We start from the raw sequence: 72,089 nt of genomic DNA, 5'->3' as shown, positions 1-72,089 counted from the left end.
AGGGACTCAAGTCTGAGCATACCCTGCCACACTTAGGGCGAACAAAGCGATACAAAAGGGGATGATGGACGGAGCGTTTGAGCAAATCAAACACTCACCCCCAGTCAACTGATCTGGGTTTAATCCTTCACCATTCTTTAGCTCACTCAGTCACCCCAGTTCAGACATGGCCATATGCAAATCAGTCTGACCCTGTGCCTCATGGGAACAGTCCAGCCCGAACTGCCAAGCCATGTCTTTCCTGGACCGGAAACAATCATCCTGGGACCGGTTTCGGATTCATAATCCTCATCAGCCAGGCTATCTTCAATCCAGTGGCCAAGTGAGCAAGGGACTCACATCTGAGCATACCCTGCCACACTTAGGGCGATCAAAGTGATACAAAAGGGGATGATGGACGGAGCGTTTGAGCAAATCAAACACTCACCCCCAGTCAACTGATCTGGGTTTAATCCATCACCATTCTTTAGCTCACTCATCCACCCCAGTTCAGACATGGCCATATGCAAATCAGTCTGACCCTGTGCCTCATGGGAACAGTCCAGCCCGAACTGCCAAGCCATGTCTTCCCTGGACCGGAAACAATCATCCTGGGACTGGTTTCGGATTCATAATCCTCATCAGCCAGGCTATCTTGAATCCAGTGGCCAAGTGAGCAAGGGACTCACGTCTGAGCTTACCCTGCCACACTTAGGACGAACAAAGCGATACAAAAGGGGATGATGGAGGGAGCGTTTGAGAAAATCAAACACTCACCCCCAGTCAACTGATCTGGGTTTAATCCATCACCATTCTTTAGCTCACTCAACCACCCCAGTTCAGACATGGCCATATGCAAATCAGTCTGACCCTGTGCTCATGGGAACAGTCCAGCCCGAACTGCCAAGCCAATTCTTCCCTGGAGCGGAAACAATCATCCTGGGACCGGTTTCGGATTCATAATCCTCATCAGCCAGGCTATCTTGAATCCAGTGGCCAAGTGAGCAAGGGACTCACGTCTGAGCATACCCTGCCACACTTAGGGCGAACAAAGAGATACAAAAGGGGATGATGGACGGAGCGTTTGAGCAAATCAAACACTCAACCCAGTCAACTGATCTGGGTTTAATCCATCACCATACTTTAGCTCACTCAGCCACCCCAGTTCAGACATGGCCACATGCAAATCAGTCTGACCCTGTGCCTCATGGGAACAGTCCAGCCCGAACTGCCAAGCCATGTCTTCCCTGGACCAGAAACAATCATCCTGGGACCGGTTTCGGATTCATAATCCTCATCAGCCAGGCTATCTTGAATCCAGTGGCCAAGTGAGCAAGGGACTCACGTCTGAGCATACCCTGCCACACTTAGGGCGAACAAAGCGATACAAAAGGGGATGATGGACGGAGCGTTTGAGCAAATAAAACACTCACCCCCAGTCAACTGATCTGGGTTTAATCCATCACCATTCTTTAGCTCACTCAGCCACCCCAGTTCAGACATGGCCATATGCAAATCAGTCTGACCCTGTGCCTCATGGGAGCAGTCCAGCCCGAACTGCCAAGCCATGTCTTCCCTGGACCGGAAACAATCATCCTGGGATCGGTTTCGGATTCATAATCCTCATCAGCCAGGCTATCTTGAATCCATTGGCCAAGTGAGCAAGGGACTCACGTCTGAGCATACCCTGCCACACTTAGGGCGAACAAAGCGATACAAAAGGGGATGCCGGACGGAGCATTTGAGCAAATCAAACACTCACCCCCAGTCAGCTGATCTGGGTTTAATCCATCACCATTCTTTAGCTCACTCAGCCACCCCAGTTCAGACATGGCCATATGCAAATCAGTCTGACCCTGTGCCTCATGGGAACAGTCCAGCCCGAACTGCCAAGCCACGTCTTCCCTGGACAGGAAACAATCATCCTGGGACCGGTTTCGGATTCATAATCCTCATCAGCCCGGCTATCTTGAATCCAATGGCCAAGTGAGCAAGGAACTCAAGTCTGAGCATACACTGCCACACTTAGGGCGAACAAAGCGATACAAAAGGGGATGACGGACGGAGCGTTTGAGCAAATCAAACACTCACCCCAGTCAACTGATCTTGGTTTAATCCTTCACCATTCTTTAGCTCACTCAGTCACCCCAGTTCAGACATGGCCATATGCAAATCAGTCTGACCCTGTGCCTCATGATAACAGTCCAGCCCGAACTGCCAAGCCATGTCTTCCCTGGACCCGAAACAATCATCCTGGGACCGGTTTTGGATTCATAATCCTCATCAGCCAGGCTATTTTGAATCCAGTGGTCAAGTGAGCAAGGGACTCACGTCTGAGCATACCCTGCCACACTTAGGGCGAACAAAGCGATACAAAAGGGGATGATGGACGGAGCGTTTGAGCAAATAAAACACTCACCCCCAGTCAACTGATATGGGTTTAATCCATCACCATTCTTTAGCTCACTCAGCCACCCCAGTTCAGACATGGCCATATGCAAGTCAGTCTGACCCTGTGCCTCATGGGAACAGTCCAGCCCGAACTGCCAAGCCATGTCTTTCCTGGACCGGAAACAATCATCCTGGGACCGGTTTCGGATTCATAATCCTCATCAGCCAGGCTATATTCAATCCAGTGGCCAAGTGAGCAAGGGACTCACGTCTGAGCATACCCTGCCACACTTAGGGCGAACAAAGCGATACAAAAGGGGATGATGGACGGAGCGTTTGAGCAAATCAAACACTCACCCCCAGTCAACTGATCTGGGTTTAATCCATCACCATTCTTTAGCTCACTCAGCCACCCCAGTTCAGACATGGCCATATGCAAATCAGTCTGACCCTGTGCCTCATGGGAACAGTCCAGCCCCAACTGCCAAGCCATGTCTTCCCTGGACCGGAAACAATCATCCTGGGACCGGTTTCGGATTCATAATCCTCATCAGCCAGGCTATCTTGAATCCAGTGGCCAAGTGAGCAAGGGACTCACGTCTGACCATACCCTGCCACACTTAGGGCGAACAAAGCGATACAAAAGGGGATGATGGACAGAGCGTTTGGGCAAATCAAACACTCCCCCCCAGTCAACTGATCTGGGTTTAATCCATCACCATTCTTTAGCTCACTCAGCCACCCCAGTTCAGACATGGCCATATGCAAATCAGTCTGACCCTGTGCCTCATGGGAACAGTCCAGCCCGAACTGCCAAGCCATGTCTTCCCTGGACCGGAAAATTCATCCTGGGACCGGTTTCGGATTCATAATCCTCATCAGCCAGGCTATCTTGAATCCAGTGGCCAAGTGAGCAAGGGACTCACGTCTGAGCTTACCCTGCCACACTTAGGGCGAACAAAGTGATACAAAAGGGGATGATGGACGGAGCGTTTGAGCAAATCAAACACTCACCCCCAGTCAACTGATCTGGGTTTAATCCATCACCATTCTTTAGCTCACTCACCCACCCCAGTTCAGACATGGCCACATGCAAATCAGTCTGACCCTGTGCCTTATGGGAACAGTCCAGCCCGAAGTGCCAAGCCATGTCTTCCCTGGACCGGAAACAATCATCCTGGGACCGTTTTCGGATTCATAATCCTCATCAGCCAGGTTATCTTGAATCCAATGGCCAAGTGAGCAAGGGACTCAAGTCTGAGCATACCCTGCCACACTTAGGGCGAACAAAGCGATACAAAAGGGGATGATGGACGGAGCGTTTGAGCAAATCAAACACTCACCCCCAGTCAACTGATCTGGGTTTAATCCATCACCATTCTTTAGCTCACTCAGCCACCCCAGTTCAGACATGGCCACATGCAAATCAGTCTGACCCTGTGCCTTATGGGAACAGTCCAGCCCGAAGTGCCAAGCCATGTCTTCCCTGGACCGGAAACAATCATCCTGGGACCGGTTTCGGATTCATAATCCTCATCAGCCAGGCTATCTTGAATCCAATGGCCAAGTGAGCAAGGGACTCAAGTCTGAGCATACCCTGCCACACTTAGGGCGAACAAAGCGATACAAAAGGGGATGATGGACGGAGCGTTTGAGCAAATCAAACACTCACCCCCAGTCAACTGATCTGGGTTTAATCCTTCACCATTCTTTAGCTCACTCAGTCACCCCAGTTCAGACATGGCCATATGCAAATCAGTCTGACCCTGTGCCTCATGGGAACAGTCCAGCCCGAACTGCCAAGCCATGTCTTTCCTGGACCGGAAACAATCATCCTGGGACCGGTTTCGGATTCATAATCCTCATCAGCCAGGCTATCTTCAATCCAGTGGCCAAGTGAGCAAGGGACTCACGTCTGAGCATACCCTGCCACACTTAGGGCGATCAAAGTGATACAAAAGGGGATGATGGACGGAGCGTTTGAGCAAATCAAACACTCACCCCCAGTCAACTGATCTGGGTTTAATCCATCACCATTCTTTAGCTCACTCATCCACCCCAGTTCAGACATGGCCATATGCAAATCGGTCTGACCCTGTGCCTCATGGGAACAGTCCAGCCCGAACTGCCAAGCCATGTCTTCCCTGGACCGGAAACAATCATCCTGGGACTGGTTTCGGATTCATAATCCTCATCAGCCAGGCTATCTTGAATCCAGTGGCCAAGTGAGCAAGGGACTCACGTCTGAACTTACCCTGCCACACTTAGGACGAACAAAGCGATACAAAAGGGGATGATGGAGGGAGCGTTTGAGAAAATCAAACACTCACCCCCAGTCAACTGATCTGGGTTTAATCCATCACCATTCTTTAGCTCACTCAACCACCCCAGTTCAGACATGGCCATATGCAAATCAGTCTGACCCTGTGCTCATGGGAACAGTCCAGCCCGAACTGCCAAGCCAATTCTTCCCTGGAGCGGAAACAATCATCCTGGGACCGGTTTCGGATTCATAATCCTCATCAGCCAGGGTATCTTGAATCCAGTGGCCAAGTGAGCAAGGGACTCACGTCTGAGCATACCCTGCCACACTTAGGGCGAACAAAGAGATACAAAAGGGGATGATGGACGGAGCGTTTGAGCAAATCAAACACTCAACCCAGTCAACTGATCTGGGTTTAATCCATCACCATACTTTAGCTCACTCAGCCACCCCAGTTCAGACATGGCCACATGCAAATCAGTCTGACCCTGTGCCTCATGGGAACAGTCCAGCCCGAACTGCCAAGCCATGTCTTCCCTGGACCAGAAACAATCATCCTGGGACCGGTTTCGGATTCATAATCCTCATCAGCCAGGCTATCTTGAATCCAGTGGCCAAGTGAGCAAGGGACTCACGTCTGAGCATACCCTGCCACACTTAGGGCGAACAAAGCGATACAAAAGGGGATGATGGACGGAGCGTTTGAGCAAATAAAACACTCACCCCCAGTCAACTGATCTGGGTTTAATCCATCACCATTCTTTAGCTCACTCAGCCACCCCAGTTCAGACATGGCCATATGCAAATCAGTCTGACCCTGTGCCTCATGGGAGCAGTCCAGCCCGAACTGCCAAGCCATGTCTTCCCTGGACCGGAAACAATCATCCTGGGACCGGTTTCGGATTCATAATCCTCATCAGCCAGGCTTTCTTGAACCCAGTGGCCAAGTGAGCAAGGGACTCACGTCTGAGCATACCCTGCCACACTTAGGGCGAACAAAGCAATACAAAAGGGGATGATGGACGGAGCCTTTGAGCAAATCAAACACTCACCCCAGTCAACTGATCTGGGTTTAATCCATCACCATTCTTTAGCTCACTCAGCCACCCCAGTTCAGACATGGCCATATGCAAATCAGTCTGACCCTGTGCCTCATGGAAACAGTCCAGCCAGAACTGCCAAGCCATGTCTTCCCTGGACCGGAAACAATCATCCTGGGACCGGTTTCGGATTCATAATCCTCATCAGCCAGGCTATCTTGAATCCAGTGGCCAAGTGAGCAAGGGACTCACGTCTGAGCATACCCTGCAACACTTAGGGCGAACAAAGTGATACAAAAGGGGATGATGGACGGAGCGTTTGAGCAAATCAAAAACTCACCCCCAGTCAACTGATCTGGGTTTAATCCATCACCATTCTTTAGCTCACTCAGCCACCCCGGTTCAGACATGGCTATATGCAAATCAGTCTGACCCTGTGCCTCATGGGAGCAGTCCAGCCCGAACTGCCAAGCCATGTCTTCCCTGGACCGGAAACAATCATCCTGGGACCGGTTTCGGATTCATAATCCTCATCAGCCAGGCTTTCTTGAACCCAGTGCCCAAGTGAGCAAGGGACTCACGTCTGAGCATACCCTGCCACACTTAGGGCGAACAAAGCGATACAAAAGGGGATGATGGACGGAGCGTTTGAGCAAATCAAACACTCACCCCCAGTCAACTGATCTGGGTTTAATCCATCACCATTCTTTAGCTCACTCAGCCACCCCAGTTCAGACATGGCCATATGCAAATCAGTCTGACCCTGTGCCTCATGGGAACAGTCCAGCCCGAACTGCCAAGCCATGTCTTCCCTGGACCGGAAACAATCATCCTGGGACCGGTTTCGGATTCATAATCCTCATCAGCCAGGCTATCTTGAATCCTGTGGCCAAGTGAGCAAGGGACTCACGTCTGAGCATACCCTGCAACACTTAGGGCGAACAAAGCGATACAAAAGGGGATGATGGACGGAGCGTTTGAGCAAATCAAACACTCACCCCCAGTCAACTGATCTGGGTTTAATCCATCACCATTCTTAAGCTCACTCAGCCACCCCAGTTCAGACATGGCCATATGCAAATCAGTCTGACCCTGTGCCTCATGGGAACAGTCCAGCCCGAACTACCAAGCCATGTCTTCCCTGGACCGGAAACAATCATCCTGGGACCGGTTTCGGATTCATAATCCTCATCAGCCAGGCTATCTTGAATCCAGTGGCCAAGTGAGCAAGGGACTCACATCTGAGCATACCCTGCCACACTTAGGGCGAACAAAGCGTATACAAAAGGGGATGATGGACGGAGCGTTTGAGAAAATCAGACACTCACCCCCAGTCAACTGATCTGGGTTTAATCCATCACCATTCTTTAGCTCACTCAGCCACCCCAGTTCAGACATGGCCATATACAAATCAGTCTGACCCTGTGCCTCATGGGAACAGTCCAGCCCGAACTGCCAAGCCATGTCTTCCCTGGACCGGAAACAATCATCCTGGGACCGGTTTTGGATTCATAATCCTCATCAGCCAGGCTATCTTGAATCCAGTGGCCAAGTTAGCAAGGGACTCACGTCTGAGCATACCCTGCCACACTTAGGGCGAACAAAGCGATACAAAAGGGGATGATGGACTGAGCGTTTGAGCAAATCAAACACTCACCACCAGTAAACTGATCTGGGTTTAATCCATCACCATTCTTTAGCTCACTCAGCCACCCCAGTTCAGACATGACCATATGCAAATCAGTCTGACCCTGTGCCTCATGGGACAGTCCAGCCCGAACTGCCAAGCCATGTCTTCCCTGGACCGTAAACAATCATCCTGGGAACGGAAGAGGGAGAAAGCACATGGCAAGCATATAGCTAACTAAGATGGCTGCCAAGTACAAAATGGCTTTGAGCTCATGCTAACAGCGATCCCTGCAATCTTTAACGGATAGTCCTTTTAGCATGAGCTAAAGACATTCCTATGATCTAGTAGGAACATAGAAAATATTTTGCACATTTATTCTCATGAATTTATCAATATCCTAATTCATTGCTAGGTGGGCATTTTTCATTCTAAACATTTCATTAAGTGGGTATATATAAGGTATAGGCAGGAGTACAAAGGGAACAAAGCATTGGGTCATAATTAACAGGAGATAGTAATGACTATTATCACAAACTGAATTATCAATCTTTCCAGCCCTAAGCAAAAGGCAAATCCTAGAACTATCTAGTCCAATTCTATGTAAAAAACATTTTCAGGGCTCCTATGCATTTCTGTGACTATCCATTTCAATTTCAGAATAGCCAACAGCACATATCTAATAAAAACATTTTCAATAGACTATTCTGAGGGCTAGAATATCAATCATTTTACTTTTAGGAGGAGGGCAAAGTCGCATTTGTTAACTGCTCAGAAGAATGTTTCTCTCGCAAAAAATTATTATACCTAATACAAATATTAAAGCTGTGAAACAAATTATTACAAAAATAATCCTGGCTCCAAGGGACCAGGAGGTCCGCACAGGGTCATAGGATTTAGGACGAGGAGCCACAAAGGGCTGCTCCTCCTCAAAAATGGGACATCCAAAGAGGTACATTATTAACAAAAAAGTCCTTGGGGAAATTGAAGCCGCTGTACAACCAGCCAGAGGGGAGTCTTCTCCCTGTGTCCATTTGAGCCTCACAGGCAGGCTCTTGTTGTTCCCACGGTGGAGCTGCACAAATCGCAAATCAGGAATCACAGCCCAGTTTCTTTCAGAATAGGGCAATCACCCCCTCCCCCCCTTGGGCAAATGACCTCAACTATCCTGTCCAGTGTCTCAGGCAGGGCACCAGTTTTCATCACTACAATCTAACAGGCACCAAAGACACAGCACCTGTACACTAAACTCAAGTCCTTCCCCAACTCCTGTATTGCTCAAAGGCCTGATGCTAGGATCTCTGAAGCAACCCTTGTTTCCAAAGGGGTCCCCTCAAGCGAAAGCCTCGTTGCCTTTCTGGTCGGTCTGTGACTCTCAGCTGGACATCAAAAACTTGATCCACGATTTCTCCTTTCTGACTTGTGACCCCGTCTTTCGCCCAAGACAGTGGCAGGGGTACACTCTTCACATCCTAGTGCTTCCGCCTTCCCTGAGGTCCTAGTTGCCAGCAACGCCTGTGCTGGTTACCTTAATCTTGGCTTCAAGCTGGACTGGTACTGACTTCCCAGGCTGGATCTGAAGTCTGGGCCCCTCTGGCAATGGTTGTAACACAGCAAATATCTATTGGTGGACAGAGCAAAAGGTCTTTAGACAAGGCACAGAAATAATCTATCAACAGAGAGGATAGTCTCAGAAAACTTCCTAGTCTTGGGACGCCCCATATATTAGCAAGGCATCCAAGAATCACTTCATCTATCTGAGAGTAAAAACCCTGGACCTATTACTCTATTTTAAGCAGCTGAGGAAGTCTGTGTTCATTTACTAAATTCTGAGGAAAAGAGAAAAAGAATACAGACATACTCCAAATCCTTACATTTGTGTATTCCAATATTACTAATCTGAAGACCCTCAAGAAAAAAGGAAATGTTCTACACTTTTACTCATGGACTTTACATTACTTGTACAGGACTGCAGACACTTCTAAAATGATTTCTCTTAATAAAAACACCTATATTGTACACTTAGGACCATGCTCTCGTGTTATAGGTGCAGCAGGAAAATCTAACACTGCTAATTTAACAGGGATTCTTATTAAATAAAGAACTAAAAAAAACTTGAACATAGTGGGTACATTTTCTCCAGCAGAACATGTTGTGACAAACAAACTCCTATAGAATAATATTTTCTTCAAAAATGTTTGGTAAGGATCACATGGGCGTCTTTCCTGCATTCTACTTTTCACGATCCAAACTATGCAACATCAGCTCTAATAAGGACTGTCAGTTTGTTTACACAGACTAGCTAATAATAATGCTATTATCACCTGGGAATTTTAGAACAAAAACTACCCACATCTAGTTCCCCTTAAAGGTCAAATAAGGGAACACTAATCTAGATTACTCATCCTTTCATAATTTCATCGGACAGGATGGACAGTAACATAGCATATTTATTTATTCATTTTATTAATGCTAACTATTTTTAAAACAGTATTACTGAATAGCCAATTAAATGTTTCATGGCTGTTTCCTAGACAGTTTAGACAGGCTCAAAACAGATTGAGAAAAAGAGAGAGAAAACATAAATTTACCTACCCTTAATTTGTGGAGTAGCTAGCCTCCTCCCCCCATTTTGACAGTAGGAAAACCTGAAACAGGTTTCACTTCTGTTGACACTATCTACTTCTATTTGTGGCAGCTGGGCACAAATACACTTGTAGGAGGTAAATAGCACATGTACCTAGCTAGAACACATTAATAACCTCCCACCAATCTCTTAGCAAGTATACTAGTTGTAACATAAGTGTGAATTAATTCAAACTAAATCCCATTGCCTCCTTATCACAGCCTTTGCACAGTAGTCTTCAAACTAAAAGCATTAGTGCTGTATACATGGCAGAGCTATTCTCTTATTCAGAGCTCACATATACCATTATATTGCCTTCTGTTCATGTGAGTGCACAAAAACTTGCTTTTGCCAAAAATAGTAAGCAAAACTTCTCTTCCTCTCCCTGCACTGTCATCTTGTCCTTCAAAAAGATTCAGAGGTCGAAGTGTGAAAGCAAACCTTGCTCTGAGCCCTGCCAGGCTGCTAAATGCAGAACTCGACCTTTAACCCTTACCAGCTGTCCTATTTTTGTGGAAGGCTTTCCATGCGGCTTTTCCAATTCATAGCATCTATGAAGAATAATAGCTGAAAGGCAGTCCTGTTATTCCTGTTTTCCAGTAATTTAGAGGTACGCTTAATAACCTCTTCTGGTTTTTTATATTTTGTTTCATTTGTTTGCAGTGTGTGGTGTGCTTTTCTAGCAGTATAGAGTCATATATTTGTGTTATACTTAAATGTGTGCATTTACTGAAGCCTAAGAGCAGTTTTAAAGCTGCTCTGAGTGGCAGAACTGCTTTTAAATAGTGAATTTTGCCCAATTTTGACCTTGGTGTTTGGGGCACTTAAAAATGAATACTCTACAAAGTTTTGGCATATTGTCATCCCCAGAATGTCCTCTACATATCCCAGAGATGGGGAATCAGAAATGTATAAGGTACACCCTTATAAAAATGACTTTTGTACGCCTGGGTAAAGTGACATTTCACATTGTAGTTCCCCCCTATTGCGGTACAGCACTGCTTCAATTCAACTTTGTTGCTAGGAGTTCACAGTATGACAATTAGGCAGTATAGAGATTAAAAAACGAATTTAGTGCACTTATTGTTAATAACATTTTTTTTCATATAATCAAAAACATTTTTTTTAATAACACCAACCCTTTTGATGGTTCCACATATGAAAAGCAAGCTCCATTCCTTTCCTATCATATTTAAACACATTCATTTATAACCCTAAGCACGGAAGCCTTACTTGAAATATAAAAAATCTGCACCACTTTTTAAAGGACAGTTATTATTTAACATCAGGAAAATCCCTACTTTCAATTTTTTCTCTGTGATCCTAAATAAAGAAACTGTTTTGGGTAACCTTTAAAAGCATGCAGGCCTCTATACCAGGTTTACACTGACTTAAAATCTAGTTGACTCAGCAGTTTCCTTGTGGCTTGCGGTGAGGAATAGCCATGTGCTATTGACGCAGCTGCTGCTGTGACCAGCAGGCTTCAAATTCTCACGCCTTTCAAGCCAGCACAAATCTATTGTTCTGTAATGTGTGTTTAGTTTAGCAACAACCAACTCACTCAGATGATGTGAATGCCTTTTAATATCTAATACAATGTATCTAAGAAGAATGCTGTAACATTTTGTATTTTAGTCATAATTATCACAAAGTACACAATTTGGTTTTTGAGGCCTATTTTATTCCTATTGAATGTGAATTCTAATTGTATCTTAAGCATTGTGGCAATGCGCAGATCTCTATAGTTTCCTAATTTGTCAATGTTAATGATAGCGTGCTGCTATTTAGCATATGTTACATAATTCATTTCTGGATTTTTATTTAATATGTATTTTATTTAATTATATTTTGCATAACAGAATGATGACAAAAAAAAACACCTTGGGCTCATACCAGACATTTACAGAATGGGTCCAACACTCAGAATACACAGTACAGTGTGCTTAAGATTAGCCATTCTTACACAAAAAGCGCAATCGTATTTACTCACACAAGTACCACCGATGTCAAACCGCATAGACATTTAAACACACGATTAACCCACAAATCAACACTTAGGACAGAAACAAGAGACAGCCCAAAGACTGTACTTAAACCAAACCATTTGTAAATACTAATTATAAGTCATATTTACAAGAAAATCTTCTCAAGCGTAGCCCAAAGGACTGCACAAAAAACAGCCCAAAGACTGTTCCATGTTCAAGAAGCCAAAATACACCAAATTTGCTAGTTTTGGATGGCAGAACACTCGAAAAGCGCTCTGCATATCACTACTTATAAAAGTTTAAAGTGTACAAATCAGGATCCTTTTTTATGTACATATTTAATTCCATGGGGTACATAGTCACCAAGGAAGAAATACGTTTTTATACCTAGACCTATTTAAGTATCCCCTCTAGGGGAGCCGGCTGATTCCATTCTAATTCCATTATGGTACCTTCAAGAAAGCAACAAATTCTACAATGTGTGCTAAGAACAGGAATGATACTGTGGGGAGCGCGTTTAGGCACTCCACCCCCAGATGCACAGCGTTTATTGGATACTAGATCCTGCTGCAAATTCAACATTTGTCTTTACTCCTAATTCATCGCATTTAGTCCACAATGTTGGCAAAAGATTTCCTTGTTATCCTTTAAATTGTCCACCTGTATGGCTTTGTGTATTTTGAATGCTTCCCATATTTAAGTGTGCCCATCCGGACCTCTTCGAAAATACGATCAAAATGTACAGAATCATTCAAATCAGCGTTAAGGGGAGCGAGTTTGTTTGACTTTAAACACAACTGATTTTGATTATTGTTTTGAGTAACAAGCATGCGCAAAATGTATCATGGATATATATGAATATCATTGGTAATGCTACACAGAGGACAATTCAGTAATTGTGTACTTTCTTCAAATGTAAACTTACAGTTACCCCTGACAAAGGGCTGGACATAAGCCAGAAATGCATTGGGTGCTCAATAAAGAAATGCTAATTTGGACGATTCTGTGCATTTGATCATATTTTCGAAGAGGTTACATATTCAGCATAAAACCAAGGGGGGGGGGGGTCCTGGCACATAACAGCATGCATGGCTAACTAAGATGGCTGCCAAGTACAAAATGGCTTTCAGCTCATGCTAACAGCGATCCCTGCAATCTTTAACAGTACAAGCATAGGTAAAGCTAGTAGTGTGAAAATGCTTTGTAAATTGATGGGCGGCTTTGGTTGTGTATTTGAGTGGATTTGTAAGGATGGATAATTCACTAAATATGGGGGTTATTTGACTGGGTGAGTATGGGTAATTGAGGTTGAATGAATGGGAGAGTGACTGAGAGGGAGGATGGAGAAATGATTTACTGAGTAGACAAGCCAACGTTGGAGAATATACTTCTGCTCCCTACATGATTGTGGCAATCTATGCCCTTACTTATCACCTTACCATTCATCTACCAATCACCCTGGAGCAATCTTTGGTGCTCATGAAATCTTTGAAATCTGGCTCGCCCTCTAATCCCTGCCCAGCGAAGGTCTTGTCTTTATTAGCGGAAGTGATCAACCCCTGTGTGAATCCTATCTTGAACACTGCTTTATCGGAAGGGTTAATGCCACAATCGTGGAACCACGCTAAAATTCTTCCGCTACTTAAAAAACCTACGGCAGACCCTGGGGCAGCTTGTAATTATAGACCCATTTCTCTCCTGCCTTTTTTTTCGATGGTTATGGAAAAATTTGTAAATGGAGTCTTAACGAATTATGTGGAGAATAACGATCTGCTGCATGCTAGCCAGTCAGGCTTTAAGGCCAATTTCAGCCCCGAAACGGCTCTGCTAGAAGTTGCAGAAACTATTAAAGCTACATTGGATAGAGGAGGTAATGCCGTTCTGGTTTTACTGGACCTCTCTGCAGCCTTCAATACCGTGCCCCAGTCTAGATTACTGCAAAGACTCAGCGAAAGAGGTATTGGTGGCACGATGTTGAGTTGGTTTCCGTCCTTTCTCGCCAACCGCGCCCAAACCATCTGGTCTCCTCCTTTCTCGGTGGCGATTCCTCTTATGAATGTTGGGGTGCCCCAGGGTCTTAATCTTGAATCCCACATTATTTAATTTGTATATGGCCCACCTTGCTCCTCTTGCCGAGAAATTTGGTGCTAAAATAGTGTCGTAAGCTGATGACACTCAGCTGTTGTTCACCTGCGAGAAGGGAGCTGAATTCAATGGCAATTTAATTAACACCTGTCTCTTAAAAGTCTTCTCCTGGTTAAGTTATAACCATCCAAAATGCAACTCAGAGAAGTCGGAAATTATCTTCTTTGGCCCACGGCCATCCAGAGCTTGGCTTGTATGGTGGCCTCAGGACATGTCCCCCCCCCCCTGTGTCAGCCATTTCCACTGGGAAAATTTAGGAATCAAGTTGGATTCAACCCTCTCTATGAAGGCCCAAGTGCATTCGGTAGCTGGGGTCTGCTTCGGGCTGTTGAGAATGTTACGAAATGTTCTCCCCTTGCTCTCTATCCCCTACAGGAAGACAGTGGTTCAGGCCTTGATAATGTCTAGATTGGACTGTGTTAATTCCTTGTATCTCTGCGTCCCTGAACATCTTTTGGGCCGACTACAAGTGATTCAGAACGCAGCGGCTAGAGCCATTTTTCTGACAGGACCTAGAACCCATACCACCCAGCTCCTGTCTTCACTACATTGGCTTCCGGTATGGAAAAGAAATCAGTTTAAAGCCCTGGTTCTGGTTTTTAAAGCCTTCCACAAGATTGGAGCCCCTTAACTTAGGGATAGATTCCAACCTTATCTTCCTCAGCGCACCTTGAGATCTTCATCTCAATTTCTGATCATTACCCCTAAGGTGCAACTTTCCTGGATAGGGGATAGATCTTTTCATGCAGTTGCTTCACGGCTGTGGAATAGGCTACCGTTTTCCGTCAGACAGAGCCCAGACCTCCTTACTTTTAGGAAGAGTCTTAAAACGTGGATCTTCCAGTTATGAGCCCCTTAGCAGTACTTTGCATTGCTCTTTGTTATGTGACCTATGTTTTTCTCCAGCGCCGGGACACTCCAACGAGTAGCGGTGCGCTTTATAAATATGAGCTAACGTAACATAACACTCATCTAATCATCCAAGCATCTAACTATCAATTTGCACCCCCAACTATTCATCCATCCATTCACTCCCCCGTTCATCATATAAGCATCCTTCATTGGGCACTCATGGACTTATCCATGCATCCATCCATCCATGTATGCATGTTTATGTCACAGTGCCTCAAAAGCAGCATTAGGTTTAAGACAGCCACACAATGTAGAAGAGTCCCAAAGGTGATGTTGCTGCTGCTGATGCCAAAGTGTCTGGTGTAATGTAATGCAGCAAAATGCTGTCACTCGTATTGTCTGAGATACGAATAATAACCCATTGCCACACTCTACAGATGCTACGTGAGGGCCGAAGAAACTGAATGGCACTTCAGGAAAGCAATGGCTGAAGGGGGCTGTATTACACCCGCATTCTGTTTGTGTTATCAAGCTCATGCACTGTTAGTGCAAGCTAAAGCTGTTTGTAGGCCAGACCTAACAAACAAATCACCTCCAATGGTAGGTCTTGGAGACCAGTAGAAGGAGCTTGCTGGTAGACTGTATAGGGAATGTCTTAGCTTACCTCTTCCATTTAACCTGGACTATCTAAAGGCTACCCTTAGGATAACATGTGATGATCCTTGAAGGTCCTTCTGTTAAGGCATGAAGTGCAGGGCAGTGAATTCAATGTTCTGATTAGAAACGCCAGAATGCATTGAAAGGACCCATTGTATGTTGTGTAGCGTAATATCAACTCAAATAATAATTATCTAGCGCTAGAAGCTACACGGCGCCATTGGAGTCAATCAAAGACCACAAATAAGAAATACAATAATAAGGCTGAATTAAACCTATTCACTCTAATTACAACCAGGCTGATATTACTGCTTTTATGACACCCAGTAAAAAATAACTCAGTGTGGTGCAGTATACAGAGGGTGCAGTATTTCCACATCAATCTCGGCGTTCTGCGTCCCTTTATGGGGATAAAGCAGTAATACTGTGCTTTCCCATTATGAGGTGCGAAATGGCGCGAGTTTCCCCTGCATATCGCGTTGGAAAAATATGCGGGTGCCTAAATTCCCATACATCCAGGACTCCTGATCCGAGTGCAAAGCACAATTTCCGCGTGAACTGGATTCCTGGCTGCAGAGTCTTAAGGGCCCTTGAAGAGAATGTAAATAATTGGCTGCCTTTATGTAGACCCGGGTGTTGAATTTCTGCCTACAAAGTGAATACCACTGGCAAACCAATGACTCCTTCTGACGCTCAATTGCATTATGCATGTACATTTATGGAAACACTTTATTAATTTAAATTATATTCATGAAAGAACGAGTAATCATCAGAGTGCATTATAAAATATGTTTCCACATCCAAGCTACCAATAAACAAGCACCTTCTCTCAATAGAAAAAAATATTATGAAGAAATTAAAAGAAAATGCGAAACACAAAAATAAAAAAGAGGTGAATAAATGCATCCAAGAAACAAACGCACAATTTCCATAAACGTATTTCGGCAAGACGCAGGTGCTAATGGCACTTGACCAAGACCCCTTGCAGGTCCGTTCAGTTTGAAAATTCAGTCAAAATGATGTAACTCGAGCAATGCAATTAATCAATGCGTGCTTGAGGCATAAGTTCATAGTGTGCATTCGGGGCTTGTTTCCAATTCTTATCCCAAAGTTGACAGACGTTAGTATCAGGATCTTGATATATTTATACACTGAAATGAAAGGTATTGGCAACAGCTGACTTCTGCCACAGCCACCGAAGGCGGAAGACAGATAAATTAATACCATTACATTTTAGCTATTGAAGCGTGCAGGACTAGGAAACTGAAAATCTAATATCAAAATTGAGAACATCGGATGTCTTTTATTACACAAATCCGTCATGGGAATTTTTTTGTTATATTTTTGAATAGTAGGAACTTTTGTCTGAAATATTCGTGTCATAGATAGACAAGTGGAGAAATGGATAGGAGGACAGGCTGTACTTAAAGCAGTCAGTTAGTCAGGCATTTAGATAGTTAGGCAGACAGACAGGCATATAGATAGATAGATAGATAGATAGATAGATAGATAGATAGATAGATAGATAGATAGATAGATAGATAGATAGATAGATAGATAGATAGATAGATAGATAGATAGATAGATAGATAGATAGATAGATAGATAGATAGATAGATAGATAGATACATACATAGATAGATAGATAGATAGATACATAGATAGATAGATAGATAGATAGATAGATAGATAGATAGATAGATAGATAGATAGATAGATAGATAGATAGATAGATAGATAGATAGATAGATAGATAGATAGATAGATAGATTAGTGAAAGTTTAAATAAAGTTTGTCCCGACCACCATCAATCGATCATATCATTTGTAAAGCGCACTACTCACCCGTGAGGGTCTCAAGTCGCTGGGGTGGGAAATGCTGCTACTGCTCAAAAAGCAAGGTCTTGAGGAGTTTTCTGAAGGTCAGCAGGTCTTGGGTCTGCCGTAGGTGGATGGGGAGGGTGTTCCAGGTCTGGGCGGTGAGGTGGGAGAACCATCTGCCGCCGGTGGTTGCTCTTCGGAAGCGGGGGACTGTGGCGAAGTCGGCAGAGCGGAGCAGGCGGGTGGGGGTGTAGAAGCTGAGTCGTCTGTTGAGGTACGTTGGTCCGGTGTTGTGGAGGACCTTGTGTGTGTGGGTGAGGAGCTTGAAGGTTATCCTGTTGTTGACCGGGAGCCAGTGCAGGTCTCTCAGTTGGGGTGTGATGTGGCAGCGGCGAGGGATGTCAAGGATCAGCCTTGCAGAGACGTTCTGGATGCGTTTGAGCCGCTTTCCACTTTACAAAAAAAAGTGTAGTAATCCAAGAACAGTTATGGAAATTTGGTGAAGATGGGCAAGAGAACAAAAGATATAGTGTGAGGCAGAATGCGTCTGTTGTTAGCGACAGCGCAAAATAAAACACCGTATTTGCATGCAACCCCAGCGCGCACAAACAAGGGCTTGTGCTTCTCACACTTGTTCACCATTATTCAGCCATGACAAACGCCAGATTTCTACATCTTCATTTACAATGGACACATTTTAAAAGATTAAACCATTGAGGATAGACTGGAACCGTAGAGCCCTATAGGTAATCAATTTTCGTTAGTAATTTACAACAGAGAACAGGTAAGGTCAGGGAGCTTCATGAAACGTGTAATAGTGTTGCACTCAAAGAAGAGCTCATCTTATCTAATAGATGTGTGTAATTTGACTTCTGGCTAGCACCGTATATTGAGTCAATTGATTAAGTCAATTGATTGAATAGACATAACGAGATCTCCAGGATGTCCCTACATTTCCTAAGCTACTGTTTATCGAGAGGACACATTCTTTGCTCCTTTGCTGCAAACCATTGTAGTGATTTCCCTTCTGGGCCCACATTCTCCTTTAGTTTTGCATCTTGGACGTTTGAGTTTGCCTTTGCTCTGCATAGCCACAGGTAATTCATTTGTTTTTGTAACATTATTCTAGGAATACACTGTACATGTCTGTTTTTCAGGGACTCTTGTTGGGATTCAGCCTGCACATCTTGTAGAATGTTGTAATAAATAACAACAAGGTGTTGTGTTTTCTATGCTCATTGAGCAACAACTTCTTACATTTTAGGCACACCACATTCGCACAACTGCATCCAACACAGTAGTTCTTATCATATATACGGTGTCTCGCCCCTTTGGGGGCAGAGAGGAAAATTCCGGCAGACAGGACTGTTCTCGAATGACAGCAGTGCCTGACATGCAGCCTGCGTAAATTAAGTTTACACTCATGATGCGGATCACTTAACTGCATACACCAGGTATGGAGTCTGAGGCTGATCCCAGAAATCATGTGCATATCCCCATTCTCATATATTATTGGTAGACCTAGACAGATAGATAATTTGCCATGGTTAGGATGTTTGTCCCATACACCCTGTTGCATCTGCCTAATGATCACAGAACATTTGCTTCATGATAGTTTCAATAAATGTATTGTAAGCTTTCCTCATAACTTTACTCTGTTTACTACTGGCATGCATGAATAAGTGAGTGAGTAACACAATGGAAGGATCTGTTTCCACAGTTTCCATGGGGACTAGAGGGTCATGTTCGAGGTTGGCAAAATCACCTGTTACGGTGGGAAGATTAGATGTTCAGTTGAGGCACTGTGCGCTAGCCAGGATTTGGGCCGTCAGGTACCGATATTGTAGAGAAACCTAGTCCTAACATTCTGACGTCCTGTCACCTTAATACACAATTCTGCATTACCAGCAGAATCCATACAACATGGTGCTATCAACATTGGTCAGCTACTTATTTCACAGGTCTGCCTGAGTAGCACAAGTGTGTGCTACCCTATACACCTCTACGGGAGACATCTGTGGTGTTAGGGATTATTCCGCCACAGTATTTTAGGAAGAACCTACCTTTTTCCTGTTGGCTGTTCAAGCTTGAAACTTTAAAAGGATATCCACATTAGTGTTTCTGCTCTGCTTCCTTCAATTATTTATTAATGGTGTTGCAGCAGCCTATACTTATAACTGCTAATAGCAGGCCTGCTGTCTACACATTTAACTTTGCATGGACTTGGCAATGTGGATGGTGATGTAACCATCGCGGTTGAAGCCCACAAACCTTTTGCTTGGAAGTGTTTTATTTTTTAATCAATTTTCCATCTGTGGATGCTAACACAAAAACATTTCCTACATATACTAATGTTCCACCACCACAACAATACAGAGCATATCAGAAGTCAGAAATGCGACTATCTGTTTGGGAACATCAAAATTGGTTCCACGGTCCCCGAGTACACATCCTATAACATGTACTCACAGGCCTACTTAGTAGTGAAAGGGCCACCTGGAAATAACCAGCAGGTTACACCATACCCCGACACCCAAAACCTCAAAGATAATGAGATGCGACAATTATACATTGGTCTAGTCAGTATGATCTTATTGGCAGTCTCAGTGCAGGCAGCACTAGCAGGGTAACCACAGTTGCCTGCGGTACCTAAAATTAGTCTAGTAATCATACATGCAATTACGGGTACAATTTCCCAAAAAAGTGATGAAATTCCTTTTTGGATTGTTCAACGATTAATCAAATTGAAGCCGTATTTCCTCTTACAGGACCACAAGATAACACATAGAATATTAACTATCTGCTTATCCCTTAGGATGGTTCCCCAAATAGGTGACTGCACTACTTGGGGCACAGTCTTTGCTGCCCTCTATACTATTATGCATGGTACTCCGTCTATGTTAGTCTTGCCGGAGGTGTTGAAACCAATACAGATTGAATACGGGGCAGCTTTTGCCTTGGATTTCGGGATGAAATGAATGGGAATTTTTTTCCGTAGTCTCCTCAATTATTCTATCCAACATAAAGGGTGAAGCAGCATCTTTGCCTGTATGCCAACGGCTCACTCTGGTTGCATCAGTCAACCAGGAATATGAGCTACCTATAATTATCACTGAGGTGTCTACATCTATAGGTCAGACTGAATGAAGAAAATTGATGATTTGTGACTGCGCACAAGCTGTCTCTGATGTGGATTTTTGCTATTTTGTTGTGTGCTTCAGAGGTATCACTCTCTGACTTCAATAGTGTTGTCTATTTGAAGATCTGTAAGCGGTCTCGAAACGTAGAGATTGACCCTCTGAGCACAACGGTTGACTTCGCTATGCGCGATTGTAAAAGCAGTTGATCCGTTATTCCTTGAAATATTATACCACAATGTTCAATTTCAAATTGTGATTTTATTTAACTCATAAGTTCATAAATTCATTCATATTACGTTGTTCATCCACATCGCTTTTATGAATTACATGTTCCAAGATAATTCAAACTGATTAGAGATTGAGTTCCCAATGCATTTTGTGCACTTATGTGCACTTCTTCAGGGGAATCTAGGTTAAATCAAAATAATAAACAAAATGAGTTCCACTCCATGCACATTATATCATTATTATACAAGGTATCGTCATTAATCACATTGTCAGAATTATTATGTTCATGCTAATCAATCTTTGTATTTGAAACAGATTACATATTTGAATAGCGTATGAATATATAGTCCAAAATTGTATGCTTATATGTTTAAAACATGTGTGAAGCGGTGAGGGGGATACATGTATTCAGTGTTGTGTTTGTTTTGTCAATAAAGATGCTGAGTTGACACTAATTGTATATGTATAGTAAACATGAATTGACTCTAGTCGGTCCTGTGCGATTTTAAAGCATGTGCCGATCCATGTGAGCATGGCGACATTGTGTGTCTCAGAGTTTTATGTTTACGATTGAAATTTCCTGACAGTGTCACAGATTATAATACAAACACTATTCGACCAAGGCGCCAGGTTTCGTACCATTAATCTATATTCAAACTCCTGAGTTTTAACGTAATGTAACCGGTGTATTCTATGCGTGAAGCGGATTGTTAACGGCTCACATTTCTGGCTCTCTTAACGAGTTTATTTCCCGGATCAAGCTTACCTCATGTTCCGTTTGTCCTATTTTCGGCAGAGTTGCGAAGACATTTTTCTGAACGTAATCGCGTGTGTGTCGGGTCGATAAATGATGGTGAGTTAACACAGAAAAAGGACTAACGGTCATGTGATCGTGTTTGGATAGTGGGGGCCATCTTAGAATGTGTTTACGGAATCTATTAGTAAAGGAACATGTTCACAGATATGTCATCTGATCATGACATTATGGCCAAAATGTTGCTATTATGATGTACTCGGATATAATATGGTTATAATATGTGCAACCATAATGTAAATGATACATCATAGGTATGTTAAGTGGTGTATAGTGCTGGATCAAGTTACACATGTGTTAGTGTATTATGGCAATGGTTTAAAAACAAGCATATATCAACATGAAGAGATATTCAATTCTATTACAAATAGCAGGCGAATTCCAGGCGGTCATTCAGTCCTTTCGGCTTTATAGAGTACATCTTATATATCCAGATGTTCTCCCTCTGCAGGAGAATGTTGTTATTGTCTTTATCTTCAGTTTTCTGGATTATCTCCAAGATGGTGAACTTGAGTTGCGCTATATTATGAGATCTCTCATTGAAGTAGGTTGCAACAGTGGACTTTGTCTTTTTGGTTCTTATATTACTTTTGTGTTCCAGTATGCGGGTTTTTAGTTTTCTGCTGGTTTTGCCTACATAAACTAAGCCACAAGAGCATTTAAGCAGGTAAATCACATTTGAAGTATCGCAAGTCGCTGTCACTTGCAGTTTGATTGCTGTGCCTCTTAATGGATGGGTGATTGTATTCCCTTTAATTATGTTGTTGCAGTTGCTGCAATTATAACAGTGCATAGTCCCTTTGTGTTGGATATTTTCAGGTATGTTGGTTGGTTTGAGGATTTATTGAATGTTTCGACTCCTGGTATGTGCAAATATCAGTGTATTGCTGAAAATCCCTTTGAAATCCTGCTCTTGAACTGGTATTGGCCAATGTTTATTTATAATTAGTTTGTATTGGTAGCGTAAGGTGGAAAATCTTGATATGACAACTGTCCTCGATTGTTCTGATTTCCTTGTGAGTTGTAACAAATCTTGGTGATTCTTTTGAGCACATTTAGTTACAGCATCTTGAAGTATCCTGTCCGGTTATCCACCATCCATAGGTAAATTTCTTGATGTTTATTTACAAGATCGCAGCGGTGTATTGTAACCCTGTGCACCGCGTAGATAAGTTGGTGCACGGAGGTTTAAAAACACCGCTGCGAGAGGATTACAAGCCCAGGCTTGCCCCTTACACAAGAGGAGTGCTTACCAAAGCTGGTCTTTGAACGATGTAAGCGCCGCAAACATCATTGACAGCGCTATGAATATGAGATTGTGGACCTTTTCCTAAGGATTCCAGGATGAGTAGATTTTTCCGTATCTATGGGATACCAGAGGTTTTTTTACACGAAGGTTATCTTTTTCCTTCATAGTAAACCACAGAGGCTTTAGCCCTCCACAATGTTCAGTCGGCTCTGACGAATCAGATCTTCTTGAACAGATGATATAATAGGATCCCAACTAAGATATACGGTTTTGAATCAAATGAAGGAATATTATTTATGGAAGTCCTGAAGAAGGTGCCATTATCAATTTGGTCCACTGAAACGTGTTGACGCTTTATATATTGTTAAATTCGAACTTGGACAAGGAATACGGAGGCCAGATTCTTCTGCCCCTTGATTTGTTTACAACAATTTTGAATTAACCTTGTGAAGGCATAGTTGGCATTCCTCATTTTTTCCTTCTATTCAAGATTTAGGGTTCGCCATCACTGTGTATTGTCCTATATAGGACATTTGTCTAGTAAAAACTGTATGTACTTTTTTATTAATGTCTTGAATTTAATGACTTGATATTGTGAGTTTTTATCTTGAGTTTTTTATTAAATGTATATTTTTTTAACCTTTGCTTCATTGTATTTCTTAACGAGGTGTTCCAAGCTTACCATATGTTTTCCTGAATAAGTTTGTGATTGAATGAAGCGAATTAATATTGGTGTGTCCAAAGGGAATCTTTTTATTTTGTTAGTTTGCTAACTCCTCTCGCTACAACACAGGAATTTCTTCTACAGCTTGTGAGCAACATCAAAGCTGTTCACCCCAGCGGGGAGAGGCGGTGAATGGCGGTGAATAAACTTCAGTTAATTCATGATGCCGCTACAAATGCCAGCCATATAACAGAAGTGAGTACTATACTTGCTACTGCGCCTTCTGCAGATAAAGTTGTTTATGATGATCCACCTTTTGAGGTGTCTACCTGCTCTCTCTCTCTTCACCTGTGGCTCCTGTTTTTTAACAAATTGCTCCTGGTTAGTTTGGAGTACTAGATGATTATTCAACGGACACTTCTGACACTTCTAACATTTTAGACACTACACCTACACATGCCTGTGTTTTTATTTCACGGCTTCAACAAGCTTATCTGGTATCACCGTGGATATATGTTTGGATAACACTTTCCTTGGCTTTTCTTTTTCTGTGTATTGGATTTGTGAATGTTTTTTTCTTGCTAATAAATGAACACTATCATCCAGAATGCTCTGCTGCAGAACTGATGAATGAGGTGTTAAAGCCTCACTCATCCTCACATAAACTCAGGAGAGATCTGACCCGTGTGAACATTTCAACTGATGGAATTTTTTGGGCTAATGTCCTTTATGTTATTTTCAGGCCCACTGAAATTTTGCATATCCCTCCAGTACTTAAGGTGCCTATTGGTGATGATGTTATACCTGAGTTACATTCGGATGACTGGGATGTTGACACTAGCTAGAAGACTATGCTGTTTTTTAAAGGGAGAATTTGTATCTAAATTCTGATAATTATGATGAAATGTTTTGTTATTATCATTATGCATATCCGCTTTGAGAGTTGTGGTGCAGTGGCCTGAGCGGCTGACTCTGGAGCACAGGGCTCAGCTCAGCATCATGTGACTCCTGGCAATAGTTCACTTAATCTCTCCGATGGCCCCCTGCACCTTGAAACGCTTACAGGGTGATATGTTTGCAAATTACAAATAGGAATTGTTATTATTATTATTTACATAGAGCTAGTGTTCAATACATTTTTTTTATTACACACAATGGGAACATTGACCTACTTCCCCAAAAGGGAGTCAAAAACATATAGAGATACACATACTTTTCTGGCCATGATTGATTACACTCGAAATCCCTCTATTTTGAACTTGTCCCCACACATCCAGAGAAATATTTGATAACACAAACCATGCTAATACATCCAGATTTGTTTGTCACACAATTAGTTGTGATAGCCTATGAGTATTGGAAAGATACCATTTAATTGAAATACATTTAGGGTACCAAACATTGGCAGGTTTAGGGAACAGACACCTTATTTAGATCGTGCTTGATTCCAACGCAATGTATTTTTCTAAATGGAACAGTTCAACAGTCTACATGTCTTGGACTTTTTAAAATTAAAGACATTAAATCACCTAATATTCCTTCTGATGCCTAATTTGACAATTGGCAACATTTGACACATTACAGCAAATTACCACTCAATGGTATGGTGCAGAATGGTACATTCAACTCTACACTTTAATGAACAAATGGGTGGTTATTGTGGCCAGTGGACACAGATGGTTGTCATGCTCATTTTTTATTCGACACACGGGTTTAAGGCAAGCAGGCTGGACCCTGGTTATTCCCAATCTCAACACTCAGGGATAATTACCACCTACTCAGTAGGGAAATTGTGTCAACATTGGCTGGAACATTCCACACTGTCTGCAGTAAAACAACATCTCTCCCACCTATCGGAGGACATGGAGCTATCAGATTTCTTGTTGGGTCCTCAGTCTCCCTGCTCTAAAAGATTCATTCATGCAACTTACAATGACATTTGGAAATTGTCACAGATGGAAGCAGCTGCACGTTTAAAGGAAATAGATCGAGATAATTTAGCTAAAGTAGTTGCTTTTGTCAATAATAGCATAAATAAGTTGTCTTTTCACATTTGCAATTTAAATAACATTTTGTCTTCTGTAATTGATAATATGCAAAATTACATGTCTTTATTATACATACATTGGGCAAACTCAGCTTAGATCTATTATGCAATTTAGTTGGACACTTCAAGGTACTAAAATCTGTCCGAGTGCCATGGCATTATGTAAATTCCATGCAACTATTCTTCCCTTTTAACGTGACATGTAAACAGTGACTTTTGGCAAAAAAAGAATGGCACTTACACAATGGTACACATCGAGAAGTTAGAACAACTTAGTTTCACAGAAGTTGAAACTGCCTCTGCAGTGTGGTTAATGTATGGCGTGATATCGTTGCCCATGTCAACATTCCAGTTTACATCTTGCATGAAACATTTCCCAGTAGGCAGATCTAACCCCCCAGAAGGAGCTTTATCCACGAGTTGTGGTCATTTACTTTAGATTACTAATGTGAAAGGGAGGACATAGAGGTATTCCTTACTGGAAAGTAATGCGATTTTTCTGTCGACCACTTTGCAAACACATTACAATTCATGAAGCATGTAATACTTTCAGTAGCAAATTTGACTTGTTTTTAATGGGAATATCAGCCCTTTCAAGTCTCTCCTTATTACTGTACTTTCCAATGGAAGTTAATTGATGGTAAATATCCAAGATTGTTTTGAGATGAGGGCCGGTATCCCGTATGTCCTGTTTGTTTCACAGATAATGGCTTGCTCTAATGATGTGCTCCTCCCTTCAACGCATGAAGTTTCTGATATTTTCATGTGGCCTTCAATCCAAACTTTGTAGGCAGATTTCAACCAGGTTAGGAGACTCTGAACCTTATTGCTTCAAAAAGACGTGGCTCTAACATCAGCCCCTGAAACCTTTGGAATACAGGTTGCAGGTACATTCAGCGAAATACAGTCAATTTTAAGCACTAACTTCCCACTGCATTTCAGTGAGCTTGTGCATCACATTTTTAAAGCTTCCAATACTGCCAGTATAGCTCACCTTTTTAAAGTAATCAGCACTGCGTGTAACTGAAGGATTCTGATATTTCTCAATATTATAAGCCGGTGTCTTTCATTCCTAGCCTGCATAGTGTTGCACAAGCTGAAATTCACATTCTATTGTTACTTGCTATTTGTTTTACATTCTATTTGAAAAAACTCTAGTTTCATCATGTATCAAAATTGAAATGTACTAGAAGAATACTACCTGTTTTTGTTTTCATCCTGCTGTAACCGCAAATGTCTATAGTTGATGTAACCAAATAAAAATTGTTTAACAATTATCACTGGCTTACTCAGTAGCATCCAGAAAATCTTTGGAGTAATACTGGCCTTAATGCATTCGCTGTTTTCGAGTTTTTTCAGGGGCATGCCCTTGGTGCTATTCCTCATTTGCAACATTTTGACTATGTTTTTGCTGCTCCACAATGGATGTTGCATGTCGAAGGCCACTGGTATGGAATTTCCATCAGTTTAGCCGTGCCATGAATGCATGATATGATTCTTTGTAGTTCCTCTGCTCCAGGAACTGAACACTGACTAGTCATTGTTACTCAGACCCGCCAGTTGACCTGCATGCAATGCATGTATTATTGCCTATGGTGTACCTTTGAGTGGGCATTCAATGTTTGTTTTGTAATGTAATTTATTAGTCCTGTGGACATGGACCAATTGATGAGTCCAATAACGACCCATTTTCAGAGTTGTCCCATAAACGTGCAGTTGATTCAAGATGCCTGGTATGACCTACTCCCTTCTTGGGAGATGGGTCCTTTGCCTCGTAGACTTTTGAACTCTGGCTCTAATAACCCAGATGCAGCACAGGAAAATACACCCTCAGCATCGTCTGATAACGAGGATCATTGGAGCTCATTCGAGCTTATGAATAGGGCTATTGCTGAATCATCGTCTGCGGAACCCGTTCTGGATTTAATAAACATTGACTATGTGGAAAAAATCTTAGGTACCTTTGTTTCAACTTAATTTGGCCCATTTTCAAAATTTTCTGACCCATTTAGTATTATTCCTACATTTTTTGACTAGTATATATAACAGCACTGCACTGAATTTGCTTGGCTTGTGATTTTTATTATTTTTGTTAGTAGCTGAGTAATCTCGTGACCAAGTAGAGGGTGTAGTGATTTCCCTTCTGGGCCTACTTTAGTTCTTCCTTCGTTTTGCTTCCTAGCATTTTAGGCTGCCTCTGCTCTGCATAGCCACATTCGGTTTCACAACATTGTTCTAGGAATACACTGTGCATGTTGTTTGTTATGGACTCTTCTTGGTATTCAGCCAGGTTGCTTGGAATACATAATAACATAGTGTACTTTTTTATTTGCTCGTTCAGCAAATGCTGTTCTTATCATATAAACTATGTTTCGTCCTTTTGGGGCAGAGAGGAAAACTATGGCAGAGAGGACTGTTCTGGAACAAAAGCAGTGCCTGACATGCAGCCCTGCATAAACTAAGTTTACACTCATGATGTGGACCACCTACTGCCTACACCAGGTATGGGGTCAGAAGCTAATCCCAGAGATCATGTAATATCCTTGTGCCCATCCAGTAAGAGTAGACCTATACAGATAGATCATTTGCCATGGTTGGGATGTTTGTCCTCTACACCCTTTTAGTAATGTTAGTTATGTTGTTTAGTTAATTCTGGCTAATGAACGCAGCACATTTGCTTCATAATAGACTATGGTAGTTTCAATAAATGTATTGTAAACTTTCTTCGTGTAATTTTTATGTTAACTACAGGCATGCATGAGTGAGTGAGAAATGAAAGGGAAAGAGCTGTTTGCATGGTTCCCATAGGGACTAGAGAGTCATTTTCCAGGTTGCCAAAATCGCATGTTACTCTGGTAAGACTAGGAGTAAACGAGCCAGGATTCGGACTGGCAGGTACCAACATTGTAGAGAGACTCAGTCCCTATATTCTGACATCCTGTTGTCCTAACACACTGTTCTAGGTTACCAGCATAATCCCTGCAACACCATGAGGTAATGTAGTTGTTTCACAGATTAATGAAAAGATAATTCTGAAGTATTACCCTAAAAACATACAAAATCACCAAACAATGAGATTTTAGAAAAAAGTATGAATATTTTCTTTTGCACCTATTAGTAATTTTAAACATTGCAACCATATTTACAATTCATAATTGTGAAAAACTGTGTATCATCACCAAGTGAGCTTCAATTGCCAATTGCTGTGGCAAATTTGTGTGATCATTAAAACGTAAGTACACAGTCCCAAAACCTGATATTGGTTGGATACGTCCTTAATTTTAAGTGTCTTTGTAAATATTTGTTCACCTAGTAGATCTTTCTTGCAGTGGTTTAATGGGCTTGGGGGGACAGAAAATGCTGGGAGAATGGACTATTTCTTTCTTTTGGATACTAAGGCCCTAATTAAGATGGCTGACAGACTTAAGTCCACACAACACCGTTTCAGTGTGGTAACCGACCAACAGTAGGTCGGCGGTTCCGAACACCACTTTATGATGGTGCAGTCGCAAGCTCCGAATTCTCTATGTGAGCTTGGGCAGCGGGTGGTTTTCACCCGCAGCACAAGCTCCCATAAAGAAACGGGAGTTTGTGTAAATCTTTGCACCGTGTGGCTGGCACCTCATGGTGCCTGCCACACGTTTCAGGGATTTACAGGGGGGCATCATGGGTGCCCCCTCGGCCCCCAACCAGATGCCACAGGGAGAAGGGGGCCCTGCTAGAGGCCCCCAAAGCCGCTTTATGACAGGCTTTCCATGTCAGAAAGCCTGACATGGAAAGCCTGCCTGAAACCAACATCATAATCCTGCCAGCGGAAACGCCGTCCAAAGGGATTATGTTGCAGTTTCCAGCTGGCCGATGGGCTCCTCGAGCCCATTGGAAGCCATCGGTATGACCAGCACTTTGATTTCCAACCATGTACATTTTATTAGGCAGTCGGAAGTCAAACCAGGGATGTCGGTTGGAAAGCCTCCGAACTGTGGTTCTGACCGACATCCCCATGAGGCCCTAAGTTGCGTGCTTTTGTACATGTATAGTCTTATTGCTCTCTCGCTACTAATTACATTGATAAGTTTTGACTCTTTTGACATTTTCTTCTACAGGAGTCTTTGTCACTGCTACATCCTTCTGTTGACTGTGTGGTCTTTTAAAAGAGAGGTTAGTGGTTAGAGATTTTGCAAGTGTGAACCAGACCTTAAGAGCGAGTAAAGGAAGCACAGACCAAGCAGCATGAAAAAATATACCCAATCAGGGAGATGAACAATAACGAGCTTGATAACATTTTGAAGGAAAGGCAAGGTAACAAGAATTGCAGTCAGGTACCTGAGCTGACAGTGTACCAAGTTATTTTCTGTGCAGCGATATGGATTAATAGACATCAAAGAGCATTGCTAATTTAATTGGTAGAGCATGGTGCAGACAGGTAAACTGAAAATGGGTGCACCAATGACCTGTTTGAAAAATTTGAACGGAGAGGTAAAGATCAAAAATGAATGTAGAAAGAGGGTATTATAGAGTCAAGATACAAAAGATTGAGAATAAGAAACAGATAAGGTTACAGCACAAAGAGTGTAGAAAACAGAACGCATCAGGGAATAGACCTTTGAGGGTGGTTTGGTCAGGAGGTGGTCTTTCAATAAGCACTAGTACCAGGCTAGGTACCAGGCCTATTTGTGTTTGGTCAGCATTGCAAATTACCAGAAAAGGTCCTGGCTTGTGAGTTTATTCATAATTCCGGGGACGGGTACACTTGATTTCTAGTTTCTTGAAGCAGCTGTAGGTCTTCACTTTTCTTGGCAAGATATGGGAATGAGTTTTAGTGTTGAGCCTGGTTAAATATTGCCTAACCAGGTAGCTATTTAAGTGAGGTGAGCAATGTATGATGCAGTTAAATGTGTGGTTGAAGTTGACTAAGGGTGCTGCTGCATGGAGAACTGAATGGAGTGATATCAGGTTTTTGGGGAGGTGAATTAGCAGTCCCTTTCTAGAGTTCATAGAGGAGAGTACCACAGATTGGACTGCAGTTTTAGGGTCACCTTTGACAATGAATGGCCTGCGGTGTCTGAAAGATTTTTAACATGAGACTCCTGCTTGAATTTCTTGTCTAATAGAATGCCTAGGGGTCTGGCAGGGCTAAAAAACACTGTCAGCAAGCCAATCATTGCTGAGCTGGCAGTTTTTATTTAGCGATAGGAAGAGGAACTCCATTTTATTGTGAAAAAGTCTTAATTGTCCAACCATGTACATTTTATTAGGCAGTCGGAAGTCAACCAGGGATGTCGGTTGGAAAGCCTCCGAACTGTGGTTCTGACCGACATCCCCATGAGGCCCTAAGTTGCGTGCTTTTGTACATGTATAGTCTTGTTGCTCTCTCACTACTAATTACATTGATAAGTTTTCAGTCTTTTGACATTTTCTTCTACAGGAGTCTTTGTCACTGCTACATCCTTCTGTTGACTGTGTGGTCTTTTAAAAGAGAAGTTAGTGGTTAGAGATTTTGCAAGTGTGAAACAGACCTTAAGAGCGAGTAAAGGAAGCAATGACCAAGCAGCATGAAAAAATATACCCAATCAGGGAGATGAACAATAATGAGCGTGATAACATTTTGAAGGAAAGGCAAGGTAACAAGAATTGCAGTCAGGTACCTGAGCGGACAGTGTACCAAGTTATTTTCTGTGCAGCGATATGGATTAATAGACATCAAAGAGCATTGCTAATTTAATTGGTAGAGCATGGTGCAGACAGGTAAACGGAAAATGGGTGCACCAATGACCTGTTTGAGAAATCTGAACAGGGAGGAAAAGATCAAAAATTAATGTAGAAAGAGGGTATTATAGAGTCAAGATACAAAAGATTGAGAAGAAGAAACAGATAAGGCTACAGCACAAAGAGTGTAGAAAACAGAACGCGTCAGGGAATAGACCTTTGAGGGTGGTTGGTCAGGAGGTGGTCTTTCAATAAGCACTAGTAGCAGGCTAGGTACCAGGCCTATTTGTGTTTGGTCAGCATTGCAAATTACCAGAAAAGGTCCCGGCTTGTGAGTTGATTCATAATTACGGGGACGGGTACACTTGATTTCTAGTTTCTTGAAGCAGCTGTAGGTCTTCACTTTTATTGGCAAGATATGGGGATGAGTTTTAGTGTTGAGCCTGGTTAAATATTGCTTAACCAGGTAGCTATTTAAGTGAGGTTAGCAATGTATGATGCAGTTAAATGTGTGGTTGAAGTTGACTAAGGGTGCTGCTGCATGGAGAACTGAATGGAGTGATATCAGCTTTTTGGGGAGGTGAATTAGCAGTCCCTTTCTAGAGTTCATAGAGGAGAGTACCACAGATTGGACTGCAGTTTTAGGATCACCTTTGACAATGAATGGCCTGCGGTGTCTGAAAGATTTTTAACATGAGACTCCTGCTTGAAGTTCTTGTCTAATAGAATGCCTAGGGATCTGGCAGGGCTAAAAACCACTCCCAGCAAGCCAATCATTGCTGAGCTGGCAGTTTTTATTTAGCGATAGGAAGAGGAACTCCATTTTATTGTGAAAAAGTCTTAACTGTCCACTTATTATCCCTGGCATCCATCAACTTTATTTGGTACGACAAACATAATGAACAGTTAACCTCATGGAGCATATTTATACTTGTGGGGGGGGGGGGGGGGGTCAGGATCCTTTAACCCAGTGTCGTAGCCTCCTGGAGAATTTGGCTTGAGATCTCTTCTAATGTCCATGTGTCATCCCTGGTGCCTCACTTGTTATTCAACAGATATGGAGTAGAGGAGAGTGTCACTTGTGATCCAGGGACATAAAACTGCATTTGCATTTTAAAACGCTAAATACAGACATAACGATCCCTCAGGTGAATGTAAATTCATTGTTGAAATTCAACTTGGGCCATGTCACAGAGTAGTGGAAGTGGGTCAACAGATGCTGTTGGAGTGTATATACACTGTCACCAGTTTTTCAATGTGTGGTCTCAGTTATCATGTACACTCTGGAACTTCCCACTCACACAGTCCATTCATACTCACCAAACAAGTGGATGTTTCATACAACTCAGCCTTGAACCGTGCAAAACTCAGTGGCTTTTACACCAAACTTATATGATGTGCCAGTGGTTCTTATTGCTGAATAGATCGTGAGTCGGCTGATCAATGCTGCCCCAAATGTGTTCATTGAACTGACTCTGGTGAACTGTGTTACTTCATAAGGTCGAAGATTTTTATTGCCTGGTTATAAGATTCTGTGACATGATGTATGCAAGCATGTACCTCAATTGTCGAAGGAGGGAACTTGGCTGCTTGGTTTGTTGTATGCCCACTTTCATACCTGTCCTTCAGAAAGATGGATAAGGAAGTCTTCACCCTGCTGGTGTCATTGGCAGGGGTAGTAAATCACAACTCCGCCTCACATGGTTTAATCAATGGCTGAATCTGTTCATTACATTGATGTTTAATACAATACAGTTGTGGCTACTCCGCAATGGCGGAGGAGCATCGTCCCACTACCTGACGCAGAGCGAGCAAATGAAAAATAAAATAATGTTCTAGCATCATTTTATTTTTAATTTGCCCACCTTGAGCCAGCTTGTGCAGTGAGGGGCAGGGCATGGGAGAGGGAGGGAGGAGCGCTTGCGCACTCCCTACATGCGCATATGTGTTTGACTGGCCATCTCAGGCCGATCAAAACACACCTGCGCACTTAGGTTTCTCCAGCCAGCTGCATTCACAGACTCCCTGACCTGAGCGTCTTTCCAGCCCACTCAGGCCAGTCCCCGTACTGCTCTGCAGCACAGGGATTGGAGGGGAGTCTGTCCAAGCGGCTGCTGGGACCAGGAAGAGGACAGCAGGAGTGAAGTGATGCAGGAGGAGACTGGCGGCTTCAGGTAAGTACTTATTTTTATTATTGATAACATCCCCTAAGCGCCCCCACCCAGCGTGCGCCCCCAAGCACGCACACCACCCTTTGTTAGTGATGGCCACCACTGATACAACACACCATGTATTAGAGAAAGCGTGTAAACAAGCTAGGTAGATCATTAATTTGGTTTCCAAAATAATAAACTTTCTGTTTACATTTTTCATGAACAAATATTGGCTGCGTGAGATTGTATTTTTCAGTTAAGGTGGTTAGACTTAGACTACCCCATCTCAACTAGCAAGATTGATCAGTCTTTTAAGAACTCGCTGCTAATTCCTGTGTGTGACCTGCAGGTCATAACTTCCAAGGACACCTTAATTTTGTATGACTCCAAAAGCAATACACTGAGTACCATTTAATGAGGCAATAGTAATTCCTGTATTAACATCTCCCAGATTGGGCACAACTACAGTATTAGGCAGTAGATAAAAAAATTCCTATCAATTGCATTAATTCCCTCTTCTCCTCTTTAATATCTTCATCATATCACCAGTGACAGGAAGCTCATAATCCAGTAGATGGATGTATTAAATGCCCACATCCTCATGGCATTTCAGCTTTTGTGCATGAGCAGCTGACTTACCCAAAACATAAAACTCCCTGTCCAGTCTGATGTGATCTCGCGCGGCTTCTCCGATATATCCATCACATCAATATGAGAACAGTCCAATTGTTTATACACTTTGTGTCACAGGCATTATTAGGAAAAGAGTTCTGGGTACTGTTGAGGGGATTTCTGGTGCTTGTGATTTATGACTTCATATGCCTTAAGAGAGGCAGTAAACTGGTGTCTTCTCCATAAGTCTATGGTTTCCAAAAACTTGAACTAATATTATCCAACCAACTCTTTCAGGTGTGTTTTTAGTTTCCTCTGTGCTAACAACAAGCATTGGCAAAGCCAATATGTCTCACCTATGAGAGCTATTGCCTTTGGAAATGTTTTGTCCCTATGATGTATGCAGCATGGATAGTTTGTAATGTGGCTAAAACTCCTTAAAAAGAAAAGCTATGACACACCCAGGGCTAATGGGGTTATTTTTTTTAAAGTTAGTTTGTGCTGGATAGATTATAGTCCTTTTTTAAATTATTTTTTAGCCATGCTGCAGGGCAATTAAGTTGCTATACAGAATGGCTACACATCATTGAAAGTCAGCAATGCCCATGCTGCGCAGCCTGAACGCTAATCAGTCGCAGAGGCATTAGTCTCAAAGGTGAAACTTATTTATGGCTTTGCCTTTGCCAATGCTTATTAGGTCTCAGCACAGCAGTCCTTTGACTGAGCACATCAGTTAATTTCCCAGTTAATTTCCCCATGCCTGAAAATGAAACAGATATGACATTTAGCAACAGATCCTATCACATAAAAAAGTAATTGTGCCCATGTCCATGCCTTAGTGAAAATACGTGGTAGCAAATAAAATCTGTTGTCACAATAAAAGCACATAACATCTATTATCACAATAAACATCCATTTTGAAAGATAAAAGAGTTTCTTTGAAGTATGCGTGGCATACTAAAGCATAGCTACAAACAGCAGGAGGATCAACAAGGACAAAGGAGCAGGACAAATAATAAAAGTAGTGCCTCAATCAAAGCGTGCCAGCAGAAGGACAGCAATCAAGCTAAGTAATCAGTACTTTGTCTAGTCGAAAGAAGAGGAAGTGAAGCCTGTACGCACTGGCCAATTAGAAGGCAGCAAATAAGAGAGACAATGAAGCGAATAAATGTCAAGCAGTGGGAGAACTGCATTCCCTTTGTTGTATACAATATCTTTTGCAAGCAAGAGCGCATGCAAAGCATGCGCTGTTGCATGCAAGATTAACAAAAATGATGACACCCATAGCACCAAAAGAGCTAAATTCATAGCCGTGAAAAAAATAAAATGACATGTACCTCATCAACACAGGACAATGACCCTTCACATGACACCTGGCTGCAAGCTCCCCTGCAGGGCGAATTTATTCACTGAACAGGAAACATTTCCATTCAAAAATCGCAACTTTTGCTCAATAGGTAAGCTGCTATAATGTAAGTACAAACTGTCTCGTTATGTCTTGAAAAACCATAGACCAAATAAGGATCATCAAAAGCTATACTTTATAATTTCCTTTAATACTATGATAAGATTGAGCAACCCGTCACTTAATATTCTGCCGATAATTAATGCCTGTACTGTTTCTAAAAAGGAATTTCCTGGCATAGATTCCAGAAAACAGTACACAGAATTAAAAACATAAGTAACCTGATCCAAGATAAAAACATATATTTCTTTAGCACATACTGCCAACTGCTTGCAGCCTGGTGATAAATAACAATGTTATTAGTGCCATTCACATTGAATGGAAGTCATGTACTACAGTGAGAGAGCAAAACAGTTTGAACCTACCAGTTAAAGCTGGAACCATGTGTGGTTTAACATCCAACACACAAACAGTGATAGGTAAGCATGATTTTGCGGATCCACGATTCGCGGATTTGCGTATTCACGGATCGTGGATCCGCCAAATCCGCGGATTTTGCGGATCGGCGGATTTGGGGCGGGGCTTCCATGCCAGGATCATCGTGCCAGATTGAACCCTGCCCTTCATATTTATTCAAGAAGACGCCACCGTTTTGTGCCATACCTCTACTCAACTGGAGTACTTTCTACTAGATAATCTGTAAGTGCTACCTCGTTGGGTAGATGTATAGTGCTTTTACTACACTACAGCTGCCTAAAGTGCCAGAGAGTTGTCTACAGCGACCAGGTGTGTGTTACTATGCAATCGCGCCGAAGGGCGCAGGGGTCCCTTGAGTGAGCTGTCCATCATAGTGGGTAAATGGCGGGAAGACGGTGCACACCGCGAGTGTGTGGGCGGGGCCAAACGGAGAGGGCTTCCATGCGAGTGCACATGCCTCTTGTGTGCATTAAAGCAAAGGTCAGAGACCGATCAGAGCAACAGATGAAGATACAGAAGCTCCTGACCACAGGAACAGCACGAGGATTGCGCTCGTGAAAGTCAAGGATGCAAAGGCCTCTGTCCAGCATCACAGCTGATTTGCGATGGTATATTAGGGAAGAAGGCACATCTGCCTAGCCTTGACAACGCTCACGATTGTTTTTGGGCCAATGAATGAGTCACTGAATTTAAGCTTCAACTAGGGCACATGCTTAATCGATATCTGAAAGTGCTTGCGGTTGATGTTTAATTTTTGTGCCAGGACCGTCGTGCCAGAATGAACCCTGCCCTTCATATTAATTCAAGAAGACGCCACCGTTTTGTGCCTGTTGTAACTAATTTACGATGGCGCCGGCAAGCTGCCAGCGCCATCCTAAAATAGTTACTAAATTAGCTTCAACAGGAAGCTCGAATAGATAAAATAAAGCAAATGCACGAGCGCCTGCTTGATTTTATCTATTAGTGCTTCCTGTTGAAGCTAATTTAGTAACTATTTTACGATGGCGCTGGCAGCTTGCCGGCGCCATCGTAAATTAGTTACAACAACAGGCCAGGAAGGCTTGAACTTTTGGCCTCGGAATCTGCCGCTCGCGGATTGCGAATTTTCGGTAAATTCGCGAGAGTTCGCGGATCGCGGATTTACTGAAAATTCGCAAAATCCGCGAGCGTAGCGGATTTTGGAGAAATGATCTCAATATATCTAATCACTGACAGTTGCTCAGTGTTAGAAATGGGGGTCTCTAGTTGGCAATAGTGTGCATCTTTGTCCAAGTAAGGACCCTTGCTTCGAGTCAGGGTAAGGGAGTTACGCACTTAGAAAATCTCTGCTCACCCCCTTGGTAGCTTGACATGAGCAGACAGGCTTATCTCAGAGGCAAGGTCTAAAGCATTAGTGCACACATAGAGTAACACAGGGAAAGCACTACAAATGGACACCACACCAGTTTAGAATAATAGAAAATCTTTATCTAAACGCTGCCGCTGCCTCCCCGGATGTGAGTTTGTGCCCTGCCACTGCCCAGTGGTGAGGTGTCTCCGATGTTGGTCCTGTGAGCTGCGCTCCTTAAATCTTACTGTACTGTTTCTGTGGTAAGGTGTCTCCGTTGTTGTGCCTATTAGCTGTGTTACTTAAATTTACTGTACTGTTCTGTTATTGCTGCCCTTACCTTTCACCTTGTATTCTGCCTCGCTCTCCCTTCCCCCCTTTTTTCTTCTGCTACCCCTGCCTGTTTCCCGCCGCTGGTCCCTGTGGCCCCGCCCCCTCACCTCCCCGCTCCCGCCTCCCAGCTGATCCTCCCTCCCTCGCCGCCTTAAATGGCGGCCGCGCAGCGGGCGCACCAGAGGCCAGCCCGTCTGCGCCCATCCGCGCCTGGACCGCGGCTAGTGCCAGAACCACTGGACCCCGCACACGCCTCCAATACAACGCCAACACCCTCCACTCTCTCAACACCGGCCGAGACCAACGCTGCTTCCAAGCCGCCCTGAAACACACCCACGGGCCCTTCTCCTGCCACACCTGCAACTTTACCTGTGACAGAACCACCAAAACTCCAAGGACCAGACCCAACCACATTCGCTGCATACTCCTCAACACCCGCTCTGCACGCAAACACGCCGTTGAGCTCTGGGACCTGCTCGACACCACCACCCCAGACGTTGCCTTCCTGATCGAGACCTGGTGGAACGACTCCTCGGCACCTGACATCGCCATAGCCATCCCGGACGGCTACAAGTTCTCCCACAAAGACCGCAACAACGGAATTGGAGGAGGAATAGCCATCGTCCACAAGTCCACCCTCCAGGTCCACACCCTCGCAGATGACTCCCTCAAATCCGCCGAACACCTTCACTTCCGGATCCACACCGACTCCAACACCACCCTCAGAGGAACACTCGTCTACAGACCTCCTGAACCCCGGGCACTTTTCAGAGACTCTGTCGCCGACCTCGCCAGCACCCACGCACTCACCTCCACAGACTACATTCTCCTCGGGGACCTGAACCTCCACCTCGAGAACAACAACAACGCCAAATTCACCACCCTGTGCGACAACTTCGGCCTCTGATCCAGCGGCCTACAGAAAATATATCATAAACAACGCTACCCAACTTCATAACCTATAAACAAAATTCTACACTAACTTATGGACCCATTTATAAACATGACATATTTTGGGCCTACTGAATCAGGTGGTCAGACTAAATCTTTATACACATTATCTACAAACTATATACAATTTTATACATCTGTGGAAAGAATATTGTCATTAGAATAATTCCTAATCATTTAAACGACCACCATTGGCGATGGGATCTAGCTAATAGTAACCTGCACTTCTGAATAACCAAGACCAGCTTGTTTGTCAAAAGTAAGATTTTATTTACTAAATTATGGTATTTCAAATTGTAATTTTATAAATGCATTTTTATTTGCATTAAAGTAAGCATGTTTGAAAAGTTTCATAAGAAAAATACATTTTAGTGAGAAATTCAAAGTTTAAGTAAGATTTTAAAAGTTTAGCATTTCTAAAGCCTAAGTCCCTAGCTAAGCTAAATAAATGGAAAATATAGTAAAGTTCTTTGAGGATTCTTACGTGCTCCACGCAAAGTCCAGCAGCACTTCACCCTCATCGGAAAGTCAGAAAGCAACAGCCAGCCCATCCCTAAGGGCATGACTTTTTATACCTTTCTATGCTAGCTAAATTGAGCAAAGGAAAGTTTTCAAAAATCCTCGAAGTCCCATTGGCTGAGAGTGACAAGTGACATGTCACCCATATTTCAAAAGTTCCATTAGGTCACGTTTCTTAAAGACCATTGTCTTTTCCGAATGCAACCAGGAGCTTCCTTGGTTTGCAACAATTGTAAATCAATATTCTCACAGTGTTCATTTCGTTTCCGCGGATGCCAAGTTAAAGCTGACAAAATTGTCCTTTATCACATATTCGTCCTTGGCCACGTCCGACAGAATGATGACAGCACATCAGTTTTTGCTTTGTGAATGCAGCTTTGACGAACACTTTTTTCAGAATGGGCTTCTCGTGACTTGTGCAGAAGTAAAATTCAGCTTTTAGCAAACTCGAGTAAACTAGGCCCAAAAGCAGTCAACTTATGCTTTCTAGTAATAAACAAAAACAAGAAAAGTATTAATTAAAGAAATAATGTTGGTTCTGTATCCACCCTAGGTTTACTAATTAATTAACCCTCCCAATTAGTCTGATGTTACCTAGCAAATGCAAACAAATAAAGCAGCGTTTATATCTACCAGTCTTCATTAATCCATGAGACTTATGTGCACCTAGAATAGTAGAAATGACATCACATAGACAAGGAAAAGCAAAATAAGCACATGCCTCTTTTAAGTTTGCTGCTGTTAGTAATGACAAAAACGAAAACGACAAATTATTTTTATTATTTTGCACGAACAAAAAGATGCAACATTTATGCACGTTTATGAGCACACATGTTAGTCCCCCCATGTGTAAAGTTTAATCTAGGTTGTATTAACACGATACATTACAAATTATTAATATTATTATTCATGTTATGGAAATGTGACTTTGCGAGTTTAAACAAAATTTTGTTTTCTATCTCGCTCCATCAACTCCCTCATCTGGTGATTAACAAATCACCACACCAACACCCAAAATTTTGGTAATTTAAATTTCCGAGAAATCGATTCAAATTCATTTGTATCAGTAATCCTAAAAGTCTGTTTCTGCATAATCTTTGGAATTAGCATAACGCTCTCTATGTAACTCCTGTAATTCGATCTCCCTTTCTTCTTCTTTTCTAAGTTTATAGATTCTTTTCTTTTCTTTCAACTGCTTCTTTCTCTTATGCAACAAACAACCTATTTTTGTCAAAATAAAAATGAATACTATTATAATCAAAGGTGCCAAAATCTTGCCAAGAATTGAACTACCAATATCATGAAACCAATTTTTAATTGCTTGGAACCTTTTTGAAAGTTTCCCTGTAAAATCATCTTCTTCTAAAGGAATTATCTCTGAATGCATTTGTGTGATGTTTTTAATGTACATCTCTATATTCTTACTTTCATCAGGTATATATGTGCAACAATGTTGTACATGTAAAATGCCACAGACTCCTCCCTCTTTTGCTAGGAGTATGTCTAAAGCAAGACGATCTTGAATCACCATAGATCTGATTGCAACTACTTCAACATTCACTAATTGGAATCCATCAGCAGTGTCTGTTGACAATCTGTCAACAATTGTGGACAATTTTCTAATTCTCCCTGCATTTAGGGTTATACCAACAAAAGGTATCACTGCTTGAAAAATATCTCCCAGAACTTCTGTAAAAGTTTCTCTTTTGACTCTATTTACATAATTATGAATTTTGAACAATCCTTCTGAATCTCTATCAACATGAAACACTTTAGGAAAAACAATTCCCACATAACAAGTTCCATACCAGTGGTCTGGAAGGTTGTAGTAGGCTTTGTCACCACAAACAAAATAAATCCCAGGGAAGATTGGATCTTTTCCACCTTTGAATCCCCAACCTCCCAAAATCTGATAAGTATCTTCACAGTTACTTGCACCTACAAAATAATTATCAAAAAGTGTATTATCTCTTCTAATGCAAAGCTTTCCACTAACTGGTTTATCTATGTGAATTGCAACATTTTCAAGCATTTTGCCATTTAATTTCTCATCCTCTTTTTGCCAGAATTTTGACTTAGTCTGCTTGACTAATTCATTTCTTTTGTAAATTGCTCTTCTCTCTTCAACCATATTCAAAAATTTCTTTCCCTCAGTACTCAATTTGCATGTTAGATTATTCTTGTAAGCATACTCATAAGTGAGTTCGTTAGTAACAAGGAAAAATTCTCTCAATTGTTTTGCTTTCTTGTGCTTATTTAAAGCACCATCAATCTTTATATTCGCAAAAATCTCGTCAAAATCTGAATAGTAATATTCTAAGCGTCCAGTTTGATAAAATAAGCTAGTTAACACACTACATGTTACACCATATGTGAGAGGAAGCATATTGTATGTTACTCCCTCAGAAACAGAAGCAGGTAACTTGACGCAGACATAGCAGTCTTTTGCATCCATTACCTTGACATATTCACTCAAAAGCTTTGTAAATGTATTACTTGAAAAATCACTAATAGATTTATCTTGATGAAAGTTAGGTTGATGATCAATAACTTTAGCAGATGCACTATGTTTAGTTTGACTAACCAAAGCTTTGCTTGTCATGTTAACTTTGTGTAATTCTCTATTCATCTCTAATGGGATGATCACAGCTAAAACTAACCAGAGCAGAATTAAAATGAGCAGACACACCAGAGTCATCTTACAGCATCTCTTAAAAACAGAACACTTTGAAGTGCTCTCCTTAACATAAGGCATTTTGGTTAGTTTTGCCACAAAATTAAAAAGAAAATTAATTTTAAAATTGACTTAAACTATTTATACCCCCCTTTTAAAATAATTTTATTTTTAAAACCCTAAACAAGTTTTCTTCGACCTTATGTCATACATAAGATTTCTTCAACTAAACAGTTTTTCTTCGACCTTATGTCAGCTAACAAAATTTCTTCAGCCTTTTGCCAAATTAAAATTTCTGTATTTCAATCATTGTCACTAATTTCCTCTATTTCGTTTTCTTCTTCACTACTACCATAAATGTCAATAACGGTTGGAATTACTAAATAAGTCCACTCAGGTGACTTGTATTTCTGGTTTGGTCTCACTATTCTTTTTCCTTTTCTCGACACTACTTCAATTTTCCTTCCAACTCCCACTTCTTTTCCAGGACTCTTTTGACTACTGATTTCTTCAACTTGTTCTTTAGGTTTCTTGATCAACCTAACTCTCAATCTTCCACCAGGCCAGTAGTCTGCTTTTCTCACGTATTTCTTCTTTGGTTCAGAAGCATTTGATTCTGACTTCCAAGCCCTTTTCTTTCTGTTTTCACTTGCACCATCCACGTCACTTTCTTCAGATTCGTTGTCTGAAATTTCAATTGACTCAGGAACTTCTCTATTCGGCAGTTTTACTCCTTCAGGAACACTTCTCTGATTTCCAATACTGGTACTTGGTAATTCGTCTTCTTCTTCTTCTTCAATTACCTCCAACTTCCCAGACTTTGGATCTCTATTCCTTACTTCAGAGTTTGTTTTCTGCTTTTCGATACTCTCCTGGTCTGAAACTTCTTTTTGTTTCGCTTCTCTGTCTTCAATAGTAATAACTGAATCCTCAGTTATCTTTCCTTTTAACAGATTCTCTTCACCTTCAGAATCGATTTCAATAATTTCCAAGTCTTTTCTTGTTGAATTTTCATTCACAGATACAGGTTCCAGATGTCGACCTTCTTGTCGATCTTCAAGATCTGGATTTATTTCACCTTCTGCTTCAGAATCAGAATCATCTGTAGTATCACTTTCAACATCAGAACTTTCAGGAGTCGGTACTGGAATAGTATGACTTGGATGAATCCAACGTTTCAATCCTTTGCATTTTACAGCATTAGTAGTGATCAAAATTATTTGCCTAGGCTTCTGCCATCTAGGAGCCAAACAATTTCTTCTCCGATGTACTTTTGTTCTGACCCAGTCACCAGGTCTCAGGTCATGTGTCAAAACTTTCTCATTTGATTGTGCTTCAGTTCCCACCTGATTAGACACAGAAGTCACTATATCAGATAACCTTTTACAGTAATCCAAAATAGCACTGTCATTTATGCTCAACAGTTTACCTACAGGTACAAAAGCTTGTCTCATAACTCTTCCCATTAAAATTTCATGAGGACTCAAACCTGTCTTTTTATCTGGTGTACTTCTTAATGACATCAAAACAAGTGGAAGAGCATCTGTCCACTTTACACCTGTTTCAAGACACATTTTTCCAATTCTGTTTTTAATCGTTCCATTAATCTGTTCAACTACCCCTGATGCCTCTGGTCTGTATGCACAGTGTATTTTCTGCTCAATGCTCAAAGCTTCACAAATTAACTTCATCAGTTTGTTATCGAAATGGCTTCCTCCATCACTCTCAATAGTGACTGGAAAACCGTACCTTGGGATAATTTCTCTGAGCAGTAGTTTTGCTACTGTAATTGAATCACAATGTCTTGTAGGAAATGCTTCTACCCATCTTGAAAATAAACAAACGATTACAAGAACATATTTTAAGCAATTGTGTAAGGGCATTTCAATGAAATCCATCTGTAACCTGGTAAAAGGACCACCCTCTCGACCAATTATTCCTGTCCCCACCAATGATTTTCTGTTTGGATTCATTTGTTGGCAAGACAAACACCTTTGACAAAAAGATTCTGCAATTGTTCTGAATTTAGTATTGAACCAAGTTTCTCTGAAAAGTCTAATCATAGAATCTCTTCCAAGATGTGCTGGACCATGATATAATCTGGCCATATCTGCAATTAAACAATTTGGTAAGACTATTCTGCCATCTTTGTAAACCCACACTCCATCTTCTTCACGTGGTCTACAATCTGATCTTAACCACAGATCTTTTTCCTCATCATCTGCTTCATTTTGTAATTCTCTAATCTCATTCCATGTTTCTACAACTGTTGTTAGCATTAATGAATTTGAATCAGTTTCTTTACTCCTTTCCCGATTGTAAGAATAACCTTTTCTTGCACAGAACTTTGCCGTTTCATCTGCAAATGCATTGCCTTTTGAGATATAATCAACTCCTTTTGTGTGTGCTGCACACTTGACAATTGCGATTTCTTTCGGCAATTGTATTGCTTCAATTAATCTCCTAATGAAAATTGCATTTTTAATTGGAGATCCTGCTGATGTCATATAGCCTCTCTGAGACCAGAGTTGTCCATAATCATGTACAACTCCATACCCATACTGACTATCAGTAATGATGGTAACTCTTATATCCTTTGATACTTCACAAGCACGAATTAAAGCAATCAATTCAGCCACTTGTGCTGATCGAACTCCTTCAAGACATGATGCTTCTTCAACCTCTTTAACTGTACAGACTGAATATGAGGCTTTCAAGACACCTCCTTCTGATCTTAAACAAGAGCCATCCACAAAGTAGACAAAATCTGATTCAGGTAGAGGTCTATCTTTGATATCATGTCTTGGTTTCGTGCAGAATTCCATAACATCTAAACATTCATGTTCTGTTTCGATGTTATCAATGATCTCAGAATCAGGCAGTAATGTAGAAGGGTTCAGATTCAAACATCTTGAAATTGAAACATTATCTGCTCCTAGTATGATTTTCTCATACTTTGTCAATCTGCTACTTGTCAGATGCTGAGTTTTACCTCTTGTCAGCAATATTTCAACTGAATGAGGCACAAAAACTTTCACAGGAAATCCCATAATGATTCCTTCACTTTGCTCAAGACTAACACTTGTAGCTGCAACTGCTTTCAAGCAGCCTGGTAATGCTTTTGCAATGGGATCAAGAACTGCAGAGAAGTATGCAATAGGCTTCTTTAAATTCCCATGTCTCTGAATCAATACAGACAATGCACATCCTTCTCTCTCACTGCAATACAGTTCAAAATCTTTCTCATAATTCGGCATTCCTAAAGCAGGAGCTTGGCATAAGCTCTTTTTCAGGTTCTCAAAAGATTCCATCTCAGCATCATTGAGAATAATTGGATCTTTTACATCTGATTTTGTCAGTCTTTGTAGTGGTTTTGCAATTACTGAGAATCCACTTATCCATTGTCGACAGTAACCAACCATTCCTAAGAACATTCTGACCTGTCTCTGTGTTCTTGGAGGTAACATTGCTTGTATCATTTTTATTCTCTCAATTGTTACTTGTCTTTTTCCCTTTACAATTCTGTGACCAAGATATTTTACTTCTTGTTTGCAAAATTGTAATTTTGCTGGAGACACTTTATGTCCCTCTTCTGCAAGGCGATTTAACAGTATTATTGTGTCTGTCACACAATTTTCTCTTGTCTTTGCAGCTATCAACAAATCGTCAATATACTGCACTAACGTAGACCTACCTGGTAAATCCAAGTTTTCCAAAGATCTTTTTAACAACTCATTAAAGATTGAAGGACTTTCTGTATAGCCCTGTGGGATTCTTGACCATCCGAGGGTCTTACCTTGGAATCTGAAAGCAAAGATTTCATAACTGTCTGGATGTAAGGGAACAGTAAAGAATGCATTGCAAAGATCAATGACAGTATACCATTCAGCATCATGTGGAATCTGGTACAGAATTACTGCTGGATTTGGAACCACAGGACAACATGGAACAACAATTTGATTAACCTTTCTCAAATCTTGTACGATTCTAAATGTTCCATTAGACTTTTTAACTCCCATAATTGGTGAATTACAAGGACTACTCTCCATTTCTTTTAATACACCTTGTTTGATTAATTTTTCAATTATAGGTGTAATACCTTCGATTGTTTCTGCTTTCATTTTATACTGTGGAATGTTAGGAAATTCTATTCCCTGTTTCAATGTAATTTTTACTGGATCTACGTTTTTCATCAGACCCATCTCGTTTCCAGTAAAATCCCATATATCAGATTTCACTGTTTCCTTGAGCTCTTCAGGCAAATCTTTCTCTTCAAATGCAGGAAACAATTTTGTTTCTTCTGCTTCCATCATCATCATTGTCATTCTGTACAAACCATCTTCCTCCATTGTTTGTAACTCAACTCCATCAGGAGAACAATATATTCTGCAATTAATTTTACACAGAATATCTCTGCCTAGTAAATTTACTGGACTACTATTACAAACCACAAATCTGTGTTTGTCTCTATAATTTCCAATTTCAACTGGAACTGGATCAGTTAAATCAGTTTTAATTTGTTGATTGCTTACTCCAACAACTTGGATGGTATCCCCAGAGAGAGGTAGGTTTTCAATTTCCACTGATCTAACAGTAGAACGGGTAGCACCAGTGTCCACTAGAAAAGTGATGTCTACATCGTTAACTTTCCCATTTACAAATGGACCGGACTGGTCAACCTCAAGAGTGGCTCCAACAACACACTCTTCCTCCTCTCTCGGGCACCGTCAGCAATAATCATCAGAATCACTGTCTTGGCTTTCTGTTAACAAAAATTGTTGTGAAGCATTTTGCATTTGCACTTTTTGTTGTTTTTGCTGTTTTTGTGGTCTTATTACTTGCTCATTTCCCTGAAATCCCACGTTTGGATTATATTTTTGAACTCCCCCACAATTTGGAAATGGTGGTTGTGGCAATTGATCCTGGCAGTTATTCACCTGTTGTTGTTGCTGTCGCTGAATGTTTAACTCGTTTAATCCCTGTTGCATCTGTAGCTGTTGCTGCAGGTCAACACCATTCTGCATCTGTGGATTTAATAAGGGATTCTTTAAGTTTCTAGGAGGTTTAGGACACTCGTCTCTCCAATGTCCAATTTCGCCACAATTAAAACAAGGTAATCTTTGTTTCAACTCCTCGATCTTTGGGCTAAATTTTCTTGGAAAAATATTACCTTTAAGCTTTCCTTGTATCTGGTTCGTATTTCCAGTTTGAACAAAATTTGTGTTCTTATTACCCATGCTGGCAATTTGTTGCTCAGCTACCTTTACCTGAGCCCACATGGCTTTCTCCTTGAGCTTCTTTTGTCTCACTTCTAACTCATCACTGCAATACTTAGCTTTTCTTAGAATATCGTCCACAGAAAGTGATTGCCATCCTACAATGCTATTCCTAATCATATCTGCAATTTCAGGTTTTAGTCCATAAACGAATCTATAGATAAAATGACTCATGTCCTTTTCATCTAATTTTTCATAGCCACTGTATTGTTTAAAAATTAACAGTAACCTCTCATAAAAGGAATGAACTGATTCTTTTGTTTCCTGATTTGTCCTTTCTATTTTAACCCAATCAACTTCTTTGGGTGGAATTTTGTTTTTCATCCAAACGATCACTTTTTCGTAAAAATCCATTACAAGAGGATTTGGGGCACCTGTTTCTTTGATTCGTTCAGGTTCTGTTTTTGGCCAACTTATTGATATTTTACATTCTGTCCAAAGATCTGATGGTACGACAATGTCGAAAAATCCATCTAAATCAATCCACAGAACTTTTGACACTTTGATAAATCTATCCACTTGTCTATACCACTCTACCGGTTTCTCCCTCAATTTTGGAAAATCATTTGTGAATAGTAGTATGTCCTGTCTTGACCAAGGGACATGAACATATCCTCCACCTGCAATCTCTCTCATTGGAAATTGTTTTGACAATTTTTCCAATCTTTCATCTTCCTTCTTTTTCGTCCATTTTACTCTCCATTTATTGAGTTCTCCCAGCTTTTTGATGTAAACAATCAAATCTTTTATATGCACTATTCTTCCCATTGAGTTCAAACTCTCAATGTCACTTTCTGAAAAGTCTAGTCTGTAATGTTTTGCAAAATTCTTTTGTTTACTCACATCGATTTCAAGTTCCGCTGCTAGATCTTCTAATTGATCATATTTATTTTTAGTTTTCCACTGAATACTTTTACAAATGAACAGTAGTTCATCATCTCGATAATAATTTAAACTATCTGGACCAATTGTTCCAATTATTAATTCTTCGATATTTGCTTTTAATTTAGCCACATCAAGTTTTGGAGTAGTTACCCTAACTTCAGGACTTCCTACATCTGAAATAGCACCCATTGGTGTTTTTGGAGATAAATCTTCATTAAAGGTTAAATCTGGCATTCTCGATCTCGAAGAGTTTATTTCGGATATGTCTGAGTAAAATTTTTCAGCAGCTTTTTGAATTTCTGCATTTAAAGGAATAGTTAACCCTGTTTTGTTTGATTCTCTTTGGTCAAATACAGGCTGAACAGGACCAATCGTTACTGGAACTGTCACAGCTTCCATGCTTTTTGTCATTCGTTTAATTAATTCTTCTTTAGATTTAAAATATTCAGCAGAATCAACAGCCTCAACATTTCTTGTTTCTCTTGCATAGTCTTTTGGAGCTTCTCTTGCTCTTGGGGTCATTGCAAAATGTCTACCTTCATTTCGAACATTATCAAATTCTGGTCTTCTTGGGGTTTCAATAATTTCACAATTATTTGGATAAAGTTTTGGAGCTTCATTAATTGGAGGTGCACTCGGTGAAGTTTCAGTAGAAACCACCGGAGTAGACCATGATCTAGGAGGTCTCAAAGGTTGATTCTTTCTAGCTGTAGTGTATATTTCTTCCATAACTGCATCTTCAGATTCGCTTTCTATAGATTTCCCAGCAGGAGTACCCATAACCATTTCCTGAATTAAATATAATCCTTCACTCATGTTTCCCTGCCTCCACATTCGCAATCTGTCTTCATGAGTTTCTCTTCTCCAAGGTGGAGTTTTAGTAGGTCTTTTAATTCCACTAGCTTCTCTTTGTAACTGATACATCTCATCTTCCCACTCAACTAAAGCTTCAAATTGAGTTGGTCTCGGTTTTGGAATAAGAGCATTCATTTTCTCTCTTAAATTTCTCAAGACTTTTACATTAAATGAACCATCATCAGGCCAAGTTAGAACACCGTCGTTCTTTGTATAGCGTTTCCAGCTATCAAACCATAAAACAGTATGATATCCATATTCACCTTCCATGTACGCTGCAGGTGTTTTATACTTATGAAGTAATTTACCACCTCGCGTTTCGATTTTCTTGTCAGGTGAGAATAAGTTTTTAAGTTTCTGAAATAATGTTGGCTTTTTCTCAACATGTTTAAAATGATAACTCATTTTTAAAAGTTAAATTTAATTCGCAAAATCGTTCGTAAAATTTTTCCGGGATGTTCCGCAAGGCAACCAATCCGTGCGCGAAACACACCAACAAGCCAATAACAGTTGAGCTACGTCAGTTTCCTGCTCAACGAATAAAAATGGAGTTTTTCTGAAGGACCAATCAGCTTACAGGTCGTCAGAGACTCAAGAGCCAATCAGAATATAGCTTGTGACGTAGGTCACCCAATCCCAGCGCGGCTCTGTGACGTACACAGCAGCTGCGGTTTCTCGTTTCTCACTCCTAGCGCTTACCCCTCCTTCACAAAATCTTTTCACAGCGCCATTTTAAGGGCACTTTTCAGTGTAAATTAATTCTTTAACAATGACAATAAGGACTCATCTGTTCGTTTCACTATTTAGGATAGTTTACATACATTCAAGTATCCACACTTCGGAATAGTCGGCGCTATTCACACTAAGGATAATTTTCAATCGTCAGTAGAGTAACTCTTACCCCACCCTTCTAACACGTAAAATTATGAACTCGTTTTCCTCTGAACGCACCGCGAAGTGACAGTTCTAAGAGTTCCACTTGAACATAAATTACAAATCAAATTCGCACTTTCACACGGAAAATTCCCTAATTTCAAACATACATGAAATCCGTACAGGACTCTCACCTGTTTATAGAAATCATGCACCGTTAGCAAAATAACGACGTTATCCGTACAGGACTCTAACCTGTTTATAGATATAAAACATGTACCCGTACAGGACTCTAACCTGTTTATAGATAATCATGCACCGACGTTATCCTACCCTTCACTCAAGCTCGAATATAACTAATACTCTTATTACAGTGAGTTTTATGGAAGGCGCTTTGTCCCTATTCTCATGCTGCTCTAATTTCTTAGAAAACCCTCACTTTACAAGATTCACACCTAGCCCTAACACTGTGCTGCTCGGCGACAACACTATGGTATACGGCGGTACCTCTTGTGATACTCGGCGATATCACTGCAAACAGAACAGATGACTTGCGTGACTAATTTCTCGCCACACAATCTATACCGGTATAGCTTACAGATAGCACGAAAAACAAACTCAACATGTGTTAAAACATCGATCCTATTTCCATACCATAACACTTTAGTAACCCTTAGCAACCAACATATTACCTTGGTTACCCTTAGCAACCATCAATTTCTGCTACCAGAGAATTGATCCAGCGGCCTACAGAAAATATATCATAAACAACGCTACCCAACTTCATAACCTATAAACAAAATTCTACACTAACTTATGGACCCATTTATAAACATGACATATTTTGGGCCTACTGAATCAGGTGGTCAGACTAAATCTTTATACACATTATCTACAAACTATATACAATTTTATACATCTGTGGAAAGAATATTGTCATTAGAATAATTCCTAATCATTTAAACGACCACCATTGGCGATGGGATCTAGCTAATAGTAACCTGCACTTCTGAATAACCAAGACCAGCTTGTTTGTCAAAAGTAAGATTTTATTTACTAAATTATGGTATTTCAAATTGTAATTTTATAAATGCATTTTTATTTGCATTAAAGTAAGCATGTTTGAAAAGTTTCATAAGAAAAATACATTTTAGTGAGAAATTCAAAGTTTAAGTAAGATTTTAAAAGTTTAGCATTTCTAAAGCCTAAGTCCCTAGCTAAGCTAAATAAATGGAAAATATAGTAAAGTTCTTTGAGGATTCTTACGTGCTCCACGCAAAGTCCAGCAGCACTTCACCCTCATCGGAAAGTCAGAAAGCAACAGCCAGCCCATCCCTAAGGGCATGACTTTTTATACCTTTCTATGCTAGCTAAATTGAGCAAAGGAAAGTTTTCAAAAATCCTCGAAGTCCCATTGGCTGAGAGTGACAAGTGACATGTCACCCATATTTCAAAAGTTCCATTAGGTCACGTTTCTTAAAGACCATTGTCTTTTCCGAATGCAACCAGGAGCTTCCTTGGTTTGCAACAATTGTAAATCAATATTCTCACAGTGTTCATTTCGTTTCCGCGGATGCCAAGTTAAAGCTGACAAAATTGTCCTTTATCACATATTCGTCCTTGGCCACGTCCGACAGAATGATGACAGCACATCAGTTTTTGCTTTGTGAATGCAGCTTTGACGAACACTTTTTTCAGAATGGGCTTCTCGTGACTTGTGCAGAAGTAAAATTCAGCTTTTAGCAAACTCGAGTAAACTAGGCCCAAAAGCAGTCAACTTATGCTTTCTAGTAATAAACAAAAACAAGAAAAGTATTAATTAAAGAAATAATGTTGGTTCTGTATCCACCCTAGGTTTACTAATTAATTAACCCTCCCAATTAGTCTGATGTTACCTAGCAAATGCAAACAAATAAAGCAGCGTTTATATCTACCAGTCTTCATTAATCCATGAGACTTATGTGCACCTAGAATAGTAGAAATGACATCACATAGACAAGGAAAAGCAAAATAAGCACATGCCTCTTTTAAGTTTGCTGCTGTTAGTAATGACAAAAACGAAAACGACAAATTATTTTTATTATTTTGCACGAACAAAAAGATGCAACATTTATGCACGTTTATGAGCACACATGTTAGTCCCCCCATGTGTAAAGTTTAATCTAGGTTGTATTAACACGATACATTACAAATTATTAATATTATTATTCATGTTATGGAAATGTGACTTTGCGAGTTTAAACAAAATTTTGTTTTCTATCTCGCTCCATCACCTCCGACAACTCGTCACCGAACCCACCCATGCCGCCGGCCACACGCTCGACCCCGTCTTCTCCACAAGCACCCACGTCACCTTCAACCACACCACCGAACTCCACTGGACCGACCACTACTACATCCACTTCACCTACAAGAAACCAACAACGCACCACCGCACCAAACAGCTGCCTCATGCTGCTGGAGCAAAATCACAGAAGACCAGCTGACCTCCACCCTCGCCCAGAACCCACCGACCGACCCCACCAACCCAGACGCCGCCGCCTGTAACTTCAGGCAGTGGATCGACAACTGCACCAACACTCTCGTCCCGCTCAAGAAACCCTCCATCAACCACTCCAGCAAGAAAGCCGCCTGGTTCACCGAAGAACTCCAGACCTCGAAACGTACATGCCGGAAGCTGGAGAAGAAATGGCTCCACGACCGCAGAACAGACAGCCACGCAACCCACAAGGACGCCATCCGCAGATATCACCACCTCATCAGAACAGCCAAGAGATCTTCCTTTAAAACCCGCCTGGACAACAACGCACACGACAGCAAAGAACTTTTCAACTTAGTGAAGGAACTCTCCAACACAAGCGCCAACACTAACGACATCCCACCCTCGCAAGATCTGTGTGACTCACTGGCCACCTTCTTCCATCACAAGATCGCTGACATCCACGACCGCTTTAACACCTCGTCCGCCCTGAGCACAACAAACCCCATCCCGAATGCCACCTGCACCAACCAGCTGACCTCCTGGTCCTGCGTCACCAACGACGAGACACGCAAGGTCATGAACTCCATCCACTCCGGCTCCCCGTCAGACCCTGCCCACACCACGTGTTCAACAAAGCAGTCGCAACCATCCCACCCCAACTACGGAAGGTCATCAACATCTCCTTTGACACAGCGACATTCCAAGGAAAGTTGGAAGCACGCTGAAATAAACGCCCTCCTCAAGAAGCCCAAGGCGGACCCCAAGGACCTCAAGAACTTCCGGCCCATCTCCCTGCTCCCCTTCCCGGCGAAGGTCATCGAGAAAATCACCAACACACAGCTGACCCGCCACCTCGAGGACAACAACATCCTAGACCCATCCCAGTCCGGATTCAGATGAAACCACAGCACTGAGACAGCCCTCATCGCCGCCACAGACAACATCCGACACCAACTAGACGGCGACCTGTCAGCTGCCTTCGACACAGTCTGCCACCGCACACTAAGAACACGCCTCCAAGAAACCGGAATCCAGAAGAAGGCCCTGGACTGGACCATGTCCTTCCTCTCCAGCAGAACCCAGAGAGTCCGCCTCCCACCCTTCCGTTCCGAAGCCACTGACATTATCTGCGGCATACCCCAGGCTCATCCCTCAGCCCGACCCTGCTTAACGTCTCCATGGCCCCCCTCGCACAAGTAGCCAGCCAGCACGACCTAAACATCATCTCCTACGCCGGCGACACCCAGCTCATCCTCTCCCTCACCAAGGACCCGCACACCGCCAAAACCGACCTCCACGAGGGAATGAAGGCTGTCGCCGATTGGATGAGGAGCAGCCGCCTGAAACTGAACTTGGACATGACGGAAGTCCTCATCCTCGGCCCCATGCCCTCTGCCTGGGACAACTCCTGGTGGCCAACCACACTGGGAACAGTACCAACACCCACGGACCATACACACAACCTAGGATTCATCCTCGACTCCTCCCTCTCCATGTCTTTAAAAAAAAAAATGTTTTATTGAAGTACTTGACATTATACATCATAACGAGTAATACACATTGGATAATAAGACTTAACATAACCCATATAGCGAAACTAATAGTGCAGGCATCAGATACAAAGCTTTACTTTACTTGTCTTAATCTACTAACAATCATAACCACTAATCAAAATATGATTCCCATATTTTTGAAAGTTTTCTCAGCCCCCCGATCCTTTGTGCATATGCATGTTCACTTTTCCTGACTCTTTTAATTTTTTGAAGCCACTCAAGTTTTGCTAATGATTCAGACAATTTAAGTTCTGAATCAAAACCATATAATATTAAATTAACGTAGCAGGGAACCACAATCTTTAGATAAATTTGAAGCAAAGCAAAAATTCCCTGCCAGAATATCCTAATTTTAGGACAGTGGGCCATTATATGGGACCAATTAGCCAGATCCTGTTGTCTACATCTAAAACAGGTAGATGGAGTATTAATATACATTTTAGAAATGACAGCTGGAGTACGATATAAGAGCCATTTACTAACGAAAAGCATTCTTCGCCAATTGGCGCCTCTCAAAACACTACAGCCACGGTGGAGTTCCACGCCTCCATGTAGCACCTGGGAACGGTGCTCCTAGCTCCCTCCACGAGGATGATGATGGCGGAAAGCTGCTGGCGTCTCAGAAGCTCCAGTTCCGGCTTCTTAACGGCTTGCTAAGGATACCCTGGATATTTTACAGCGTAAAAAACAACGTGAACAGCTTGCCGTCTGCCTTGTTTGCTTGCTTTCTTTTTGGGATATATTAAGCTATCATCAGCACGGTAGGAGCAGCGTGGTAAAGTGAATGGAAAAACTGCAGTAATTGAGGAAAGAAAACTTCCATCTTTGGTGGGCTTCCTACCTTTTATCTCTCCCAAGCAGAGAGAAAAAAGTGCACCACGGAGGACAACAGGTGATTTGGACTACACGGCTACACAGCTACACAGCTGATATCGGCTGATATCATGCTGACATCACGCGCCTGGAGCTGAAGAATTCATTACGGCAGCTCGGGTTTCTTTTTGAGCACGAAGTTAAAACAAATCCCTTAAACAAATCACTTAACACGTGAAGGGAGTGACGGCTGTTGGGAGTGACGGCTGTGACGGCTGTGGGGAAGCAAAAGAGGAAAAAAAAAACCATTTAAGAACATTTAAGGCGACCTCTACTACGGCTGTTCGTGTTCTTTTTTTTTTTTTACACAAAAGTTAACATTAAACTCAACACGTGAGGGGAGTGACGGCTCTGGGAGTGACGGCTGTGGGGAAAAAGTATATTTACCCACTAGAGTCGTCTGGATCTGGACATTGTTTTTACATCGTGGGCACAAAATTACCTCTAATCTGCATTTGCTGATCGGTAAGCCCCCCTAACATTAATTAGGTCCTGTAACCTATATAGCTGTCGTGTGTAACATGGGTAAGCTTTTAACAGCTCAAAGCAAGGCGTGGGCTCGGCGACAGCAGACCAAAGAAACAGCAGCTAAATTAGCAGACAAAGGGGACTCCAGGGAAGAAAATTCGGTACACTCCTTGACAAGCTCAGATGAGCTGGAGGAATCACTGACAGAACGTCCTGTTCAACCCAGCCCAGGAGATAATTTTGGGAAAGTTGAAACTGGGAAACTCAACATTGGGAAGGTGTCGTCTAATCAATTTACTCATCACGATTCGAATATGGAAAATAAGGTCAAGACACCCGGGCCTCCCCAGCCCTCAAAACAATTCCCGCTGTTTGATAAGAAATTTACTGTGCCTCCTCCCAGTAGCCTGACTCCCCTGACTTCCAATTCGATATTAGATCAGCTTCCAGATATGCCGTCTGGTACTGTGCCTTTAGATAATTCAAAGACCATACTGGCACCCAATACTACTTCTGCAAGCACCCCCTCTCACGGAATTAAAAGTTTGGCCACCATAGACCAAAAAACGGAAGACCCAGTGAGTACAGTTTGTACTTCGGTAGTACATAATGCAAAATCTGAAAATGTGGTGGACTTTTTTAGCCCTATTCTAGATATGGAGACTGAGACTGTGGGTGAAATGAGGATGTCCGTTAAAGACATGTTACATTTAATTTTAGACGAGGTGAGGGAGATGAAGAGGTCCCAAAAACGGAACTGGCCTCTATACACCAGAGACTGGATAAAATGGATAAAATTGAGGAACTAGTTTCCACCCTTCCTGCTCGTCTATCAGAAGCTGAGGAGAGAATTTCTAATTTGGAAGACCAAATGACGGAGGTCAAAAAGGAGGCTAAAAGCGTATTTAAGACAACAAGGGCATTGGAGGTTAAACTTGATGACATAGAAAATTATAATCGAAGATCTAATCTTCGAATAGTGGGGGTTCCAGAAGAAATCGAGGGATCTGATATGCTTCTCTGGGTCACATCATTCCTTCAGCAGGGAGTGATTCCTGAATTTAAAGGCGACTTAACTATCACCAGAACCCATCGGGTTCCGGCTCACCCATTCCCAAACTCTACCCTTCCTCGTACTATTTTGTTAAATTTCGCGGATGTTAGGATTAAAGAACAGAGTCTTTCGAAGGCTATTAAACAGAGGCAGTTTCCAGTAAATGCAACGGTGAAATGTTGACTCTTCTCCGACATGTCCGCCGCTGCGGCTAGACGAAGGAAGGAGTTCGTTAAGATTCTCCACCTATTCAAAGCTAAGGGGGCTCAAGCTATGATAGCTCAGCAGTCGAAGTTAAGAGTTTTGATTAAGGGCAAGTTTTATATGTTGTCGGATGTTGAGGAAGTGCAGGAGCTGCTTAAAGAGATTGAGGATGGTTAGACAGGCTGAAAGATTTCATCATTCTATCTTTGAATATCATCATCATGCTTTTTTTTTTTTTTTTTTGAGAGTATGGGGGGGAGGAGAATTGAGGGGGACGGCCGTTGGGCTGAAGGGGTGTAATAACACGACCCCTCAATGGTAAGGGATAGAGCTTTGTGGCTAGCGTGGTGGAGGGAAATTAGAGTAGGAGAAGGGCCACAAGCTGGGGGGGGTGCTGGGGTTGGGTCGACGGGTGCTGGGGGGAAAAAAGAATAAAAAATGAAGTCCTTGATGTTATAAAATTCTCTTTTGCCAGGCACAGAGGACAAAGAATTGGTTTTTTGACAGATACAGAATGCGGGGGTTCTTTGACTTGCTTAATGGGGAATAAAAGTTGTTTTTGTTAAAGTTAAATGTCTTCTAGAACTGGTTTGAAAATTGTTTCTTTTAATGTGAATGGCTTAAATAATAATAAGAAAATGCGTGCAATAGAAACATGGATTATGACTGAGAATCCCGCAGTAATATTGCTAAAGGAAATCCATATTCCAGTTTCAAAAGTTGAAGATTTTACTATGTTTAAAGCTTGGGCGTCATATCGCATCTTTTCCCTATTTACCGAGTCTCAGAGAGGCGTTGCACTTTCTTAAATAAGAATCTGCACGCTGAAATTATGCAAACAGAGGAGGGCGGCCAAGGCCGTTGGTGTTGGGCCACTTGTTAATTTAAAAACAGACAAACACCCTTAACCTTTGTTAGCCTATATGCTTCTCTAAATGATAATTTCCTTATTTATGAGGACCTATATCAGTCTTTATTAATGGTGGGAGGGGACATTGTTATCGGAGGTGATTTCAACATTCTCATGAATCTAAAACTAGACACCTCTACTGATTTAAAAAAAAACAGTCTAAACCTAAGTCATTTAGATCTATTACTAACAATGTGAAGACACTCGATCTTTGTGATCCAAGGCGTGTGCAGAACCCCTCAAAAAAAGAGTTTACCTGCTGGTCGGGAAGATTCAAGTCATCCTCTCGTATTGATTTTTTTCTTGCTTCTACAAAACTTAATTTTCTGTACCGGAAGACTTTACATAATGGCTTCTCCGACCATGCTATGTTAGTCATCGAGTTTTCTTTGGGGGAGAATGAGAAAACTCCTAAACTATGGGTTTTTAATAAGATATACCTCTCCGATGAATCATGGGTAACATCACTTAAATTAGAGATAGGAGAATATATTGCACGCAATATTGGTACTGCTCCTCTTCATGTCGTTTGGGACTCCTTGAAGGCCTTCATTCGGGGGGTCGTTATAGGAAAAGATGCAATGGAATCGTCAATCACTAGGAATACGAAGAATTTGCTGCAGCAAAAAATACAGGCGTTAATAGAACAAAGATATTATAACCCTTCTGTTAGCGTACAGAACCAATTAAATGCTGCTAAGCGGGAGCTTAGTGCGCATTATTTCGCAAGGAGTGAGGCAATTTTTTGCAGGCAATCACAAAAAATCTATGAACATAGTAATTTTAATGGAAATTTTTTAGCTTGGCAGATCAGGGAACAAGCTGCGGCTAACATGATTCACTCCTTAAAATCCCCAATCACTCATAAGGAAACTTCAGACTCCGGAGAGATAGGGTCAATAATGCTCTCTCATTATGAGAATATTTATAGCACATATTATAACACAGATCAACAAAGGTTAAATGACTTTCTAGATAAATACCCTCTTCCGATTCTTTCTCAAGTAGACCAACGGACAATAGAAAACTCCATTTTCTAGGGAAGAAATAGAGCTGGTGGTAAAAAGTCTTCCCCATGGTAAGGCTTGTGGTCCGGATGGACTATCTGCTGAGTTTTTTCAGGTTTTTTTTAGTTCCCTTTCTGAACTTTTTTTGTTATTATTAAACTCTATGCTGGAGGAAGGCCCATTTCCAGTCTTCTTTCAAGATGGAACGGTGGTCAGTTTATTAAAGAGGGGGAAGGAACCTAAGGATCCTCATTCTTATAGGCCAATCTTATTATTAAATTCTGATTATAAATTGCTACAAAATTACTTTCAATTCGTTTTAATATTGTTTCCGCAGAATTGATTCATCCTGACCAGAATGGATTCATTGCAGGTCGACAGCTTATCACTAACACACATTATTTGATTGAAGCTTTGGATTATTTTGAAACTCGAGAGATTCCTGCTTTAGTTTTACTTTTAGATGCGGAAAAAGCTTTTGATTTGGTGGTTTAGGAGACACTTTTTTTTATTTTACAGCGTTTTGGGATTCCATCACAAATTATTAATTTAATTCAGAATTTATATAGGGGTGCAAAAGCTAATATTATTATTAATGCAACTATTGTGGGCTCGATTGTAGTTCAGCGAGGCACGAGGCAAGGTTGCCCATTGTCACCTGCCCTTTTCGCTTTCTTTATCGAGCCATTAGCAGTCGCAATTCGGAACTGTGTATATATTTCCCCTCCCGTTACCTCCATGGCCAAGATTAAATTATATGCGGACGATATAATGTTGTTGATCAAACCTGAGATGCATTCCCAAACACAGGCTCTTTTAATCTTCGAAGAGTTGGTGGCTTTGGGGGCATATCGAATCAATAAAAAGAAAACTGAGATCTTAGTTTGTGGTGGCATAGATCCCGAACTTCATCCTGATATACACAGCTGTATTAATAATAGACCTAAGAGATTTTTGGGGGTCTTTTTTTTGCCTCAGTAAGAGATTTCTATTCATTGAATTTTGATCCCCTTATTCAAAAGGTTCGTAACATGTTTGCACACTGGAACGTACTGCCATTGTCCATCTTGGGCAGGGTGGCTCTAATTAAAATGTCAGTGCTCCCCCGATTTAATTTCTTGTTTTCCATGATTTCCTGTTCTCTGCCTGGCTCCTTCTTTTCAAAAGTTGAGTCCTTATTTTCAGCCTTTGTTTGGGCAAAAAAGACGCCCCGAATTGCAATCAGTACACTTTACGCGGATTCAGAACAAGGAGGTCTTGCTTTACCAAACCTTAAAGATTATTATAACGCATACTTCGCACAGTATCTGTCAAGATTTAAACAGCCAGTCTATGGCCAGACATTATTTATAAATTTCTTTTTTGACTTAATTTGTCAAGAGATTAAAATTCCCTCCCCGCTTCAGGTCCTTAAATCACCTAAATGTGTTCGCTACAAGGTCCTGATTTGTTTTTTTTTAAACGTGGTGCCATGCTTAAAAGATATTCACTCTCTCTCTTGAATTTAACAACTTCACTAAGCAGCGTTTTCTCCTTTATAGGTATCAAAAATGGGTCTGAAACTGTTGCCAATTGGGGACGAGGTGGGTTTTCAAAGTTGATGAATTTTGTGAAAAATGGATCATGGATAACTTTGAATGAGATGGCAAGTCTAATCCATGGGAACTTTTTGTTGATAGGCTCGTATAACTTGATCCATAAATCCCTGGGGCAAATTGATCTAGCACAGATCGGTCAATCTACTCAACTGACCAATGATCTTTTTTTGCAATCACGCTCTAAGAACCCCGGAAATTGGAGACGCTGCTTAGCGCAAAGTAGGGAGGGAGACTTAAGTTCCAAAGCAATTAGGAAATGGCAGAAACACGAAAATCCTGAGCAGACTCCCAACACTTGGAAAACTTTAAATAAATGTAATTTTAGTGTCTCCCTCTCCATGTCGAAGCAGGTCAACGCCATCTCCTCCTCCTGCTACAACACCCTCCGCCTGCTTCGCAGGATCTACAAGTGGATCCCGACCGAAACCAGAAGAACAGTAACCCAAGCCCTCGTCAGCAGCAGGCTCAACTACGGCAACGCACTCTACGCAGGAATCCCGACCAGACACCTACGACGGCTGCAACGCATCCAGAACGCCTCCGCCCGCCTGATCCTCAACATCCCTTGACGCAGCCACATCACCTCCCACCTAAGAGACCTGCACTGGCTCCCAGTCAACAAGAGGATCACCTTCAAGCCAGCCGCGGGCCGTGGAGGGAGTTACGGTGGGGCAGGGAGGCGGGGAGGGGGAGGGTTAGAGTGGAGGGACCTAAAAACTGGAATATGGATAATTGCAGGTAAGTACACAATTTTATTAATAAAATGAAATTCGTAGAGCGCACAGCATCGCATTTTGCGATGCAGTGCGCGCTACGAAATTCGTTTCATTAATTAAATTGTGGACTTACCTGCAATTATCCATATGCCAGTTTTTAGCTCCCTCCACCCTGCCCCTCCCCCTCCCCGCCTCCCTGCCCCACCGTAACTCCCTCCACGGCCCGCGGCTGCTTCAAGCTCCTCACCCACGCGCACAAAGCACTCCACGACACCGGACCAGCCTACCTGAACAACAGACTCAACTTCTACACCCCCGCCAGCTCCGCTCCGCTCCGCCAGCCTCGCCCTCGCCGCCGTCCCACGCATTCAACTAACAACCTCGGTGGCAGGTCCTTCTCCTTCCTCGCCGCCAAGACCTGGAACACCCTCCCTACCCACCTGCGACAGACCCAAGACCTGCTCACCTTCAGAAGACTCCTCAAGACCTGGCTCTTCGAGCAGTAGCAGCACCCCCTCCCCTCAGCACCTTGAGAACCTCACGGGTGAGTAGTGCGCTCTACAAATTCACTGATTGATTGATCACTGATTGATTGGTTTCCTATTGTTGCCAGGGAGGTGCTGTCGCAGTGGCGTTGAGGCGTTGGTTCCTTACGACAACCAGAGTCAGTGGATTTGGGAGGTCACCCACGTCAGGTATCGGCTTCACGATGATGAAGCATTAGCATCAGTGGGGTTGGTGATCACCAGCAGTGTCCTCGGCTCTGGTGCAGGCAGTGACCTCGGTGACAGCGTCAGAGTGGATATGGTGCAGCGTCCGCGGGTATTGTTCCTGAGGTGCAAGTCAGGGTGGTGCGTTGTGCACTTCACAAGTGGTGCCTATGGCTTTGTTGCAGGTCGCGGCATCACTGGCCGGCATCGGTGAAACAATTTCCCTCTGTGGCAGCTGAAACAGCAGTTCCAGATGCAGGATGACAGAGGAAATGAAGTCTTTGTGTCCGTGAGACTTCAGAACAGGAGGCAAGCTCTACACCAAGCCTTTGGGGATCTTCTTCAAGCAGGAGGCACAGCAGACAGCAAAGTCTTGGCCCTCTACTTGGCAGACCAGACACCGCAGGCGAGGCCCAGACAGCTCACAGCAAAGGGGCAGTACTTCTCCTTCAGCTTCCCCAGCACTTCTCCTTGTCAGAGGTTCCTCTTGAGTCCAGAAGTAATCTTAAGTTCTTGGGTCTGGGCGCCAATATGTATACTGAATATCTCTTTGGTTCTCTTGTGGCACAAAGTCTCTTAGCTCAGTCCAAACCAGTTCTGTTTTCTCTGACCCAGCTTCCTGGCAAGAGGTAGCATTGTGTATGGCAGGCCAGGTCAGGCCTATTCAGGTGAAGGGAAATCTCCTCCCACTACTCTAAATGGAGCCTAGGTCTATTCAGCCCAGACCTGACTCATCCAGGAAAGGCCGGACACATCTCAACCCCCCCCAGTGACTGTCTGCAGAGAAGGAACATCCCCAGCCCCTGTCACTCCAAAGCCATACAGTCAATACACAAACCAGCAGAGGCATACAGGATGGCTAAGCATAACACACCCACTTTATAAAAGTGGTATTTTCAAACACACAATATAGAAATTATCTTTACTAAAATATTCCTTTTCTTTATTCGGAGTACACACATGCCAGCAGAGGCACACAGGAGCGCTAAGCAAGAAAATAGACAGTTTCTAAAAGTGGTATTTTCACACACATCCTATAAGAAAATCTCTTTTACTCAAAGTTGCATTTTTATATTCTGAGATGAGGCCTACTAAACTCCATATTTCTATCTTGTCCCCATGGGAAGTTATACTTCTAAGATGTTACAAAGTACTCCCCATTAAATCCTATGGGACAGATATCCTTTCAATAATGAAAAAAGAAATACACTGTCTTTCCCTATCAGGACGTCACACAAACCAGTATCTGAGAGGTGTCTTATATGTAAGAAAGGGGATGGTTAGGGTTTGCCATGCATACATGGCAGTAGAAACTACCCGCAGACACTGCAGTGGCAGGTCTGAGAACCCTTTGAAAGGCTGCTTGTGTGGGTGGCACAATCAGTGCTGCAGACCCTTTAGCAGCATTTGATTTACAGGCCCTGGACACACACAGTGCACTGTACTAGGAACTTAGTAGTAAATCAAATAAGCCAATCATTGCAACGCCAATCCATAAACACAATTTACAGGCATATGCACTTTAGCACTTATCCGCAGCGGTAAAGTGCCCAGAGTCATACAACCAACAAAACAGGTCAGAAACAGGAGGCCAAAATGCAAAAAGACTGGGGATAAACCAGCTGAAAAAGCCAGGTCTAATACTCAGGATAGCCTTACAATCTATTTTTCTTTTGCCACCTTGCCACCTCAGCTTGGATGCAGCTTTGTGTAAAACAGTCTTGACCCTGCTCCAATCAGAACAGTCCAGCCCAAAATGCCAGGCCAGGTTCTCCCAGAACAGGAACACAAGACTGGTTCCGCCCTAATTGGGGCTCTTCAGTCAGGTGTAGCTTGGTTCCAGTAGTACAATGAGCACAGGTTCCTCATCGGGACTTACCCTTGCCACTTAGGTTGAGACATGAAACACAAAAAGGTGATGGGAGGAATGCTTGCAATAATTCTAACCACTGACAATCGCTCAGGGGAGCATTCCAGCCCACTCTTTTGTCCAACATGCCACTCAGTTTGCACCAGCCATATGCATTTCAGTATTGACCCTGCTTCAATCAGGAATTTGCAGGGTTTAGATGACACAGCTAGGTCCTTGGATGCTGGCATACTTGATGAAAGTGTGTCTACCGGGTCTGCCAACCTTTAACTCTCTAGGTGGCATTCGAACTTCTCAAAATGAAATACAAAATGAGTTCATGTCTAAATTGTGGTTTTTAAGGCATGCGATAAAATGATATCATGAGTCATTCATACTAACACTAACACTGACAACTATTGCACAAAGAATATTTGAAAAGTGATGAAAAGCTGATATGGATGTATAGTTGTGGTCCTGAAGAAAGCCAACTGACCCCTCAGTGGGGGCTTTTTAAAGTGGCTGAAACCTGTAGACTTATAGAGTTCATTACATGCTCCAAAAACATTTAACTATGTTTTTATCCTTGCCAAAGGTTCTCGGAGGGAAGTAAAAGATTTAGGGCCAGATGTAGGTGGCCAAATACCGAGCGATAACGCTGAAATTTGCAGATTTTCAGCGACCGGTAAATAGCCATGTACAAAGTAGGTAATGACAAACGCTACTGCAAAATAAGGAATTGCTGAAAATAAGGGAAACCAGTTAGCGATTCCTTAATTTGCGATTAGTAAACATCAACAGCTAGATGCATCAAACAAAATTCCGCTCGCAAAGGGGCAGATTCTCAGAATCTGCCCCTTTACGACCGGTATTTTTGCATTTGGGATGCATCATCCCAAATACAAAAATCGCAAATTGAGAAATGGCTAAATTGCGATTATTTGCATTTAAGGAATCTCAAATTCATTTTCCTTAAATGCAATGCATGAAAGTTTTAAAAATAGCGAATTCGCTAATAGGGCATGCAAATTACCATGAAGTACAACTTCATGGTAATTTGCAAAAACTTTGAAAAATGCACTAAAGTGCATTTTTCAAAGTTTCATTGTTGCGCACACACATGCCCTAAGGGCATGTGTGTGTGCAACATATGTGCACAGATCAATTTCAGGGGTGCAACAGGGTGTCCTTTGGACACCCCTGCACCCTTGAAATCGCAATCTCAATTTGCGATTCGCTAATTGCATTTCGCAAATTGAGATTATCTTCCCATTCATTCCTATGGGCCTCTAGGCCCATAGGAATGAATGGGGAGGTATTCCTTAATTGCGACTCGCAATTTGCGAGTCGCAATTAAGGAATTCTAAGAAATCGCTATTTTTTTAGTGATTTCTTGATGCATTCCATTTTGCTATTCCTTAATAGCGAATCAGTATTTTTCGCTATTAAGGAATCGCAAAATGGGTTGTTGATGCATCTGGGGGCAAATCCCTAAATAGCAATTCGTAAAATAAGAAATCCTTAAAATAAATCACAAATCGATGTACCAAAAATCGCTATTAAGCAGTGAAATATCCCTGGAGGTATGTACTATTCATCATTCACTCTACACACAATACACCCTTCACATCACTAACTTAATATTGTCCAACATGGGGGAAGAGGTTGTCCAATATCACTACTCTTTGATCCCAGTATTATACTAGCAATTTAGAAACCTACCCTAGAAAACTTCAACATATATTTGAACACAATTATAGTTTCACAACTGAAAAATAGTGTTTGTATAAAAAAACATTTTGTTTTTTTATTAAAAGGAGTATAGGTCTCCACTCACATTAAAATAATCAATATAAGTACAATGAATACAGAAGATAAAAATAAAATCAGGCAGTCATAGTTTGTACAATTCCATATCCTATGTATCACACAAAAGTATAAAAAGGCAAAAAAGACAAATAGATGAGTACAGAGACCCTAAACACAGTGAAATCACAATAATCTGTTAAAACATCCAAGTGATCCAATCACAATACTTGATATCCTCTGGAATATATTGTAAGAAGTTCTCTTTCTTATCTAATATCCCTTTCTTTGTTGGATTCTCATTAGGCAAAAGGCGTCGACGCGCTTCAGTGGAATGGTTGAATTAATGTGCAACAACCACCTTCATCAGTACAAATATCAATAAATGGGTCAATTTTCTTCATGGTATTTAAAAATGTATCTACATAAGAAAAAAACATATGTAAACCAATTTATATAAATGATGTCTTCTTGACAATCTAATCTCACATTTCATATAATCCTATCCCCATTGCACAAAGACATCTCATTTCATAGTTATTTCACCCTTACACAAATGTTATTAGCTTTAAACATTGCATTACATTTTAGTTTTTTTACTTTTCTTTTTTTTATTTGACACTATAGTTCAAAGTGGGTTCATTGTAGTTCTTAAATACTCATCCCTATCTCTACGTGCTATGTAGACAGAAGGAGAAGAGAACATAATTAAATAGGGAACTGAGTCTTTGCTATTATCACCCTCCATTCATGTCATACTCCATTCATATCACTAGATTCTCACATCTACTCATACTAATACTGACCATGCTATGATGTAGGCCATGACATTCATAAGGTTAAAAAACGCTTCTGTCCACGGGTCCTTTTTTGATGTTGGACCTATTTATTTTATAAAGGAAAAGGGAACACCCTATACATCTATTTACGGATATAGGGTTCTGTGTGCTAATGTTTTTTTTTCTAATCATTACCTCCAACCCTCTAGTCTTGACAGTTATTTTTCTTCTTATGTAATCATCTGGTCCTTTTTCACTTTACATCAGTAACCAGAATCCTTCCCGTTAACACAGTGTGATTATGTCAACTGGAGCTAAGAAAGAACACATACCCCGATGTAATTATGCATTTATTCTAAAGGCTTCAACTGCTTTCACTCTAGTTTCCTTTTCAAATCTTCCTCGCTTACCTTATTGGTTTTTTACAGTTGTAGTGGGTGAAATTTCAACCTGCAGTGGGTGTAGTACCCTACCCACGTTGTATTTGTCGTAGACTCTCTGATGTGTCTATCGATATAAATGATGTTGCCGCTACCTGGTGAAATTAAAAGATAAGATGAGGATGTATCTATTTTCTATTCTAAAATCTATTAATGCTGCATCTGTATATTATATATATTAGGCGATTTGTAGGTTTCTCTTTCAGAGATAGTTCTCTTACTGATATGGGCCATTCTCCCCCTTTAGGGAGGATGATTTGCTGTCGCTCCTTTTCCCCTTCCGGTGAGCGTTTATATGCTGACATGCTACGTTCTATAGCTGTTAATCTAGTGATCTCTGTATCTTTACTATATGTAAGGCATTTCAAGTATAGTGCGCAATGACATCTCCCATTATTTATTATTCTAAATTACCCTATACAGATTATATACAAAGACAATATCCGGATGGTACTTTAGGGGGTACTAGAACCATTATTTGTTACTGTGCATTGCAGTATATGGGTGCTGTCAGAGGGACCAGGAAGAATAAAACATACCTCTATTTGCAACCTAGTTAAAGTCTATTTTCTACACTTAAATTCTGGCCTGTTGTTCATTGCGCTTTTCATTTACTGGGTATCAGTACATTTTATCCTTTGTGTGCACAATTATATGGGGTATCAGGTCCCGTAACCCCTAATGCAGCGTCTAACTTCCTAACATTAATTGTGGTGTTAATAAGCTGGGGGTCGAGTATCTAGAAGAGCTAAAAAGCCTCCCCCCACTATCTGAGCGGCAGCACGAGTTGTTCTCACCTCTGTGTCGTAGCGTGTAACCACGAATTCATGCAAGAAACGAACTGCCCCATTGTCCGCGTATTTATCCAAATGGCAATTCACTTCCGCTATATGATATCACGGGAGTTTTAGTTCAACCGAGATCTTAGCTCCATAACTGTGTGCCCTCTTAGCTATCGCACATGAGTCGCGGCCATCTTGGAATGGGTTAAGATACTCAACGACCCGATCCAATTTAACTATAGGGCAATTTTATGTATGGTTATACCGTTCTTATTAAAATAGGATAAAGATATATATTCCTTGTTTTTGCTATTACCGATTTTTCAAATATTCGTTACATATGAGTCGGAAATTACCACTGACTCAAAGCAGGTTGTAATCAGGTGCTCAGCATTGAAACAGCTCCAAAATGCAACAGTATGAACACAATGGTGGCCCTCTATGTCATTGCAAGGTGGCTTTGGATGCAAGCAGCAGGAATGAGGATCTGGTGACGGGAGGAACGCGTGTACAGACTGCGCATTATATTATTCCATCTGACTGAGGCTGAAAACCATAAGAGGTACAGGCTTCACCCCCAAACCATCCTAGACCTGATCCGGGACCTGCACCCACTCCTAGAGCATCGGACACCAAGGGCGCATGCTATACCACCACATGTTCAGGTGCTTTGTAGCCTGCACCTGTTTGCATGAGGTAGTTATGAGGGGGTGATAGCTGTGGCAGGTGGTGTGTCACAGAGTTGCCTGTCCTGTTTTTCCAACACTTTCCTGGATGTCATGATGCCCCCCCTTTTGTAACGCTGTGTTCGCCATAAGTTGGCAGGGTATGCTCAGATGTGACTCCCTTGCTTACTTTGCCACTGGATTCAAGCAAGCCTGGCTGAAGACGGCTGAAATGCCAAAAAACGGTCCTAGGAAGCTTGTCTCCGGTCTAGGGAAGGCATGGCTTGGCAGTTCGGGCTGGACTGTTCCCATGAGGCACAGGGTGAGACTGATTTGCACATGGCCATGTCTGAACTGGGGTGGGAGAGTGGGCTAAAGAACGGTGATGGAGTAAACCCAGATCTGTTGACTGGGTGTGATTGTTTGATTGGTTCAGATGCTCTGTCCATCACCACCCCCTTTTGTACCACTTTGTTCGCCATAAGTTGGCAGGGTATGCTCAGACGTGAGTCCATTGCTCACTTTGCCACTAGATTCAAGCAAGCCTGGCTGAAGACGGCTGAAATGCCAGAAACCGGTCCTAGGAAGCTTGTTTCCGGTCCAGCGAAGGCATGGCTTGGCAGTTCGGGCTGGACTGTTCCCATGAGGCACAGAGTCAGACTGATTTGCATATGGCCATGTCTGAACTGGGGTGGCAGAGTGGGCTAAAGAACGATTATGGAGTAAACCCAGATCTGTTGACTGGGTGTGAGTGTTTTATTGGTTCAGATGCTTGGTCCATCACCACCCCCTTTTGTACCATGATGCAAAGAATGCACCACTACATATGGTTCCCCAGCACACAACCAGAACTGCATAAAACCAAGATGGATTTTTATCAAAAGGTACAGTTCCCACATGTAATAGGGTGCATTGATGGGACACACATACTAATCTGCCCACCTGCAGCTACAGAGTACATATCTTGGAACCACAAATCTACACATTCTATCAACGTGCAGGTAATTTGTGATGCGGACCACATCATCACCGACATCGTAGCCAAATTTCCAGGGAGCACCCATGACTCCTACATATTCAGGAACAGTGGGATCTACACACGTCTGGCTGGAAGCAAATTCTGCGAAGGATACCTGGTAGGTAAATCAATGTGACACACCCTGATGTATTCCTTAGATGAATGTGTCGGTGACTGTTATTAATGACTCTTCCTTTCTCACTCAGGTGATAGTTAATATGCCTTGCGGGCATTTATCGTAACTCCGTATCTCAACCCATCCTCCCCAAGTGAGAGGTGATTCAATGTGGCACATAGATCCACGTGCAACGTTGTGGAGCGCACATTTGGGCTCTTAAAAAGCAGGTTCCGCTGCCTCCACAAAAGTGGAGGTGCACAGCAGTACCGCCCTATCATCTGCTGTAAAATTATAGCAATGTGTGCCATGCTGCATAACCTTGCCATAAAGAAAGAAACAGCAGTAGAACTAACTGAGTCAGAGGATGAGGGTGAGTATTGTCCAGAGCCAGAGCATAGCACAGCTGGTGTGGCAGCAACACCAGATAGGAAACACAGACGGGCTGAGATCACATACAACTATTTCTGAGTAAGTAATGAGACAAAGCCAGTAACTGTAATGGTGTGATGGTGTTTTATTAACCTTAACTCAGGCAATAGCACAGCACACTGCCACACCATGAAGGCCTCAACATGCCATGTCAATATTCAATACACATTCAAACGGTGAAATGGATTACATCACTCATTTCACAATGCCAGGTGATGGCTGTCATTATTTTCTGTGCCCACGCACAGCACTGCCGTGTTCCCTGGGCACACTGTCCTCCCTGGCGGTCTGTCCTGTGGCAGCTCCATGCCTTTCACTGCGCCTCCTGGACTCAGTTATCGGGGGTGTGATGCTGTTGCGGCTAGTTGCCTCCTCACTTTCCCCCCATCCCCTGCACCTGTTGCGGCTATTTGGGTGGTCTGGAGCACTTCCAGAGCACTGGCAACTGTGACCAGCCCCCTTGCAACGTCACGGCTGCAGTGGGCCACCGAGCGCCTGCACAGAACAGAGATGGCAGTGGAGAGGCAGTTCACTGCCTTAGTGTAGCCCTACAATTTCTGTCAGTCCCTGCTCCTCGCCACACGATCTTCATCCAGTTTGCTGCACAGCATCCTCACAGCCTCTGACATGTCCTGCATGCCCTCAGCCATAGTGTTGTTCATGCTGTTTATGCCCTCCTTAATTTCCAGCATCTGTCTGTTCATGTACACCATCTGACGTTGAACTGATCTAATGGCTTTGCCTTGCAGGTGCTGTACCTTCAGCATATTCCCCCTCCAGACCGGTGAATATGCTGGACTCCTTGCCCTGTGCAACAGGACTGGCTGCCCACGAATCTGCGGCGTCTGACACCTGTGTGGGCGCGCTCGGTGGGGACTGTGTCTGTGCACTGTTATCATCCTCTACCAGCGTGGAATGTTGGCCTCCCTTGCTCTCCTCCTCTGACCCCTCCATTTCCTGGAAGCTAGCCACTGTATGCCTCCTGGCTCTCATGGTGGGGGCAGTGGTTATGGTAGTAGTGATGGTGGTGGTGGTGATGGTGGTGTTGGTGGTGGTGTGTGCTTAGCAGGCGACAAGACTTCCTCATCCTGTGTGTTGGCTCTCCTGGGTGCCTTTCCTGTGTCCCCTTCAGCAGCCTTGAGCGCTGCCTCGCCTGTGGAGACAGAATGTACATTTACTCACTTGTCTGGCAGCATTTGCGGAATAATACATTTAATGACTGCCAATCACACTGACTGTCCCCCACTTGCTATTTACCGATGTGTGTCACATGCCTTTGGGTTCAGTGGACTGACTGTTATGATATGTGTTACTTCTGACTACAGCTCCCGTAATGCATTGCTGTTTTTTTGGAAAACATGTACTGAAGTGGGAATCATACTGGCTCATTGGGGATTGTGGAGTGGGGTTAGGGAGTGGGGGCACAGCATGCTGTGCATGCATCTTACCTTGCCTGTTGCCAGCCCTGTCTGAGCTGTCTGCGTCCCCAATGCCACTCACGCTGTCAGGCTGGATGGTGGACTCCACCAATAAACCCAGGGCAGTTGGTACAGGCGCAGTAGATGTCCAACCACCTGTCTGCGAGGCTTGCTTAAGCCTTTCAGCCACCCTCTCTTTCACACGCTTCCTGAGGTCATACCAGCGCTTCTTTAGTTCATCTATTGTGCGCTGTGTTACACCAATTGTATTTATCCTCTCCTGGATCACCAGCCAAATTTTCCTCTTTTGGGATTCCGAGACATGCAGGGAATGTTTGCCAAAGAGCTGGTCGTGGTCCTTTGTCACCTCCTCTATCAGCACCTCCAGCTCCATCTCGCGAAATTTGTGCTTTCTTTTTCTCTCTCCTGCCTCCTTTTCCTTCTCCTGGCTGTCCATTTTTGTCTTTGGTGTGTCTGCAAGATGTTTGCAAAGCAGCGTCTGTGTTGTAAGGTCTGCTCCCTGCCTCTCCCACAGCTTCAGCCACAGTGTAGCCGCAGGTGTAAGGCCACTTCCTGCTTGTGATGTAATCAGAATGCACCGGAATTGTAGTTTAAATAGTTAGCGATTTCTTAAAATAACGATTCGTTAATACCGATTCGGTAATACATAATTGCTAACTGCTAATCGGTAAATCGGAATCGGTATTTCATTTTACCGATTTGCTATTTTTTAACGAATATTTACCTACATCGGGCTTTGCGAGTTCTTAATAGCGATTCGGTAGAAATCACTCTTAAGAACTCACAAATGAAGTTTTACCTACATATGGCCCTTAGTGAACTAGGTTCACAGCAGCCAATTATAAAGTAGATCACTTACAAAATACAATGAAAGAGCTCCACTGATAAGTTTTGAAGCCCACCCTGGTACCTTAGATACCACGCATGAGAACAAGAGAATGAAGCATGTCACCAATATCAATGGTGGGTGAGGGTCATTTTAAAAAGTGGGTTTTTTTGTATCCACCACCAGGAAGCAGAGTTTTAAAGAATCTGGAGTTCTCTCTTTTTTGATTTGGCACTGGATAGCAGTGGAAAGCCGAGCGAACCCGTAATAGTAATTTCTCAATCCCCCTTTGTTTTATATTTGCCTGCTCCAGTTAGTACAGGTCCACCATAAACCAGAACATAAGCAACCGATAGACCCAAAGCCAGCTGGTTCACCGAGGACCTTCAGGCCTCCAAGCAAGCCTGCCGAAAATTTGAGAAGAAATGGCACAGCAAACAGACACCAGACAGTTACGCGGCCCACAAGAATGTCACCCGCAGACACCATCAGCTCATCAGATCCACAAAAGGGACCTCTTTCAAAGATCGCGAAGTAGCGCTATGCATAGCTACGCAAAGTACGCGTAGCACTACATGAACTGTGTAGTAGCATGTTCGCACTGTGCAAGATGTCGTTTTCAATGATTTCACAGTGTGGACAAGCATCCGGCACTGTGCAATCATTGAAAACGGCATCTTGCACAGTGCGAGCTGTACTTTTCTGCCGCTCGAGTAGATTTTTACTTGAGCTGCAGCTTTCTCAATGCGGACTAGTAGTTTCTCATCACGAGCAGTCGCGAGCATGCGCG

The sequence above is a fragment of the Lissotriton helveticus genome, chromosome 1_1 (genome assembly GCF_964261635.1).
Source record: "Lissotriton helveticus chromosome 1_1, aLisHel1.1, whole genome shotgun sequence".
NCBI lineage: Eukaryota > Metazoa > Chordata > Amphibia > Caudata > Salamandridae > Lissotriton > Lissotriton helveticus.
Note: the sequence above shows the minus strand (reverse complement) of the source record.